The sequence below is a fragment of the Pelophylax lessonae genome, assembly GCF_965119305.1.
Source record: "Pelophylax lessonae genome assembly, chromosome: 2".
Classification (NCBI taxonomy): Eukaryota; Metazoa; Chordata; class Amphibia; order Anura; family Ranidae; genus Pelophylax; species Pelophylax lessonae.
Window position 1 is genome coordinate 514342512 of NC_138769.1, and position 72089 is coordinate 514414600.

Below are 72089 nucleotides of genomic sequence, written 5' to 3' on the forward strand. Positions count from 1 at the left end.
TTGTACAAGATAATTGTATAATGTATGGCCAGCCTAGATCCGATGTATTTGATGACAAGCACATTTTTCTACTGTCCCATGTGAGTTGCCACTTGTCTTTTCTGTATATGACTAATAAATAATATGAATAACTATTTGAATAGTCTTTGCATTTTAGAATGGGGTGCCTTGAGACTGTCCATAATTTTTAAAGGGTGCCTTGACTGAAAAAAGGTTGAGAAACACTGTGCTAACCCATCCTTTTTCAACCAGTGTGCCTTCACATTTCTTCAGGGGTGCCTTGGCTAAATATTGCCCAAAAATGATATACAAGCCAGCAAGTGGACAAAGCCTTCCTTATGGCTACACAAATCCACCAGTTTTTATTGTGCACCATTACAGCCTTCTAGCTGCCGGCATCATCAGTTGATAAAGATGTTGGGCGCTTGCACAGGATCCTTGTTTGTCTCTCCATCAGCACTGCGGTCACATTAGCTTAGTGAGTGAGAGAAATTGAGGAAGAAGAGTAACTTCGGTGTACCAGTCAGTACCAGTGTGCAAAGGTTTTTGCTTTGGAAGAATAAATCACCTGTAAAGTTGGGCGTCCTATGTGTGTGGATGTTGCTGTGTTATGTAAAACTATTTGTTTCGTTTTTTTTACATTATAGAGTGTGGTGTCCCAAGCAAAATTTAAAGGGTGCCTTGCTTGAAAAGAAAAAAAGGTTGAGAAACTCTTTGTTAACCTGATGCAAACTAATTCCAGTTATCAGTAAGTATGCATGTACTTATTTTATGATAAATAAAAAATATGTATTTTTTTTTTCTTTCATGGATCATGTTAATAATAATAATAATAATAATAATAATAATACTACAAAGAACATATTTAAGTACTTTAGTTTATTGTTGTTTATAAGTACAAATGACTTTCTTTTGGAAACAGCCTTCTGTCCCTTTTTATAATAACTACAAATATAAAAATACAAGGCAATAAAGCAACAAAAAATGTGCACATCTTCATATAAACAAACGATCAAAAGTGTTGTACAAAATTATTTACATTTGTAATGTATTTACACGTTCTAAAAGTACATTTGAAGGAGTACAATAATGTTAAGTTATTAAAAAAAAAAGTAGCTAAAATACAGTAGCAATCTTACAAAAACACCAATTTTAACCACAAAATAAATAGACAATAAAATACAGCATTTTATAGAACAAACAAGACCCTTTCTGTGTATTGTGTTTTTGTCTTTACCATCCTTGGTTAATTCAAGCTTTTTTTTTTTTTTTTTTTTTGCTGCATCAAACCTTCATCAAATCTATTTTTGGTTACACATTATGTAAGGTACTGCAATTATACAAGAGTAAATTGCATAGTAACTTTTTTTTAAAAAAATTACCGTGTCCGATAACATAGGTTGCATAAACATTTCGAAACAAACGATCACTTACATGATTCTTAACATCAGCTTTTAACATATTTAATGATATTCCATTTGTTAGTTCTGATGATAAGGATAATCCTGTAAAAGATTACAGTTCAAGTGCAAAAAACGTCATGTAAAATTCACAGGAAGAATGTCACTGCCAACACAAATATTCAGGAGGGACAGTTGTAACTGTAAGGCTTATGTTGCTAGTTCTGAATGCTGTTGGTTATCCGAAAAATATATTTGGTAGGTAGTGATATAATTGCATAGGATGTGGCCAGTAGTGATATCACACCTGCAGAAGATGTAGCGATGTCACAGACGCACAGGTGAAATTATTAGTAATGTGGTTCTACGCTGAAGCGGAGCTCCTATCAGGAAACCCAGCAAACATTTAGAGTACAGTATTCTTTTATGGATCAGATCCGTATCTGCAGTGACATGACACAGAGGAGCCTACAATGTATTAGGCGAGCTTATCAAACTATATATAATCAGCTAAATGCTTGTTTAGTGAACTCCACGTTGTACTTTTACATATAAATAGAAGAAATGCTTTTGAAAGATCAGTGCATTTTTTTTTTTGTTTTTGTTTTTTTAAAGGCTAATGAAATATATTTGGGTAGTTAGCTCTAAAAGGCCTCACTTAACTACATTTAAAGCAATGTTAAACATACGGAGAGCCACATTTAGGATAAATTTAGATACTAATGAGATTAAGAACAATATTAAAAATTGTATAGTGACACTGAAGTTTAAAAAAAGAAAAAAACAAATACACATATAAAAAGATGTACTTGCATGCTCAAGTATTAAATGTATACTTCTGATATATATATATATATATATATATATATATATATATATATATATATATATATATATATATATATTGGCTTGTCCTTTGCGTGCAGTCATCCATGACCTCATTTCATTTACTAAACACTGTAACAGTAAAGACAGTGCTTTGGTCAAAACATCACTAAACAACCTTAAAAACCCTTGTGTGTTGAGATGTAAATAAGCTGTATTGAGATGAAACCTGCCAGCTACTGTATACTGCAAGAGAAAAGAAAACAGAACGGTTGTAGCAAACATTCTCTGACTGATTGATCACGTTGTATTTAAAAAAACAGAGTTATAAAAAAAAAAAAAAAAAAAAAAGAAGCATGTTCTATTATTATGTTCCAGTTCCTCTTCCCACCCCACCCTCCTGCAAGTCCATACCACAACAGGGATAATAGGTTTGCATGCAGCAGCGCCCCTAGTTGCCCAGAGTTACTACAGTCTGCATAGTGTTTCAGCAATGAGGCAGTGGGGAGAAGATTGCATAGCGAAGAAGAGCCTTTGAATAGGATCCATTCTAGTTCTGATGTCTCTTCATGTGTAAGGCTAAGTGATCGGAGCGGGAGAAGCTTCGATTGCAAACCGCGCACTGAAAGGGCTTAGCTCCTGTGTGTTTTCTGTAGTGACGGGTCAGTTCATCAGAGCGGGCGAATCTCCAGTCGCAGCCTTCCCACGTACACTTGTATGGCTTCTCTCCTGCAAACACAAATAGAAGACTCTTATGAATACAGAAGTTTCATACTACAAAAAAATATTGTGAAGGTCTATGATGCATACATAAAGATTAAAAAGGGATAAGGTTTACTTTCCCTACAGTGACTCATAGTCAGCCTGGGTGGGCAGTGGTCCAACAGCAGATAGAGCTGTCAGAGCAGATGCAGATCTCCACAGCTATTATAAGTTTTAAAAAGGCATTCATGGGAAAACAGTTTTATCTTTTAAAAAGGGAAAGCTTCTTTATTGCTCTTTGTGTTGAGTAGAAAATAAAAAATTTTTTCGCCTACTCATGCACACTGATGGAAATACAGGTGGTTAACACTTTTGCCTAGCAACACTAGAGTCATTGGTTTGAACCCTGTGTGGGTTTCCTCCAGGTACTCCGGTTCCCTTCCACACTCCAAAGACATGCTGGTAGGTCAACTGGCTTCTGTCTAAACTGGCCCTAGTATGTGTAAGTGTGAATGTGAGTTTGAGACCGTAGATCACATGTGTCAAACACAAGGCCCGAGGGCCGAATCTAACGCTCCAGTCCATTTCATGTGGCCCTCACACCTCTCCTGGAGCTGCAGTAGAGCCCTCCTTTTGGGCCTCCTGCAGACCCTGCACTTTCTGCTTCCCAGCTCTGCCACCAGCTTCTTCCCAGCAGCAACACAAGGTAAGGGGGTGCACTTTGATGTAAGGGGGGGTGGGGGTGGACTCTTAAAATCTGATGTAAGGGGTTTGGGATACTCTGGACATCTAATATTACAGATGCAACCGGCCCTTTGAGGGCAATCATAATGCTGATGCGGCCCTCGGTGAAGTTGAGTTTGACACCCCTGCCTTAGATTGTAAGCTCCTTGAGGACAGGGACTGATGTGAATTTATCTATCTATCTATCTATCTATCTATCTATCTATCTATCTATCTATCTATCTATCTATCTATCTATCTATCTATCTATCTATCTATCTATCTATCTATCTATCTATCCATCTATCCATCTATCCATCTATCCATCTATCCATCCATCCATCTATCCATCTATCTATCTATCCATCTATCTACCTATCTATCTATGTAAAGTGCGGCGTAAATTGATGCCCTATATAAGTACCTGAAACAATAATAACAAATAGAGCATAACATATGCCTGTATTTGCAACTCTAGTGATACTCAGGGATCCCCAGATAGTAATTTTGCTCCTAAGACTGTATAGCAAGAATATGCTGTATCCCAATATGCGGCTGTAAACAGTAGTACTTTACAAGCACATGCATATGTGTACAAGTTCCTGAATGCAAAATTTCAATGTAGAATTACACAGCAGCTAGGGCTCCTGGGTCCCACAAATCCAGGCCTATCTTATGCTGTATGCCCATATACCTTTGTATGTCCATATGCATGAGCCCTTATAAAGGAATTCTATGAAACTGGAGAAACCCAAAAAGGAAGGTGTGGCTCACAGTAACCAATTAGATCTGAGATTTCATTTTTCTATTATAGCTTACAGTTGTTCTAGACCAGGGGTCTCCAAACTTTTAAACAAAAGGTCAGTTTACTGTCCTTCAGGCTTTAGGGGGGCTGGACTGTAAATGTCCCGGCATCAGTGAGAGTAAACATTGTCCCATCATTGGTTTTCACGGGAGGAATGGTGCCCCATGGTTGGTATCAATGGGAGGAATAGTGCCCCATGGTTGGTATCAATGGTGGGAATAGTGCCCCACGGTTGGGATCAATAGGGGGTATAGTGTCCCATGGTTGGTATCAATGGGAGGAATAGTGCCCCATGGTTGGTATCAATGGTGGGAATAGTGCCCCACAGTTGAGATCAATAGGAAGAATAGTGTCCCATGGTTGGCATCAATGGGAGAAATAGTGTCCCCTGGTTGGTATCAATGGAAGAAATAGTGTCCCATGGTTGGTATCAATGGGAGAAATAGTGTCATATGGTTCGTATTAATGGGAGGAATAATGCCCATTGATGGTGTCAGTGGGAGGATGAGTGCCCCATCTTTAGTCTTAGTAGGAGGAATAGTTCCCTATCGTTGGTGTCAGTGGGGGGAATAGTGCCTAATCTTTGATGTCAGTTGGAGAAATAATGTCCCAAGGGCTGAATAGAAGCACGTAAAGGGCATCTGGCCCCTGGGCCACAGTTTGGAGACCACTGTTCTAGACTAAAAAACAAACCTAGAAAAACAAAATGCTGTAACCGGATAGATTTCACCTTTCAAATTTACTGCAATTGACTCAATGCTATATGTAGGCTGTGTATAGCCATTCTTTAAAAATAAAAAAGTACAAAACTTTCCAACCACCACCCACATTCACACTTAATCAGAGTATATTCCTAGTGATTTTGAAGCATTGTTTGGGGGACTTTAACAGGCATTTTACAAGCTTTGTGCACATGTATCAAGTTTCAAGCATTTGTTTCCTAAGCTGGGCAAAGGGAGGAGAGCAGTTTTAGAGAATAGGACTTTTCAAGTGCTATAATGCACATCACAGGGTTGATTTACTAAAACTAGAGAGTGCAAAATCAGGTGCAGCCCTGCATGGTAGCCAATCAGCTTCTAACTTCAGCTTGTTCAATTAAAGAGGTTGTAAACTCGTTTGTTTTTTTTTTTTGTTTTACACCCTGCAAGAGAAAGACATAATGAGCTAGTATGCATCGCATACTAGCTCATTATGCAATACTTACCTTAGAACGAGCCCCCGCCGTGCCGCTCACTCACCTCTATGACGGGCAACATGTCCAGTCGCCCGTCTTCCGGGATTGCGGCATCCGGCCATCTGATTGGTTCAACGTAGTAGAACCGTATGATCATCTCTCATACACTGGGGAGAATGACAGGCAGCTTGATTACACAAGCCGCCTGACTTTCTCCCTCTCCCCCGCCGATCGCAGAGTGACCGGCGGACATCGGGTCCGCCGGTCACACGCGCGGGGGGGTCCGTGACCACGCGGGAGCGCGCCTCCGGGGGCACGCGCTCGCTCCCTAGACCCTCACAAGCAAGTGACGTAGACCTACGTCAGTTTGCCTGTGAGGGGCTGACCGCCGACGTAGATAGTCGTGCGGCGGTCGGCAAGTGGTTAATATAAGCTTACCTATAGGTACAAGTTGTAGAGGAGGGTTTACTTCCTCTTTAAGCCTTGACAAAAAGAACCTGGAAGCTGATTAGTTTCTATGCAGAGCTGCACCAGATTTTACACGCTCCAGCTTTAGTAAATCAACCCACATGTGTTTTTTAGGCACGCCCTTTGAAGTCAATGGGGGAAAAAACACCTGGAAACTTGTACTGTATACGTTTCTGAGCATAGGGCATAGAGCAACTGAGCGTACCAGTGTGAACAGGGTCTATTATAAAGAATGGGATTATGCATGTTGAGTCATAGTCAGGGAAACAAGATGAAAATGTGTGAATGGAGGCTAAAACATTTGCATTTTACCTTCCTGTTTTTGTAGTTTGCCCCTTTCCTTTCGGATGCTTATTCCCCCAAACGGTTTCAAACATGACAACTTGTATTATTTTTATGATAGTTTGACGTAAGAGTACAGCTATCTCTATTGACATTCATCATGACGCATCATATAACCCAGACATAAGAGGCCTTATGGAAACTCTAGAGATAACACTAGAAGACTATCTGTGCAGGTATTACATACAGCCATATATTTTTATGAACAATTAACAGAAACATCAAAGGAGTGTGTTAAATTGTATCTAATCCCATTCATTTCTTTAGCAATATGCTGCCTCCACAATCTTCTGTGAGTGAGGAATTCATACTGCTCTGTCATTGGTGAGACATCACAAAGAAGTGTCTATTTGTGTCCGTAGAAGACGACTTTAATTATAACGGGTATGGCTGAAGTCACACAAGCCTAATTCCATCAGTCAAGACAAAGTACGTAGCTGCTATTTCTATGGCCACCAAATGTTTTCCCATTTAGTCATTACTTTTTGGAATGGTGACCCATTTTATATTATTACACATCCAGCAACCTACAGAGAGAATATAGGCTTGCCAAATGCCAAAGAATGATTATTATTAGAACACTGACTTTCAATTTCTATTTTTTCTTTGGAATTGTTTAATGACAATAACTGCCAAGCAACAGGATCAATTATCAACATGGCGAAACACAGAGGCCATTTACTTTTTATACCCGAGAAGTCAGTGTTAAAGCACATGTAAACCCATTTGCACATAGATACACTATTTGGTTTTGAAGAATTTGCATAGCTTCATTGCCCAGTGAAAGTGGACGTACATTTGTTCTATGTGAATGGGGCACAAAAACGTTTGTAATTAGGCCATAGCCAGAGCTGTTCCAATGTAAATCATTAATTTAAAATGGAAAATACTGAACCTGGCCATTAGATGGAGCTAAGTATCATGAGTATTTCCTATAATACTTAGCTCCATCTAGTGGTCAAATGTGGTATCTCCTGTTTAAAATCAATTATTTACATTTGCATAGCCTATATACATTAAGGCTACATTCACACCTGAGCGTAGCGTTTTTTACAGCGATTTTTACAGCGATTTACAGGTGGTTTTACAGGCGTTTTTAGATTGAATAGAGACCAATGAAAAACGCCTGTAATCTGCCCTAAAAGAAGCTCATGTACTTTTTTGAGCGTTGGGCGTTTTGCTCACAGCGTCAAAGCGCTCAGATGTGAACAGGGGCTATTGGCGTTTTGAGAGCTGATCCTAGAGCAGAAAAACTCCCCAAAAACGCCCCAAAACGCCTACATGTGAACGGAGCCTCATTTTTTCCCCATCTCACAGAACATGCACTCCTTTTACTGGGCAGATGGCTATGCAGATTCTTTATAAACCAACCCTTTAAAGATTTAACAGCTTTTTAAAGACGTTCCCAATATCTCCTCTATGGAATTACTATAACTATCTTATTTTTGATGTTTTGTAATTCAGTCATGTGATCCATAGTCTCACTGTTCAATATGTGAGTGGAGATATTTTCAGGCTGACATATTTGCTTACTGTGAATGCCATGTTTGATTGCAAAAATACAGTATTCATTATAATTATTTCAATGCTCGGGGTGGAGTTTACGATGATGGACAGGGAGGACTTCCAACAGATGCAGACTACAGGGTATATCAACATAAACGCTGCCTTACTGTCAATCTACATAAACTCCACCCCAAGCACTGAATCTATTAAAATGTGTTTTTGTAACCAAATGTGACAATTACAATAGGCAAGCATTACCCATAACCTTTTTGATTAATCATTTAAATGTGATTTTTGTCACCTGACCGAAAATAAAAGGGAGTGCACATCCGGAAATGCATGTCCATGAGAGTTACAGATTACAGGGGAGAAAGTAGCTGCCCCGCAAGGCAAGAAGGAGTGTCACGTGGGGGCAACGCAGAAGACTGGATCAACAGCCAGCAGCGTTGCCACTCCGATTAATGAAATACTGTACTAAGAACTGGAAGGATCAACAGGTAATTATTATTTTTAGGATAAAACTACTTTTTCTCCTAAAAAATACCAGCAGTTTGGGAGTCAGTGAGGGAAAATACATTTTTGGGTCTATGGTCACTTTAGTGTTTAAGGCTGGCCATACATTATACAATTTTCTTTTAAAGTTTTCCTTTAGATTTACCAAAACCATATAATATGAGGTCAAACCTAAACACGATCAATTCATATGCAATCAGACAGTCCCTTTCACTACATAGTTGAAGGTAAATCTAAAGGAAATTTAATAAGAAAACTGTATAATGTATGGCCAGTCTAATGATATGTCTGTAGTGCTCCCAAAATGTCCTAATTAAACCTACTTAAAATATTCAAATAGTCTGGAAGGAGTTTTATAAATGTACTGCAGTGTTCTTTTTATTTATTATCACATGTCTGTACTTTTTGGGCAGAAAATTGGTTATAATTGTAAGCATCACAGGGCGCATTAACATATGAGCTCTCAAGCCAGAAAAGGCCGCAGTTTGGCCGAGAATAGCACTATCCAGTTCCCTTTTCACCACAACAATCAGAGATCAACTGACATGTTTATTACATATCAGTCAATACTGGACAACTCAGCTTTTCTAGAGATAACTGTATCAGGATGAATGACGTCAAATATGTCCATAGATCCCTAACCTACATATAATGCTGCCTGCTCTAGGACAAGCCTGTTACTACTAGTATCCCTTTGGTTTACAACTTGATATGCCCTGTGGCACTTAATCTGTTAAGTAAATCCTCATAGTACATCATTTGCATTTTCTATTTACGTGTTAGGCATACTTCTCGCTTTATCTTACCGACAATTAAAGGATAACTGAATGATTCAGTTGTTTAATCCTCTGCATTTAATTACAGATAGGTGACATTTCTACCTTACATAAGAACCCAATATGATTTACTACTTAAAACACTTTCCATACACCCACTGTAACAATACAGGCCATTTAACCCTTTCTGCAAAAAAAAAAAAGGAAAAAATTATATATATATATATATATGTATATGTATATATATTATATACACTTCTATGCCATTTTAGTCCCAGCTGCCTCCTAACAGATTTGAAATAGTTTGTATGGCCAGTAAGCTGAGCTTGGTCATAGGAAGCCATCCCTGCTCTCCTCCTGCATGAGGCAGATCATCAGCTAGAATGAATTTTTAGAAACGGTGGACTCAGACACAGACCCTCCAACATTACCCACTCTCATTTAGCACTTAAGTCTGATTTTGATTATATATATATATATATATATATATATATATATATATATATATATATTTGATATATTTTGAGTACACCCACCTGAGCTTAGCGATGTGATGTCTAAATGTCAGATGAGTAACCAGAAATGATCAGGGAAAGTTTTAGATCTTTGCTGGCAATGGCTCGTGCTGGAAGGTCTTCAGACATTATTTTTGGGGGGTGTTCTACTATTACAGACTTATTAATTTGCATATTATATGCTGTTTAATTGAAGTGGTAGTTGGTACAAGAGCTAATTAGTTGTTTTTGGTGATTTCACTGACTCCTCCCTTTACACGGACAGCCTATTAATTAGTTAGAGCAGTGTTTTTTGTTTTTTTTTGCCAGACCATTTAATAATTCAACAACAATCTTCCAATAAGAATATATGTGCATTAAACATATTTCAGGTGCATTATTTACCTGTAAAAGCCTCCCTTGGATGTGATGTCAGCAGCCCCACAGCCTCAGAGCTGTCACTTAAGTGACGCTCTATAGCAGGGGTCTGCAATCAATTGATCACAATCTACCCATCGATCATGGGCAGGTAAGAAGTAGACTATATCACTTCCTTGCCGACCCTGGACAGGAGCAATTGTGGCATTTAGTGGAACTGATCCCCTTTGTATTTTCCTCCTGCAGCAGCTGAGAGCTGGCTTCTCCTCCTCTCCCTCCCTCCAGCATTCAGCTGCTGCAGGGGATAAGAACAGGGGATCGGTTCCAGTTTATGCTGTTCCCACCACCCCTCCTGTCCAGGTTCCTCTTCCCTCTGCTGTCCAGCCCGTATGTGACCCCCTGTGACCCCCACCCCCCCACCCCCCGCCGACTGAGGATTGTTTTAGGATGGAGAGTGGGGGGGGGGGTCCAGTAAATTTGTCATTTACTGTCCCCTTCCTATTCTGAATAAACACTGTGGGTGATTGGTACTTTTTCCAGTGTTTTTACCTGCAATGCTATGGTGCCAGGGTCTCTAAAGGCTGTTCATGGCCATACACCACCCAGATCCATATATTTCTGTTGCATTTTAAGCATGTTTAGCTGTGGCTGCTCAGCCTGGAAAAATCAATGACTGGCTCTGCAGCTGTCTGCGTGTTATCATGCCTAGAGCAATTACCTATGGTTACAGATGGATGAGCATTCCTGGATGTGTAAAGAGTTGCCCATCCATCCCTAGCCACATATGTCTACCATGTTGGCAATATTAGCCTGCCATTGCCATCCCTAGCCACACGTGTCTACCATGTTGGCAGTATTAGCCTGTCATTTCCATACTTAGCCACACGTGTCTACCATGTTGGCAGTATTAGCCTGTCATTGCCATCCCTAGCCACACGTGTCTACCATGTTGGCAGTATTAGCCTGTCATTGATCGGTACCAGCTTCCTGTCCAAAGCTGACCGTGAAAACTTGGCCATACCAGCCACAGAAAAACAGGCTGTTGCAAGCGCTAGGTAAGAAATCTTAAGCACATGAAAAAAAAAGGCAGACTACAGCTGGACGCATTCAGCTGGACTTGGATAAGTGATTGTGACAACCTACCTCTACCTACAGCATGACCTGAACAAAACAGAACCAGGCAAACCAGGCTGCAGTTGCCCTCATTTTGATTACTGTTGACTAAAGCATTCACATAATGTTCAGCACAATTTTTGATTCTTTTCCAACAAATTCTAAAACTTTTTTTTTTTCTTTTCATGAAATGTCCAGAGAGCTAAATCAAAACTACAATTCCTCAAAGAGTAATGTGTTTAAGCTCAGTTACTGGAACATGACGACTGAATCAAAACAGCGATTTAACTGTGCAGCAAAATGCAGCTACTCCTCCACTTCAGAGGAACTTCTATGGCATTTGTTAAAATGTCAGCACTGTTCAAGGAAAACAGCATGGAGGAAACTGGTACCAAACTACAGCCAAATAGTACACTCTGCTTGTTTCTTTCCGAGCCAGAAATATCACGCACGCCGCTTTCACAAAACAGACTTTTATACCGTACAGAACTTCATTGCTGTCAGTGCGCCCCTTCCACACTCCACTCTGATACTTCTAGGGACTCGTCAGTGTGAAAACACCGCTCTCCCACTATGTCTGACACAGGAAACTTTTCCAGAAAGATCCGCTCCAACAAATCTGTGGTAATAAATCAAGTACAGAGGAAAGCCTTCTAACAAACAGTTGGGCGTTTACCAGCTACCGTTGTTTCAGTTGAACCTGATAATCGTTATCAAGGTTATTGTGTAAACTGGTGGCCAATAAACACCAACTACAATAAGTTGTATGTGAGCCATGCCATATCTTCACCTGCATTCTGCCATAACACATCAGGATTAATATATAGTTTGGGGTGTTTATGAGAACATAGGGTCCCCTGTGCTTCCCCTATATATATATATATATATATATATATATATATATATATATATATATATATATATATATATATACATACATACATACATACGTGTATATATATGTATATATATATATATATATATATATATACATATACATAAACATATATATATATATACACACACACACACACACACGTGTATAGATATATGTATATATATATATATATATATATTATATATATATATATATATATATATATATATATATATATATATATATATATATATATAAAGTATATATTATCATTTTTAAACAGGATTTATATAGCTCCAACAGTTTGTGAAGCACTATACAACGTTAGGGCAGACACTACAGTTATAATACAGGAGGATCCTGAGGGCCCCTGCTCATTAGAGCATACAATCTAAAAGTGAGTGTCAGGTGATACAAAAAGTTAATAACTGTGGGGGATGGGCTGAGGGAGAAAAAAAAAGTACAGTTGTTAGGTGGAGGTGGGATAGGTTTTTTTCAGGGATTGCCTAAAAGTGGATAGTGTTGGAGATAATTGGACAGATTGTGGTAGGGAATTCAATAGGATAGGAGAGGCTCGGAAAAAGTTCTGGAGGTGAGTATAGGAGGAGGTGACAAGAAAGTTAGAGAGCAGGGGGTTTCGGGAGGAGCAAAGAGAACAATTTGGTTGGTATTTTGAGACCAAGTTAGTGATGTAGCTGGGGACCAAGTTGTTGATGGCTTTGTAAGTTATTGCTAGTATTTTAAATGTAATTAGTTGGGTAATTGGCAGCCAATGGAGGGACTGGCAGAGAAGAGTAGCTTACACTTTTGCGGTTTGTAAGGTGGATGAGTCTGGCAGCAGCATTCATGATGTACTGAAAAAGGCATAGCCTATTTAAAGGTAAGCTCATGAAAAATGGGGGCAAAAACAAAAGTGTTGCATTTATAATTTTGTTCAATATACATATATATTTTTTTTTTTTAGACACACTTTCTAGACACTATCAGATTGCAGTTTGTATTTTCTCTTTATGTTAGCATGGGTTTCCTCCTGCGCTTACTGCTTAATTGGCCCTAATATGTGTACATGTAAACACAGGCACACATACACAAAGTGCACATTTTCGTCTGGAAACATTATCTCACAGTCAGCTGCATTTGAAGGAGCTTATGCAATAGAAAATCTACTTAAAAAAAAAAAAATCAACATTTCAGCCACTAATGGCAGTCCTAATTAGCGCACTGTAATTACACTGTAAACAAACACACTTCTACAATATATACCATCGTACTCTATCCCTTCAATACAGCTATGTGAGGCTGAAGAACTATGACAAGTTGCTCATCTATAAAGGTTGCTGCAAGATAGGTTGACAAATCTACTTATCTTTACAGGTGCAGTCTTTAAGAGCTTGCAATCAAGACTGAACAAGTTAGACTATTAATGACATCATGGCACAGAGCCGGATTTTTTTTTAACTCCTCGACATAGTTGTACTTAGTGTTGTAGCTTGCTAAAGTGCAGTAACATGATTCAACTATCTTCTGCTGCCAATAGAAACAGCAATTTATCGTTCAAGTCATAAGCTGAACTTGTCCCTGCTAGGTGACCAACAAGTGTTTCAAAGTAGAGCAGATAGTAGATCTTTAGTCGCCGCAGGAGGTTTAAAATAACCATTGCATCTATGTGTAATAATTGAGGAGGGTCGGTATTTTGGGGAAAACCAACAGTGGGTAAAGCCAGGGATTACTCAAAAATGTCTGGGGAATACATAGTTCAATTAGTGTTCTTTTCTATAAAATGGAGACAATAGGGTTGATTTATTAAAAAATAGCCTGTTCATTTTGCAAAGAGAGGAATTTTCCAAGTTAGGTGAATGAGGCGAAATTTCACTTTGCAAAGAATAAATAAGGGGGTGCGTTTTTGCACCCACTTGCATGGGATTGTGGCCACCCTCAGTATAATATATTGTAGAATAGCCTTAGGCTTAGTAGCAGTGTTTGTTACAGGTGGGCTATTACTGGGTTAATTTCCCCTCTGGTGTAGGGCAGGTGTCAACCAATGAGTAAGCTTGGAAGGTTCTGGATTACAGGTGCAAGGTGATAAAAGCAAGTGCCAGTCTGGAGTTCCTCCTTTTGCACCTAAAGAGCAAGAAGGAAAGTTCCCCGCCCCCCCTCCCTTTGTCGCGTGCACTTTTGTGTGGTTGGGTCACCCCTAGTATTCTAGGGGGGACTGTATTTTTGTTGGTTAATTTTGAAATTTACTGTTTGCTCGAGTTCTAAAAACTGAGCTATTACAATTATGGTTTCATTAAGTGAGTTTGGTTTAAGTATTATTATTGATCATTTTAAATGTTTGCTTTTCATGTTTGAAAACCAATAAAGTGTGCCGCGGCCATTTTTCTTGCCAAATACTGAGGATCTGTTTGGTTATTTCTTTAGTTTAAGTTATAGTTTAATTGGATGAAGGTGTGGCCTATAATCCCATACCCAGTCACGTGCAAGGAAAAAAAAAAAGCACTTGACATGATTGGATGATGGAAGTCAGCAGAGGTTCACCTCATTCACTTAACTCTGGGGAAGCTTCCCTTGCAAAGTGAATAGTCTACTTGCCCTTATTAAATCAACCCCAATTAGTGGTCAGTTGAAATGTTTCACATTGCGATTATACTTATTTCTGTTTGGGGATTACTGGTCTTTGAGATAACAAAGATCTAGGATTTTATGGAGCAGCATAATAATAATATTGGTCTTGGAGGTCTCAAGGCTAAAGTCTTGACATCGGGCTATATTGCAGTTGCCTACATTAGTTGGCTGGCAACTTAAATTGTCTGCTACAAAACAAATGATACAATGACCAAAGGGTTTCCGAAGTTAAAGCCTTGGCTATTTCATAAGCTATTTCTGCTCCAAGTGCCATGTTTTGTAAGTCATCAAATCTAAAGTGGCAAAGAAATATAATGCAGGATACTGCCGACACAACCCATTGCTGCCATTATATGAGAAAGCATCATTGTTAAATCACCCACAAGTGTATTAATTAAACATAACTGGCAGGTAACTTGATGAAGTCCAGGTATCTCCGGTTCTTGACACATACAAACAATAGGGATGACGTTTACCTTAACCTTCAGCTAAGAGTATTCACACTTCAAGAAAAAAAAAAGCCATAAAAAAGGACTGTGGAAAAAGTACCTATCTTCCCTCCAAGAATACGAGAGTCATAGAAAATCCTTACTGACTACATCATCATTATATATTTGTAATTATGTGCACAGGTCACTAGGACAGAAATTGCAGACATATATGAAGAACCAACAAAAAAAAACTCTTACCCTATTAAAAATTAAATGTTACTGGCTGCCAACATACCAAAGCTGCATTACAGCAATGTATTGCTGAAATCATAAGAGATTAGGTAAGGGCTTGCATTCTGCCGACTTCCAGCTGTTCATTACACCACGTTAACAATAGTTGTCCTATGTCACCTCAAGCACCATAGGTACTTCTGTCCACATCAGGTAGAAAAAGTTTTATCGCAAGGACCTCAAGGATCTTCATATTTAAGGAGAGTCATTAGGGTCATTTAAACACTATGGGGGGAAGATTATTGTTGGACAGGCCGATTGAGTGTTGGCAAGTTTAAAGAAATATTTCGGAGTAAAAACCTGCAAGCAGAGTTAATCGGATTGGCTGGAAAATTGTATTTAATTTCTCACTCTTCTCCAATGTGCTTGCAGAAATAACCAGATTAGGTTTCAGAACCTATTGGACTTTGCATCTCCCTGAATTTGTACATCAGTAACATGAGTTAAACCTCTTGTAGTAGAATGGATATTTACCAACAGGGGTTCAATCTACTGAACAGAACTCGGTGTTCCCCTAAAATTGTGCAGCCCCCCAAAGTTTTTCTAAAAAACAGACTTGCACCTCACACTCTTCACTAATAGATGCAATGATAATGTTAAACTGGCTCATGCTACTAAGCAGTTAAACTTGTGCAGAACTAAAGCCATAGGGCAGCAGATATAATAGACTACAAATATTGGCAAATTATTACAAGGTTAGATATGTTTTGTATTTGTAAGATCTGTAAAGGACATCAAAATATACTAAAACTCTATAAAAAGAACATTTCATATTTCTTGTTAAAGAATGAATGTGATATTTTATTTGTGATATTTACTCTTTATTTGCGGACAATCTGGAATGAAATAAACAATGCACAAGTAATGGAAAAAAAGTCATTTTCTCTTATTATAGGAATGGTAATAAAATAATGCAGCGGAACACTACATTAAATCACATATGTCATCCTTTCACTCCTGCTCTGGTTTTAGATCGGCTTTCTTCCATTGGGAGGTCATTTATTTTATTTAGAGGAACGGCCTCTCTGATGAGGTTCTGTAATTATGTCTTTTTAAGCTGCTATGTTGCAAAGCTATTTTGCAATGAACAAAATGTTCCCAAGAAGCTGAGTTCTGCCAAGAAACTGGCCAGCTTAGTTCTTAGTGAAATCCCGAAGACTCCATAGAACTAGGATTCTCCCAGCTAAAGAGAGCATTAGAGCTTGTCTGTGTTTGTTCTGAAACAAAATCTATTAGGAGCTATTCAAACTGATTGAAAGGACCAACAAGGTTGAATAAATAATAAAAGACGAAGGGGTTTTTGATACAAAAGAAATTCTGAAAGTGTTTTGACTCCTTACGCCAGACAAACTTTGCTCCGGGCCTTTTATTTTATTTAAAATGACAGATTGTAAAGGGAGTTATCATTCACAGGTGATTTAAAGGCATTGTCATGAAACGAAGATTAGGTAGAAAATGCAGTTTGAATAGTCAGCGATTACTATAGAACAAGTTTGGCCAGATAAACAAGACTGGTGAATACCCCAAGGCCATTTAAGACCTATTAAACAAAGCTTTGTTAAATTGCATTGCATGGTACCATCTTATTAATATAGGATTTGCTTTGAAGGCAACTTAGTTTAATAATAGTGTTTTAAAGATTAAAAAGAAAAAAAGATTTTCTAGTCGTACTAAGAAATAAAAGCAGATACTGTATGAAAAAGCTACGTAATATATATATATATATATAAAAAAAAAAAGCTTAGGAAACGGCTTCTCGTCTCAACAGAAAAACAAACATAAGTGTCATAAGTGCTAAGAACCATTGTGCACACCGTTCAAACATCGCTTGATTGATGAAACCTAAACTTGTTAAGGTTAATTAGAGAAGACATTAGGAAGTGTACAACCCCCATGAATAATTCAGCCTAAGCCTAGCATATCGCTTACTTTTTTTCACAGCTTAGACCAGTGCATAAAGAATGGTCAAGCTCAAGTGATTACAGCACCTTGTGTTAGTTTCGGGCATATATGCCAAAAAAAAAAAAAAAAAATGTTATTTATTTATATATATATATATATATATATATATATATATATATATATATATATATATATATATAAAACATTAAATAGAATGGTAAACGTGATGCTTCCTTGGAAGGAGCAGGCTAAAAGATTCTTTCAGACACTAACTGTATAGTACCGCAGAGACATCCAGAAGAATAGGTTTTTTGCTAATCCCATAAATTAGCCATGATCTCCGCTGAGCCAAGGTTAGTAGATAAAGGAATGACTCAATAACTGTGTGGGGACACTGTATAGCAATATGTTTAAGCTGGGATTATGAAAACACATATTGCTTAGAACAGTTTTGTTTAGCATGGTAACAGTCTGCTAAACAGACCTTTGTTCTAGTTCTTTTATTTTTTTACAGTGGCTGTTAGAGATAACTGCTTCAATTATCAAAGCTAGAATTTCCATAGCAACCTCCAGCTTTTAAGATACCCTCTTTACACACAAATACAATACCATTTAACTGGACTGCCTAAAAAAAAGAAACTTTTGCCCAAGGTTGGTTTGTCTGAAAGGGTGGCAGCTAAAACAGAACACCATCTCCATCCTTTAAAAGGATATCTAGACCTGAAAGATTGTGCAAAAGCAAGACATCCAGCATTCGGAGGAATGGAGGCACCAGTGCTCAGATTCTTACCAAAAATACTACAGCACTTGGCCTTTATGGAATGAATTTACTGACTCTGACAAGTATAAAAATGTATGCAATAATTTGTTTCAGAACTTGGCTACCTACACTTTTTTTTATAAATAACAGGCAGGCCTTGGGGTGGGTCTGGTGGCATGACCTTTTTTTTTTTTGGTTTGGTTTGTAAATCTATACAACAAAACTTTCCCTTTTGGTCTGGGAGAGGCATGCCCCTAAGCATGCCTCTCCTCAGCCATCCCCTTATTTCTTTTATCATTTTAAGTTATTTTCATGTTATTCTATACCCATTTTTCTAGGTTTCTATGAAGTAGGTTAAGGGGCTATAGCCTCCTCGGGTGCTCGGGGGTAATTTTATGGCATCCGTGCACTCTGATGGGGCCTTTGTACGGGCATACTGTTAGGCTACGTTCACATCTTGGCGTTGCTATTTACAGGCGTTTTTTCAGGCATTTTTAGATTGACAAGTGACCAATGGAAAAAAATAAAAATGCCTGTAATCTGGCCGAAAAGAAGCTCATGTACTTTTTTGAGCGTTGGCTGTTTTGCTTAAAACGTCAAAACGCTCAGATGTGAACAGGGGCCATTTAAATAAATAGGATTTGTCTTGTTGGGCGTTTTTTGAGCTGATCCTAGAGCAGAAAAACGTCCCAAAAACACCCCAAAATGCCTACATGTGAACTTAGCCTTATACCAAGAGGGCTCTCTATAATGTGCAGTTTCTATTTTACTGCTCGTAATTTTTGCACCTTGTTTACAATGCAAGCCTAATGTTGCAGTGGGTGCCTGTATTTCATTGTGCACACCTTTTAGTGAATAAGAAGTGTATTTTCCTTTCTTGTCTTTGCACTCCTTTTTTTTTTGTTAATATGAAATCTGCAACTAAAATAAAAATTTTGAAAAAAAAAAAAAGAAAGATCCCGCAAATATTGGCACAAATCTTATCTGAAATCATCAAAATCCCATTTCATGTAATTTTTACCTTACATCTGAAAAGCACAGGATCTAAAAATGTTTAGAACTTCCATATATTTCCTACAGCCATTATAACATGATCATGTTGTAAAGTAATACCACTAGCCAGCCAAGTAAAGGGATTAAAGAAATGCAACTGTTTTGGTGTCTGTGGCACATGCTGGCAGACACTACTGGTGTTGCTGATTTCTGGTGTACAGGAAGACAAAAGCTATTGTGGCAGGTTCTCATACCATTACTCTAAGGACTAACCAGCCATTAAGGTTGGGGGCTCCCACAAAAATGTGCTTTGCCACCATAGTTGAATTGGGTGATTGTCCTCTCAAATCTAACCGCATGGAATTGGAAAGATGATGAAGACTCTAGCTCTAAATATCTATTAGGCACACGCAGACAAGGTCATCATATGAAACAGCGATCAGACCAGTGTAAAAACTTTGGTCACTAGCAGTTTTCCTCTTGGTAAGCTGTTGCCACATCTTTCTCCATGGGACTAAACACAAATGGTGCCGTTTGTGCATCCAATGTGCAAACTGCCCTCTGCTTTTGCTGGTTTTAGGAAAAATGGAGCTGATTAATTAAAAAAACACTCATTCATAGTGGTCACCCTGCTAAGTGATAAAACCACCATAGACATGGCCATAGACACTAGAAGGTGGTCAGATGTCACAATCCAACATCCTCTTCTCAGGTCCCCCAGTGGCGCTGTCTGCTCCTCTTCTTCACTGTTTGTCCCCATAGCAAGCATTTGCTATAGGGGCAGTCGTACAAGCTCTCTCCTGAGCCAGGTTCTGAGTGTCTATAGACACTGAGTCTGGCTCTTCTCACTGGAATTGATTGACAGCAGCAGGAGCCAAAAGCTTCTGCTGCTGCCTAAATGTCCGGTGAGGAGAGAGAGAGAGAGCAGCTGGCCTCGGGCACAGCGCTGGATCGAGATCGGGCTCAGATAAGTACTTAGGGAGGCTGGGGGGGAGCTAATTTTGGAATCGTTTTTTTTACCTTAATGAAAAAAAATGCATTAAGGTAAAAAAAAAACTTCAGCCCCTAAAACCACTTTAAGTCAATATGACAAGGGAGGGGTTCTGCAGACACAAGCTTATCTGAGTAAAAACAAGAGTAGTTCGACAAGGTTCTGTAGGCCCTATTGAAAGACTGTCATCTAATGACTGAGGGCACCTTAACTTTAATCAACTTTTTAATAAAACCCTAATATACTACCAATTACAAAATTACAGTATTCTAAACTGATGTTTTATATATATATATATATATATATATATATACACACAATGGTGTATTTTGGTTTTATGTTGCCCTAGGCTAGATTAAAATTGAGCGCAAGCCCCCCCCCCCTTCTGACTCCTATGTAAATTTGCCCGACTTCTTCCTTTTTAAGGGATGTGACTCCGTCCAAAATTGAAGGACTCCAAGTCTCAACATGAACCCCTGAGATCTCACGAGGGGGGGGGGGGGTAAGAGAGGGTTGGAGAGAGAGAGAGGGGGGTGGGTGAGGAAGGGAGAGAGAGGGGGGTGAGAGAGAGAGAGGGGGTGGAGTGAGGTAGGGAGTGAGAGAGGGGCGAGAGAGAAAGAGAGGGGGTGAGTGGGGTAAGAGAGGAGGGGTTGAGAGAGGGGGGTGTGAGAGAGAGGGGGGGGTGTGAGAGAGGTGAGAGAAAGGAGGTGGGAGAGGCGGCTCTAGCAACCAGTGGCCAAAAGGGTCTCAGGTGGAGGGGGGCGGCTTTTTTGCTGCCCCACTACAAAGTGCCGCCCTAGGCCTAGGCCTTGTTGGCCTAGGCCAAAATACAGCACTGTATATATATATATATGTTCTTTAAAATATGAGCGTAAGGAAGCCCTAAGGCAAGACTATGACTCTGGCCGTATGGCAATTTTCCTTTATTAATAAGGTTAAGGGTATGCATTAAAAATGTTAGGAGGTATACAAGCTTTTAAGAATAATGGTATGCAATTAGTATTTAGCTTTCTAACTGTGTTACGGTTACTACTCTAAGCTAGTGCACAAGTCTTCCTTGTACTTTGTACAAGACCAGCATAGCCAAAACGTACATTTAGCCATGAGAGGAAAGCAGTTGTACATCACATCCCAGTACTAAATCCCTCTATTATCATATATGGAAGAGGTTATTCAAACTTGTGGAACAAGAGCAGAGTAGCCCAACATGTGATACTACAAAGTGTAGACTTTGCTTTGATCTTCTGTTTTGGAAGTTCCCGTATTGGGTCTCCAAGACTACAACTGCCTAAAGCTTCAGTGACAGCATGGTCATTAAAAAAAAAAAAAAAACAACAAAAGAAAACAGATGAAATGCTGGTCAATACGTAACGCATATGCAAACTGTTTTTAAAATGAATCTTTGTTTGCAAGGTGGGTTACAAAACCCTTTCAGATACCTTCATTACTAATATAGTCTAAAGCAAAAAGGCATCTATCACTAAAACCACTATAAAAAGACAGTATTAATGAAGCTGAAATGAAAGGAGTACACAAATATGCTGGTAATTCCTTTAAAATAAATGCTCAGTTGACTTGTTTCTGTTCTTCAGAATATTACAATATATTTAAGAAGCACATTGTTCTCTCTATTTCTATGTAACACGGTGCTCTAAATCTGGCCATACCATATTACATGTTTTACATTCATCCTGCAGGCTGAACAATTTCCTCCAACCACAATATACAGTGTGGTTCACCATATTATGACAGCTGACAGAATACCCAAACAGCAGCTGCTTCTCACTGCATGCAGCTGCTGTTTGGCCGTCAATTGTCTGACTGGCTCCATAGATTTTTCAATCGAAGGATGCGAGATTGGGATGGAGGCACAGGGTAACTCTCTCAGCAAATTTTGAGTAAAATTTAAACAGTGAGGGAGATTTACTGAAAGTGGAGCCCAGAGAATGTGTTGCAGATGTTCATAGTAACCAATCAGCTTCTAAATTCAACTTGTTTAATGAAGCTTTGACAATAAGAGCCCATTCACATTAGCGTAACTTGTCAGGTATGTCGCGATCCATTGAGTAGTACAGGACCCGTTCTAATAGGAGCGACACAAGTAGAAAAAGGGTCCTGTACTACTTTGGGGCGACCTCGGAGCGACTTGCATAGACTTCCATTATGTGAAGTCTCTGCAAGTCGCGCCGAAGTCGCGGTGCACGCGACTTCACAGGTCGCCCCCCGAAGTCGTGTCGCCTCAATGTGAATGGGCTCTAACACCTAGTAGTTGATTGGTTACTATGCACAGCTGTAAATCTCCTGGGTCCAGTGGGTGGGTGAGTAAGTTATCTGTGCAGGACCCGCAACAAGGTAAGCAGAGGATAACAAAAAAAAAATTACGGAGAGAGGGTAAGGGACCGCTTTAATTTTATTGTTGGTACGGTACCAGATTAGACACAGGCACGCTAGAAGCCACGTCTGTACTGCTTTTCAATGCTCGTTTTATCTTGAAATTTGTAAGTACAATTTTAATAAATGGTCATTCTAATATTACGTACTGCCCTAGGAGATTCTTCATTTTCTAGGTGTAATAATGTGGGGGGAAGTCACGTGACCCGCGGCCATCTTGGAAACTGAGACACTGTGACACGCTCGCACGCCTGCATACTCTGCAATTTTGGCTTTTGAATTCTACCAATATTTGAGTGTTACTTGTACTGTCCTAATAAATTTAAACAAGCAGTACAGAGAGCACTAGATCTTTCTTTATTGTCATTATATATCACGGAGCTTCATCCCTGACCGGATATCTCATTGGGTGAGCAGTCCCTGGTACTATTGAGGTCTGGAATCTGTCAGCTGGCCCTGTATGCTATCTGTGTGGAGAAGTGATCGGGATACTGCTGATTAATTTGATGTGCTGTCTGGCCCTGTAGGGTCTGTGCTTTGAGGTGAGAGGCAGAGGATGCCAGGTGGTGGGAAGTTTTGAGCACCATATTACACATTATTGTGGATTATATGTCACCTATTGTTGGGATCTCAATCTACATCACCTATCAAGAAGGACTTTGCTTTCCTCTTACTTATCACCATGCACATTTATGGACGTTCTTATAGTATATGAGATATCTATACAATATGTATGCATTACTGTGTAATGTATGAATAAGGATTGCGCTGCACTTTATTTCTTATTTATTTAGTGATTGCCCTTGAGTGTTCAGCTGCTAATCCGTCAATTTTTTCTGTTCCCACCTGTAAGGTTCAGCGCTGAATATTTCTATAATTTGTATTAATGTGATCGAGTGGAAGAAGATCTTTCAGTTGGGTCCTACAATATTTAATCTCCCACTGCTTAGAGAGTGTATGGGTCTCCTTGTGGATGAAGCAAGAGAGGCATCTAAAAGCACTGCACATTACTGTTGATCATCTGGTAAGCAGATTCGATTGTATCATGGTGTTGTGGTGTGCTTTATAGACACACAGACTGGTGGAGGACATTCATCCCTACATCTCTTCTTTTTTAACTTTATACTCATTCGGAGCGCTGCATATGGACGTTTTTACATTATGATACGCACCTTTATGGAAATCGGACAATCATTCACCTGATTTTCTCATAGTGTGTACCCCACTTAAATCAATAATTAAAAGTCTGATTTTCTGGAGTGTATACTGAATATATAAAAGGTGAATAAAAATATGTTTTGTGCCACTTTGCAAACCAAGCCACTCATCACTAGTGATTAACTCTACAGCATGATTGGAGCTCTGCATCAAAATCAAATGCAATCCAATAGCACTTTGGTTGACATCACTGCATAAATAATCATGTGGATAAGAGAGATGGAGCCAGTAGGGAAAATTACTGTATTTTCTGGCGTATAAGACTACTTTTGAACCTCAAAAAAATCCCCCAAAAATGGGAGGTCGTCTTATACGCAGAGTATAATATCTCCAAGGTAACCTAAGTATAAGTATTACTGGTAGATCATGTAATAGGGGGGTCGTCTTATACGCCCAGTCGTCTTATACGCCGGAAAAAACAGTAGTTATTATGCATATGGACACAAGGTAGCATAACCTTTAAGTATATCCATGTGGGACACACATATAGAGGCAGGTGATTTAATTTAACTGTCTCAGTGAATAAAGTGTCTGAGTAAATGAGTGTGGGGGGGGGGGGGGGGACCATGACTACTGAATACACAGACTTCAAAAAGGGAAGGTTTCTATGAATAATATTTACTCAGCCATTAAAATGAACATTAAATGCACATACCAGTATGTGTTCTCAGGTGAGCTTTCAAATGGGATGACTTTGTATACACCTTTGTACAGCCTGGAATAAGAAAACAAAAGAAGTGCATGTTGAATACAATCAAAACCGGTAATTTCTTTTCTAAAGTCAAAAGGAAAATAAAAACGTCAATAGGTTTCTAAAATACAGAACAGACCTCACCGGTCGCCAGTAAACAGGCGTAAAAAACTGCACAGTCTATAGAAATGTATCACAGGTTCAGGAAAACATTCCTTTACTGCCCCGAATAGAAAAAGGTTGACTGCCTTCATTAACCTTACAACAGATGGAATTTGTCAGGATGTGTGTATATATTTATTCGTATTATGCCGACTTATTTATCAGAGTTATTCCTAGGCACACATATTCATCTGCATTCTTGCATTCTAAAAATACCTGGGAAGCTTCCAGTACAGCACAGTTTATCGTTACTTGGCCAGAGCCAAAAGGAAAGTCGGGATTGTTACATTGAAATTTACTGCATTCTTTCTAGAGTCTATTAAATTCATTGTCAGTTTTTAGATTCACAATAGTAGGTCACCGAGCTTTCCCTCTTTATTAGCCTGACTGAATGGAGCCAAATAAACCAGCATGATTCATTAATTAAAGGTTTATTATCAGCAATAGAGAAGGTATAGGATATCTCTTAACTGATCTTTCCCAGATTGCTATAAAACTACAACAACATGGCCATAAAGGTAGATAGGAATCGTTTGTTGTTGTGCCATAACTATTTTTTCCCCTATACAATATGAAGAAAGCGTAATTCATCCTATATTCTGTCAATAGGTACTTGTCCATCTCTGAACTCATGATAAAAAACAATGGGATATTATATGAACATTTCCATTGAGTTTGGTGTCCATAAATTGTAGACTCTGGTCCCTTCATCTCCATACATTGTGAAAGTAGCAGATGGACCAAAAATAGTTTGCATCAAAACGACGTCTACATCTGGAAGAGACCCCGTTCCCTAAGATACCACAAACATTTTTGCTCTTATGGGACATAATTTGGCCATAGTTTGTCTCCTTTTTTTTGTATCTGTTCGTAAATGACATTTCTGCTTACAACAAGGTTTAAATATTAATGTATTAACGTTTAAATTAAAAATGTATGAAAATGAAAGAAAACTGTATTTCCATTCGACTATAATTGGGTATGCAACTACACAGATGCACCAGGTTTACTGTTGCTCCTATGAAATTACACTAAAGCTGATAAATTGGATAGCTTTTTACATGGCCCCATAAAATGTAGATTTACATCATACTAAAACGTTCTGTACAGAAAATCAAAATAGTTACAGGATACAAAGGATTTTGTGAACACCTATAGAATGTACACTTTCTCAAGATAGACATTAGACCTTCCTTGGTACCAGATATATAAAACAATGATATATTTTCTTCTACTGAGCCCTACTTTCAACTAACCATTTATCCTAAGATATATATGTCCCCACCTTTTACTTTATCCAAGAGACCTAGCTTTAACTTAACCAAAAGACCCACCGTTACCCTCAACCAAGAAAACCACCTTTACTTTACACAAGAGACCCACCTTTACCCTACCTAGGAAACCCACCTTTAATTTACCCAAGAGATCCATCGTTACCTTACCCAAGAAACCCATCTTTATTTCACTCAAGAGTTCATCTTTACCCTACCCAAGAAACCAACCTTTACTGTATCCAAGAGATCCACCTTTACCCTTAACTAAGAAACCCACCTTTACCCTTAACCAAGAAACCCACCTTTACCTTTAACCAAGAAACCCACCTTTACTTTACCTAAGAGATTCACCTTTACCTTACCCAAGAAACCCATCTTTATTTCACTCAAGAGATTCATCTTTACCCTACCCAAGAAACCAACCTTTACTGTATCCAAGAGATCCACCTTTACCCTTAACTAAGAAACCCACCTTTACCCTACCCAAGAAACCCACTTTTACCCTTAACCAAGAAACCCACCTTTACCCTTAACCAAGAAACCCACCTTTACTTTACCTAAGAGATTCACCTTTACCTTACCCAAGAAACCCACCTTTACTGTACCAAAGAGACCCAACTTTACTTTATCCAGGAGATCCACCTTTACTTTACTCCATAGACCCATCTTTGCTTTACTCAAGAAACCCACCTTCCAGAACTTTGTTGTTGATCCCCATTCACAGTGGGAATCAATGTTCACATGGTGACAAGTGTAAAGCCCTTAAAATTAATACATTGTTCACAAAATGCTCCCTCCCTTAGCAGCTACATTATAGCTATTATGGCCTATACCAGATTCAGAGCGACGGCAAACATGATTTGGGCCATGACACACCCTTGGCTTTTGCAGTTGGAGAAGGAGGAGGATTTGTACACAGAAAATTTTAGCATATACACATCTACTTAATGTTACACACAGTTTTCAGAATTCTATATTTTTGAAGCAAATTGAACCCCTTTTACCACAGGCGTAATGCACATAAGTGTCAGCATGATGGGCCTTAGCGCTGGCTGTGTACATAAACTGTATGTATGTTCTGTGCTAAGAGTGTGCTTTGGGCACAGTGGCCAAACTGTCACCGACAGCTCCCAGTTAACGTTTATGATCAAGAACCAATGAGAGGGGCTCCCAATCATGTGGTCCCATGACAGCCAAACCACATTGATCACATGGTTAGGAAGCCCACCTCCACTTCCTTTGTTTCAGAACGCCTTATAGGCTAATGGAAGATAGTGTCAAGGGGTGAAAGTCTATTTAAACTCAAATCACTAAAATGTAATATAATACTTAACATGGTAGTGTAAATTTAAAAGTAATTTTAAATATTTTTAAATCTGCAACTCCTATTAAAAAAATACCTTGTGATCCTGCCATGAAGGTCTGTGTCGAGGCACTTTCTATTGTTGGGTGACAACTTTCTGCCCTGTTTCCCATTTGTGCTCGTGTGTTGTCACCCTGTCACAAGGGCTTCCGATTACAAGCAACCTTTCCAACACACATTACACAGGCATTGTCCACTGTTGTCACCATCAGGAAATGCCATGCAGCCATTGCATATAGACAGGAAGTGGCTGCTAAGAGTTTGCAATATATCATCAGCACTGGGATGCAGCAAAGGATGAAAAAAGTAAAAATGTTTTATTTTAAAGATATGGCACATGTTAAAGCGGTAGTAAACTCAGATAATTCAACCTGAAATTACGCAGAATGAAGTGTATTAAGTTATTTTAATTTAAAGTGCCGCAAAGGGAAAACATATTCTTTTTTGGTTGCAGACGCCACCATACTGACTGCCGTCTTCTGCGTTCCATACGATTCCTACTTCCACCCTTACTCCCTTTCCATGTCCGTAATCTCGCGCATGCGCAATAATGCTCTATCGGGCTCAGTCCTGTGCTGCGCTGGCTTCCTCTACAACCCTTGTGACATAGCGAGTAACATTTGGTTAAAGCGGTAGTAAACCTCACTTGGTTATTTTTATTATAGGCTTACCTGTAGGTAAAATGAATATCTCCTAAACATCCACCGTTTAGGACATATTCACCCTGGATGCAGCCAGTTATGTCACTGGCGCATGTACTCTGAAGGTCCGGCATACCTTGCCACAACTTCAGAGCTTTGTGCTAGAACTGAGGGCTCTCATGCGCATGCGCAGGACTGACGTCATCGTGGCTCTAATCAATCACAAAGCCAGAGCGCACAAACCGGGGGAAGATGTCAGCCCCTCTCAGCGGTGACAGTACAACACTGGAGGGCTTCGTTCCAAGGTAAGTATATAATAATGTGCTAGTATGTGATGCATTCTAGCACAATATGCCATTGCTTTGCAAGTGTTTTATTTTTTTTGTATTTTTTTTATAACATCCGCGGTTTACAACCACTTTAAGGCTCAGCTTGTGAATTGGAAACTAGTCTGGCAGGAACTCAGAGCTAACATCAGGCAAAGAAAATGTCGGAAAAATGGGACTAAGTGTGCATGCGTAGATTACGTCATTGCTCAGAAAAGGACTGATTACACAGAAAGGAAGATGGTAGGAAGCATTGTACACAGAGCAACAAGTCCTTTAGTTAGAAAAGCTTGATATGGCAGTAATAGCACAAGATGGGTTTACTACCGCTTTAATGACACACGGTGCTTAGCAAACTAAATGTCATTCGGATAGGGTCTACACCTACTTTAAATACCTGTTTTTTTTTACTGCTTTGATTGTACACAAGCATGCACTGCGATTATTAATCAAAGTGTAGTAATATTATTTACTTGCTTATCAATTTTATACTCTAAAACCTGCTTCTCTCCTAGGCCCCTGACTCTGTAAGGCCACACCCTGAAACTTCTGTATTATGAGAGGATTATCAGACTTGAAGAAGATTGACAGGAGGACTTTGGCAGGAAATAAGGGGATTATTTGGCAGACATAAGAAATTATGACACTTCAGACTAACGAAGTAGAAACTTCAAAACACCTCTGAAGGTGAATACCAGGAAGACCAGTGAAGACCAGGGTTTCTCAACAAGGGTTCCGTGGAACCCTGAGGTTCCTCCAGAGGTTGCTGGGGGTTTCTTTAGCAATGAGCAATTTATCAATTTATTTAAATCTTAGATAAATTCCTACTGATATCATTGATCTTTGGTAATCCTTCCCAATGAACAATGACCATAAGTGTAAGGAGCATCCTTCCCACTGTCCATCACACTAATCGTGAGTTGTAGATATAGTCATTTTTAGTAGGGGTTCCCTGAGACTGAAACAGTATTTCAAGGGTACCTCTGTGTTGAAAAGGTTGAGAAAGGCTGCTTTAGAAAATAATTCCAAATATTTTCACTTTTTTTTACCAGCACCGATGCACAATTTACAAAGACCAAACCCTGCCAAGGTGTTATCACACCTCCTGCAAAATATGTTATCTCGTAATACAGCTTCTTTTCCATTTTCCTAATAATCATCTGTCCCTACTTGAAAGTAAGGTAACTGCTGAGATCTAGCACCTGGGTGACACCGCTCAAAAATGGCAGCAGTTTCTGACACTATTAGTGTCATATCACTGCACATATATACAGTGCATCCAGAAGGTAGTCACAGCGCTCCACTTTTTCCACATTTTGTTATGCAACAACCTTTTTCCAAAATAGATTAAATTCATTATTTTCCTCAAAATTCGACAAACAATACCCCATAATGACAACGTGAAAGAAGCTTGTTTGATATCTTTGCAAATGTATAAAAAAACAATAATCAAATAAAAATCACATGTGTATAAGTATTCACAGCCTTTGCCATGACACTCAAAATTGAGCTCAGGTGCATCCTTTTTCCACTGATCATCCTTGAGACGTTTCTACAACTTGATAAGAATTCACCTGTGGTAAATTCAGTTGATTGGACATGATTTGGAAAGGCACCTACCTGTCTATAAAACGTCCCACAGTTAGCAGTGCATGTCAGAGCACAAACCAAGCCATGAAGTCCAAGGAATTGTCTGTAGACCTCCGAGACAGGATTCTATCAAGGCACAGATCTGGGGAAGGGTACAGAAAATGTCTGCAGCATTGAAGGTTCCAATGAGCACAGTGGCCTCCATCATCCATAAATGGAAGTCATTTGGAACCACCAGTTTGGCAGGGGGCGTGCCACTCTAGGATATCAGGGGGAAAAGGGCCTTAGTCAGGGAGGTGACCAAGAAACTGATGCTCACTCTGGCAGAGCTCCAGCATTTCTCTGTAGAGAGAGGAGAACTTTCCAGAAAAACAACCATCTCTGCAGCACTCCACCAATCAGGCCTGTATGGTAGAATGGCCAGACAGAAGACACCTCCGCAAAAGGCACATGACAGCCCACCTGGAGTTTGCCAAAAGGCCCCTGAAGGACACTCAGACCACGAAAAACAAAATGCTCTGGTCTGATGAAACAAAGATTGAACTCTTTGGCCTGAATGGCAAGCGTCCTGTCTGAGGAAACCAGGCGCTGCTCATCACCTGGCCAATACCATCCCTACAGTGAAGCACGGTGGTGGCAGCATCATACTGTGGGGATGTTTTTCAGGGGCAGGAACTGGGAGACTAGTCAGGATCGAGGGAAAGATGAATGCAACAATGTACAGATATCCTTGATGAATACCTGCTCCAGAGTGCTCTGAACCTTATACTGGAGCGAAGGTTTATCTTACAACAGGACAACAACCATAAGCACACAGCCAAGATAACAAAGGAGTGCCTATGGGACAACTCTGTGAATGTCCTTGAGTGGCCTTGCCAGAGCCCAGACTTGAACCCGATTAAACATTTTTGGAAAGATCTGAAAATGGCTGTGCACCGACGCTTCCTATCCAACCTGATGGAGCTTGAGAGGTCCTGCAAAGAAGAATGGGAGAAACTGCCCAAAACAGGTGTGCCAAGCTTGTAGCATCATACTCAAAAAGAGTTGAGGCTGTAATTGGTGCCAAAGGTGCTTCAACAAAGTATTCAGAAAAGGCTGTGAATACTTATGTACATGGGATTTCTTTCGGGTTTCATTTTTTATACATTTGTGAAGATTTCAAACAAACTTCTTTCACGTTGTCTTTATGGGGTATTGTTTGTAGAATGTTGAGGAAAACAATGAATTTAATCCATTTTGGAATAAGGCTGTAACATAACAAACTGTGGAAGAAAGTGAATACTTTCCGGATGCACTGTATGTCCTGAATAGTTTCAAGCTATGTGCAGACATTGCTTAGGCCAGGATACAGTGGGGTTTAAAGCAGATGCAAACCCTAAATGAATGACATTTAGTTTGCTAAAGCACTGTGTATCATAAAAATTGACATATTTATTCTATAATAAAATACCATTTTCACTTTGTTTTCATCTTTTGTTGCATCTCAGTTCCTGCAGCCACATCTATCCTGGCTGCATGGAATTTCTGATTCCAACGAGTTCTTTGATGGTGACACAGTGCAATGTGCATTCACACAGCCACTTGTTGTCTCCATCAGAAGCTTGTGTGATAGGATAGCAACACAGGAACACAACTGGGAGACAGGAAAAGAGAGTTGTCACCTAAAAGGAAGTATCTCCACAAAGATCTTCACAGCATCATCAACAGGCATTTTTTAATGAAAACTAGAGTAAGAAATATGGAAACCACTTTTCTAACTATTAGGCCCCATGCACCCTGGACGTTATTGCAGCGGCTGTTTTTGGCGTCAGACGTTTTTTTTCTACAGTCAGTAAACTCCACAGCATGTTATCCTATGTGTCCATGCACACATAGGCTGTTCTCAGCAGTTTTTGTCAGGGGCGTTTTCTGGCTAGAAAAAAAACCCCCAGAACTAGTGGGTTTTAAGAGGCATTTTTCCAGCTGTAAAAACGCTCTAATTCTGATAAAAGCTTAAAAACGCTGAATAACGCCACCAAAAAACGCGGCTATTCAGCGTTTGTCAACGTTTTTGAGCCATAAGCTTTTATGGGATTACAGTTTTGCTAAAAATGAAGCTAAAAAATGCTACAGCTACAAAAAAGCTGAAAAACACTGAAAAATGCTACTGCAAAAAAGCTGAAAAACTCCTACAGCTACAGCTTTCTACTGACGTTTTGATAACTTCCAGTGTGCAAGAGGCCTTATACCGCGTTAGAGATGATAAGATTCTAGTGACTAGGTTTACATGAACTCACTGACCGATTGCCAAAAGTGGGGTGCTTACGTGTGCACTTTAAAGTAGAAACTTCACTTAAAAAAAACTGTGAGCAGCCAGCTTTTTATTGCAGAAGAGACATGCTATGTCTCTTTTGCAATGAAAAAAATTGCTTGTCCATTCACAGTCTTCTATTAAATGTACTCTGAGCTGCGCATGCACAGCTAAGCATACATTCTTGGCACAGTGACTGCGTGGCCGGATGAATGACTCCGGGGCACATGCGTGGGAGTCCTGGCATCCTCAGCAGCCAATCAAGAGGCCAAAAACCCAACACCTGGAAGAAGCCTGAAGAAAAGATGTCAGCAGCTGGTGAGTTATCCAGCAGTTACATTGCTGGAGGTCAGTATTCTGCAGACTGTGGTTCCACTTTAAAGGAGAACTAAACCCTCCAACGCTTTACAGCCAAGGATGGTGCCATCTTGTCCTCTAGATTGACAGTTGACATTCTGCTACACATATTATCAGCTATGTCACCAGCCCTTGGCAGGCATGAAAGTTCACTTGACACCTAACTAAAGCACATTAGCAACTGACATGAAATGTAGTTGGTTTGGGAAACAGCTAAAGCTAAACTCCAGGAAATAAACTAAATCTTTCCTGGGCCATGCTACATTGCAGGGTTGAACTGTTCATTTAGTCTAGGAGAGCAGGGATAAGGTGTAATACCTTCCCTACTCCTGTCTCTGGCAGGCTGCTTCAATCCATTGCCACAGCCTCCCCCAAGGTGTTCTCATCTGCAGTTGCATGCTGGTCTCCTCCAAGTATAATGCAATGTTAATAGCCCTGCATTGTACATGATGTTGTAAGGAGACCGCCCACGGATGGCCACCAATGATGTGGAAGAGAACCGCGTTAAAACCTGCCGGACTGAGGGATATGAAAAGCATTACACCTTATACTTCCATCACTAGACTAAACTAGCATTCAACTGTGGCAGTGCACAATTCTTTTCTTGCAGGGTGGGGGGTTGGGTATCGGTGGCACTGAAAGGCTACATTTTGTCTAATTTCCTAGTTTCCGCTTTATCAGTGAGTTTATTTCTGTTTTAATGCAACAACCCCAGTGAAGGCACTACAGGCTAGCTCCCATGGCATACTACAGCATCACAGGGCGTGGCCAACTTGGTCTTTTCTTACAGGAAGGACTGCACAGTGAAGATAATCTTCAATATAAATATGGTTTTAAAACCAATTTCACAACATTTACATTTTAAAAAGCGTCTATTTAAAAAAAAAAAAAAAATGTTTACCTGTAATGTTACCTTAAATGATAAATTCAACCCAAAACGGTTAGCTTCATGGTCGAGGATGATTAGGCCAGCTGATGTGTAAATTCAAATAAACCCATGAAGCTGTCATCATTCCTTGCTGCTCCCAATCAGTGATGAGCTCCGGCATGTTTGGACTAGGATCCAAACCCACGTGTGCAGGTCCATTAGGTAGCTGTCATCTGTAAGGGCCAATCATCTGCAGCTGGGGCATTCCTCACCCTGCAGCCACATGTATTCACGCCCCTTGTATACATGGGGTTGTGGCAAGGCCGTGCCCAGCTGGAGAAGACTGTACAGGTGACAACTTCCTTGTGGGCATGGATCCTAGTCCAAACACGCCCAAGCTCATCACTACTCCCAAGGTGCTAATCAAACAATGAAGTCTGTGAGGATAGCAAGCTCAGAGGCAAGTGCAAAGTGGGATGTGAGAGACAATAAAGGGCTTATGCACATGGCCATATCTGGCCGCATAGCATAAATTCTGGTGTGTCGGTTTTAGAAGTCAATGGTTGTGCATGGCTATGCACCTAACATGGCCATTTCATGAGCCCCAAGGAGGCTCCCATCTGATATCATAAATTAAATTTATAGTTTAGAGAAGAATCCTTTACTCAGAGTGTGCAAATAACATAGCATAGCATAAATTCTGGTGTGTTGGTTTTAGAAGTCAATGGTTGTGCATGGCTGTGCACCTAACATGGCCATTTCATGAGCCCCAAGGAGGCTCCCATCTGATACCATAAATTAAATTTATAGTTTAGAGAAGAATCTTTTACTCAGAGTGTGCAAATAACATAGCATAGCATAAATTCTGGTGTGTCTGTTTTAGAAGTCAATGGTTGTGCATGGCTGTGCACCTAACATGGCCATTTCATGAGCCCCAAGGAGGCTCCCATCTGATACCATGAGTCCCCGTTCACACTGGGGCGACCTGTGAGGCGACCTGGTCGCCTCACAGGTCGCGTAGGTCGCCTTCCATAGGGAAGCTGCGGACCCGTTCTAATAGGAGCGACACAAGTCGCTCCGACTTAGAAAAAGGGTTCGGAGCTTCTTTGGGGCGACCCGGAGTGATCGTCATAGACTTCAATGTTATGAAGTCCGTGCCGGCCGCTCCGAGGTCGCGGCGCGCTGCTCGCACTGCGACCTCGGAGGTCGTCCCGGGAAGTCGGATCGCCCCAGTGTGAACGGGGCCTAAATTAAATTAATAGTTTAGAGAAGAATCCTTTACTCAGAGTGTGCAAATAACATAGCATAGCATAAGTTCTGGTGTGTCGGTTTTAGAAGTCAATGGTTGTGCATGGCTATGCACCTAACATGGCCATTTCATGAGCCCCAACGAGGCTCCCATCTGATATCATAAATTCAATTTATAGTTTAGAGAAGAATCTTTTACTCAGAGTGTGCAAATAACATACAACAATCTCATATTATCTTAGTATGTAGTAAACTGCAAGCGCCATCTTACCAGGATAATCACAATAGTGGATTCGTCTTTTCTCCAAGTCTGGATTGTTTCTGCGGTTGTAGCGAACAGACTGAATGGTAGCTGGTGCCATTTGAACTGGAGTAGTTAAGGCCGGATTGTGAATGGCCATCTTGGAAGCAATGGTGGCTGCATAAGAAGGTGGTGGATTTAAGCTCTGGAGCAGTTCTGCTTGCCGATCTGGGCTACCAGGTTCTGAGCTGGGAGGGGAAGGTGGGAAGTAGGTCCCTTCTTGCTGTTGCATGAACTGCCCATGCATATTATAGGAACATTGGGGAATGCCCTGAAATGCCTTCATTGCAGTTTGTGTTACTGGGCTGGGAAGTGTGTTGAAACCAGTTAGTTCTGTAGACAAGGAAGCATTGCTCATAGTGTCCATCACCCCTGTCTGGTTTGTGGAACTCAGGTCCATATCTGATGAACTCAACAATTGGTACAACTGACCGTGCTGGTGGTTGACAGGGATCTGGATTTCTGGTGATGGCATCTCTTGTTTGATGTAAATGTTGTTTAGATCTGTGTTCTGGTGGTTGCTGAAGATGCTGGTGAATTCTGGAAGAGGCTGAGGGGCCACTGATTCGCTCTGCTGGCTGAAAGCAGGTTCTGTCTTAATGTGGGTGACTGTAGGCCTCTGAGCCTTGTACAAGTTTGTTCTGAGATGAGTGATGTCCGGGAGGAAGACATTCATGTTGATACTGTAAGGCAGTCCATCGCTATCACTGAAGAACTGGTCAATACCCGATGCACTGTCCCTTCTGTATTTCTTCTGCTCTTGGATCATGCAAATTGAAGCTGGGTGAGGTGAAAGATACTTATCCATTTCGCATCTAGTCTGCAGATGAAAGAAGAAGAACATTAATTATTTACATGCACTGACAATTAAAATAACATGCTGCGTGCCAATTATATTCCACTTATAATAAGCAAATGTTGTCCCAGGTATAACTGATCCACACCTTTCTTTCTTCTCAGGACACATCCTATTGGGACAATTGGAAAATAGAATAATTCGGCAAGCTGGATAGACCCCAGCAAACTTTTATTTGGAGGAGCCACCTAGAAAAACTGGGGTACTGTACATGGAAGATGTCACATAATGACTACCAAACATTACGTTCCCTTTTCTCCCAGGGCAAACGAAATAAAATAAAAGTAACACATATGAAGTATAAAGTAAAGGATAAATACGTTGGGCAGTACAGTAGTTGGTATTTCTGCCTTGTAGCACTGGGGTCCCCGGTTTGAATCCCAGTGAAGATGCTAGTTGCATGGAGTTTGCATGTTCTCCCTGTGCTTGTGTGGGTTTCCTCCAACAAAGAGATGCTGGTAGGTTTATTGGCCCTAGTTTGTGTGTATGTGAGATAGGGACATTAGATTGTTACCTCCCTAAGGGCAGGGACTGATGTGAATGTATACTGCTGTGTAAATTTATGGTGCTCTAAATACTTGAAATAAATAAACATAATCAAAGGATATCATTTTGGCCTCATAAAACTCAAGACTGATAGCAATGACATTGTTTGGTCACTACGGGTCCAGCATGACCTGCTTAGTTCTCAATAAACAATAAGGTGAATAAGTAATCTTTGCCTATGCGATATATATAATCTGTGTCCAGATACATATCAAGCAGATCTGCCGATCACAAGTGGTGCATTGTAGGCCGTGGGTGGCTGCAGGCTGATATTACCAGTACAGTCATCAGAAAAACATTTATCATGTACTCTTCAATGGACAAATGCTACATTCCCCCTTGCACTGTAAAATCTTCAGTCATTCCTAATCCCCTCAGCATTCTCCAAAATGAATCAGCTGACAAATGGAAAACAAGTGTAATAATTCACTGGGAATCAGCATGGGGGGGAGACGCCTCTCCCAAAAACAAAGCACACCCCGCTCCTGTTTGAAAGTGTTCAACCGAAGGGAGTTATACAGCGTGGTGTGGAGTCAGAGCATGCACAGTTCATATGGACAAGAAAATACACTGTATGGGCAACATCAGCTATACTACTCCTACATCCCACTGCTATATCATGGGAAAGGGGACAGAGGGGGAGATAGAGTGGGGGGGGGGCAAAGAGAAAGAGAGGAAGAAAGAAAAGAAAGGAAGGAAGAAAGAAAGGAAAGAAAGAAAGAAAGAAAGAAAAAGAAAGAAAGAAAGAAAGAAAGAAAGAAAGAAAGAAGAAAGAAAGAAAGAAGAAAGAAAGAAAGAAAGAAAGAGGGGGGGGGGAGAGAAGAAAGAGAAAGAAAGAGAGAGAAATAGAGAAATAAGGAAAGAGAGAGGAGAAGAGAGAGAAAGAAAGAAAGAAAGAAAGAAAGAAAGAAAGAAAGAAAGAAAGAAAGGAAGGAAGAAAGAAAGAAAGAAAGAAAGAAAGAAAGAAAGAAAGAAAGAAAGAAAGAAAGAAAGAAAGGAAGGAAGAAAGAAAGAAAGAAAGAAAGAAAGAAAGAAAGAAAGAAAGAAAGAAAGAAAGAAAGAAAGAAAGAAAGAAAGAAAGAAAGAAAGAAAGAAAGAAAGAAAGAAAGAAAGAAAGAAAAAGAAAGAGAAATACAGAGAGAGAGAGAGAGAAAGAAAGAGAGAAAGAGAGGGGGGGGGGGAGAAATAAAGAAATAAAGAAACAGAGAGGGGGAGAGAAAGAAAGAGAGAGAAATAAAAGAAAGAGAGAGGGGGAGAGAGAAATAAAAGAAAGAGAGAGGGGGAGAGAGAGAGAGAGAAAGAAAGAGAGTAATAAAGAAAGATCGAGAGAAAGAGAAAGAAAGAAGGAGACAGCGATGAGAAAAGGCAAGAGAGAGAAATGAGGAGAGGAGAGAAGAAGAGAGAGGAAGAAAAAGCATGTAACAATAATGAAGATAGAATGTAATAATAATAATAATAAATACACAAACACATACCCCTTGCAAAGATAATAAACATGCACAGACATACACATGTGGGAATGCTCGCCCTGTACTCTTCTTCTATGATCCCCCCGATGTATGATGTGTACAGGAGAACACACATACACACATACATACATACACACACACACACATACATACATACATACATACACACACACAGTTTGCGGTCAGGATGGATTTAGCTGGGCCAGCTGTTGTGTGGTGTGTGGGGGTGATAGGCGGCCAGTTGCTCCCCATGGACAGGCCGATCCCTGTGTAATGGGATGAGTATGGGGTGATCGCTCTGTCATCCGTATGATGGCACATGAGATCGGTGTAGAGGGGATCGGGGTACAGGAGAGGAGATCGGTGCAGAGGAGATCGGTGTAGAGGAGCAGAGGTTAGTGTACAGGAGAGGAGATCGGTGTAGAGGAGAGGAGAGGAGACCAGTGCAGAAGAGATCGGTGTAGAGGGGATCGGTGTAAAGGAGAGGAGGTCAGTGCAGAGGAGAGGAGATCGGTGCAGAAGAGATCGGTGTGGAGGAGGAGGTCGGTGCAAAGGAGAAGAGACCAGTGTAGAAGAGATCGGTGCAGAGAAGATCGATGTGGAGGAGAGGATGTCGGTGTACAGTAGAGGATATCGGTGCAGAATAGATCGGTGCACAGGAGAGGAGACTAGTGTAGAAGAGATCGGTGTAGAGGAGATCGGTGTGGAGGAGATCGGTGTGGAGGAGATCTTGTGTGGAGGAGACCAGTGTAGAAGAGATTGGTGTAGAGGAGACCAGTGTAGAGGAGATCGGTGTGGAGGAGAGGAGATTTTGTGTGGAGGAGATGTGTGTAGAGTAGAGAAGATCGGTGTGCGCACCTGATATGTCCGGGCACTGCCCCTTACCTGTGCCATGTCATCGGGCAGTAGCCGGGAGCTCTTATGTATTATGTCCTCCGGGAAGATCGCTCCCCCGGCAGAGAGCTCCCCCCTAGTAGGCGGCTGCCCCCCATTCCCATGCACAGGTTTGAGCTGTGTGAAGACAGGTTCATCCAGACGTCCCAGCCTGCTATTCATGGTCAGCACTGTGGTGGCCATGGTTTGTGTACAGCTAGTCCAGCAGAGAAGGAGGAGGAGGAGGGCGAGACCGCCTTGGGACGGGAGAAGAAGCGATAGAGCTGTGTGGATCGGGCTAGTGTCAGCGGATCGGTGATGCTACCTGTACAGGGTGTGTGTGCCACTTTATTCCGGGGCCGGACACAGGGCGGGGCTGTGACACCGGGGCGGCCAATCCGCTGTGAGGTGTGTGGGTGTGAGGTGGATGGGGAGGGTGGAGGGCGGCAATAGACCCGGGATCGCTTGAAGTGACAGCACAGGGAGGGAGGATTATTATTATCAGCTGTACACATGGAGGACTCAGCACAGAGCTGATATAGGGAGGAGAGACATCACCACACTACACACAGCAGGGCAACTTACAGCTGGCTACAGTAACCAATCAGCTACTAGCTTCAGTTTGATTAGTTAAAGGGTCACTCCACTTTCGTAGGAACAAAACAATATATCGTATACGATTGCTACACAAGTCATATTGTGATTGAATGTTATTAAAAATGACCTTTCCTTTTAAATCTGCTGCTCTGTCATTTTTTGAAAATGCATTGCAATATGGCTGCCTGGAGGTGTTCTGTACACAGAATGTCCCCCAAAAACATAATTTCCTGCTTGTGTGATTGGCTCACTGATTTTCCCAGAAGTCTGCACTAAAGCCCCGTACACACGATCAGAAGATCGTACAGAAAATACCGCTTTTGAAGCGATCATGCGATAATCAGATCATTACTACATAGCTGTCGTCTGAAATTTTCCAAAGAGACAAATTTGAAACTTTTTCTCGTACAATACCAGATCATACGACTTTTGTTTATTCAGTCCAGTTTTCCTCGGAAAATACAATACAAATACACTACTACACATTAGGGCTCTTTCACACGGTCCGCCTCCGTAGGCGGATCCATTTTGCTCAGCGGGGATCGATCCACGATCCCCGCTGAGCCGGCGGATGACAGCTCCGTCTCCGCTTGCAGAGCGGAGAGGGAGGTGTCTCAGCCCCCGCTGCCCTCTATGGGGGATCGGATGAGAGTGGACCGCTTGTCCGCTCTCATCAGATCCGATCCGATTACTGAACGGATGGAAAAATAGGGTTTCCATCCGTCCAAATTTCACGGACAGGATCGGATGCGGATGGCAGCGGGTGTCAGCGGAGGTGTCTCCGCTGACACCCGCTGCCCCATAGAGCTGCATGGAGGATCCGATCAGATCTGCCTAAAAAACTGACAGGCGGATCTGATCGGACCGCCCGTGTGAAAGAGCCCTTACATCACTTCTGATTATTCATTCTGTCGTATGAGACTTTTCGTACTTTAGTAACCTATTCATTTCCAATATGGAGATTAGCATCCAAAAAAAAACAGACTATCATTCCTATCAGAGAGCAGGATCTGCTAGTGAGGTCTGCTTATGGTGCTCAGGTGCAGCTCAGCTTGTCTGAAGTGTTTCACACTGGTCCAATAGGGAGGTATATTGGACAGTGGGAGGAAACCTGACAATTGAGTGCACAGGCATTTAGTACAGCCCTGGTGATTGGCAGAGGACAGTGCCTTGGTGCATGCTGGGATATTGTATAAATGCCAAGGGCACATGTACTCATGGTTTTTCAGCTGGGGAGTGTGGTTCCAGGGGGAAGAGGGCGGCTGCCCATGCTCTGTAGAAGCTGCCATGTCTGCAGGCAATCAGAGGAGTCCCGAGAAGTTATCACACAGCAATCCCTACGGAGACAGTGCTACATTTATTTGTAGAAAATGTTAAAAACCATTTATCATTTTCCTTCCACTTCACAATTATGTGTTGGTCTATCCCATAAAATCCCAATAAAATACATTTACGTGTTTGGTTGTAACATGACAAAATGTGGAAAATTTCAAGAGGTATGAATACCTTTTCAAGGCACTGTAGATCTGCTGCTAAACAGAATTAACACAGACAGAAATCTGCTGCTACACAAAAAAAGCACATTTTACAGAGAATGACTAGAGAGAGTAAACCCACATAACGCAATGTATAGAGCTAGTGCTTAAGAGGATAAAAACACACAAAGAATACAGGTCAAAGAGCCGCTCATATAAAGAGTAGAGATTGACTAATTATCAGCGAAGCCGATATATTGAGGACCAATCTGCACTTTCCCTGATATATCGGAATCGGCCACCAAGGTGACCGATATTGCTGATATTTCAGGAAAGTGCATGTACCGGAGTGATGCCTGCAGCTAGAGGCATCACCCCGGTACCGGCGTCCATAGCCGACGGTCGGCTGTCTTGAAATGACAACCAATGCGGCTGAGAAGCCACTCGGCTGTCATTACAAGGAGTGGGGGGGGCACGTCCCACCCCCTCCCGCCAGCTTCCGCGATTCGCCCGGGTCTCCTGTCCCACCGGGAGACCCGGGCAACCAGCCTGCACGGGCGCCGAAGACCCGATCAAAGCCGCACCCTGATCGGTCTCCGAGTAAAAACCCGGAAGTGATGTCATGGCATCACTTCCGGGTACTCAGCGCCAAATTCAAAAAATTACAGCATTCAAAACAGCCAAACTTGGTGTTTTGAATATTTTTAAGTGCAGAGAAGGGGTTTGGGGTCTTTTAGACCCCCAGATCTCTCCACAAAATTAAATAAATAAATAAAAAAATAAAAATTTAATGTATGAAAATATCGTCCGATACTGATATGCGATGACCAAAATATCCATATCGGCAATAAAAAAAAACGATATTGGTCGATCACCAATAGAGAGTAAGCAAATTTACTTATAAAATATATATATATATATATATATATATATATATATATATATATACTGTATATATGTATGTATATATATATATATATATATATATATATATACACTGTATTACCAGAAGTATTTGGCCGCCTGCCTTTACACGCACATGAACATTAATGGCATCCCAGCCTTAGTCCGTAGGGCTCAATATTGAGTCGGCCCACCCTTTGCAGCTATAACAGCTTCAACTCTTCTGGGAAGGCTGTCCACAAGGTTTAGGAGTGTGTCTATGGGAATGTTTGACCAAATTGTCCAAATTGGGCCCAAAGTGTCATTATTTTGTGTGGCCACCATTATTTTCCAGCACTGCCTCAACCCTCTTGGGCATGGAGTTTACCAGAGCTTCATAGGTTGCCATTGAAGTCCTCTTCCACTCCTCCATGATGACATCACGGAGCTGGTGGATATTAGAGACGTCGCACTCCTCCACCTTCCATTTGAGGATGCCCCACAAATGCTCAATAGGGTTTAGGTCTGGAGACATGCTTGGCTAGTCCATCACCTTTACCCTCAGCTTCTTTAGCAAGGCAGTGGTCATCTTGGAGGTGTGTTTGGGGTCGTTATCATGTTATCATACTGCCCTGTGGGCCAGTCTCCGAAGGGAGGGGATCATGCTCTGCTTCAGTATGTCACAGTACATGTTGGCATACTGCCCTGTGGGCCAGTCTCAGAAGGGAGGGGATCATGCTCTGCTTCAGTATGTCACAGTGCATGTTGGCATTCATGGTCCCCTCAATGACCTGTAGCTCCCCAGTGCCAGCAGCACTCATGCAGCCCCAGACCATGACACTCCCACCACCACGCTTGACTGTAGGCCAGACACACTTGTCTTTGTACTCCTCACCTGGTTTCCGCCACGCACACTTGATACCATCTGAACCAAATACGTTTATCTTTGTCTCATCAGACCACAGGACATGGTTCCAGTAATCCATGTCCTTAGTCTGCTTGCCTTCAGCAAACTGTTTGCCGGTTTTCTTGTGCATCATCTTTAGAAGAGGCTTCCTTCTGGGATGACAACCATGCAGACCAATTTGATGCAGTGTGCGGCGTATGGTCTGAGCACTAACAGGCTGACCCCCCACCCCTTCAACCTCTGCAGTAATGCTGGCAGCACTCATATGTCTATTTCCCAAAGACAACCTCTATATATGACGCTGAGCACGTGCCATTAACTTCTTTGGTCGACCATGACGAGGCCTGTTCTGAGCGGAACCTGTCCTGTTAAACCGCTGTATGATCCTGGCCACCGTGCTGCAGCTCAGTTTCAGGGTCTTGGCAATCTTCTTATAGCCCCAGAGATCTTTATGTAGAGCAACAATTCTTTTTTTCAGATCCGCAGAAAGTTCTTTGCCACGAGGTGCCATGTTGAACCTCCAGTGACCAAAAAGTGAGAGCGATAACACCAAATTTAACACACCTGCTCCCCATTCACACCTAAGACCTTGTAACACTAACAGAAAACAGAAATAAAATGCTAGCGCTCAAGATATAAAAAAAAAATTATAATGTCAGAGGTTCATAAAGTCCATTACAATGTCAGATTAAAATCAAGGCTATTTGTAAGACAGGCTGTGGATGGTCAATATACACTAGGGAACAGCTCTCCTCTGGAGTGAAGCTGACTCTGGATATAGCATAAAAAGGAAGACAGAAGAGCGTCTCTAAGTGTAATATTTTATTGTACATAAATGGAGCAATCAGCCAAACAAAAACTCACATGGGGTACAGAAATAAAGGCTCATCTAAGGATGACAATCCAGCAGATCCCTGACTCTCCCAGAGTGGAAAAAAACATGGAGAAAGCAGCAGCTATGGCTTCATAACAGATTAGGGTACCAGTCAGAAGTATATACATAATCTGTTATAATGATAGATTATATATCTCTACTTGCCCCAAGACTTCTTTCTCCAGTGCTGCATTCCATTCTGCTGTTCAGCCAGTTCTCACCAAGAATTACTCCATCCTCGCTGGTGAGTACACACTACACTGTGGGTTTATTCCTTCTGGACTGGACGCATGGATCTCCCGCTGCTGGATTGCCACCCTTAGATGAGCCTTTATCTCTCTACCCCATGTGAGTTTTTATTTGGCTGATTGCTCCATTTATGTACATTAAAATATTACACTTAGAGGTGCTATTCTGTCTTCCTTTTATTGTAACACTAACGAGTCACATGACACCGGGGAGGAAAAATGGCTAATTGGGCCCAATTTGGACATTTTCACTTAGGGGTGTACTCACTTTTGTTGCCAGTGGTTTAGACAATAATGTCTGTGTGCAGAGTTATTTTGAGGGTACAGCAAATTTACACTGTTATACAAGCTGTACACTCACTACTTTACATTGTAGCAAAGTGTCATTTCTTCAGTGTAGTCACATGAAAAGATAGAATAAAATATTTACAAAAATGTGAGGGGTGTACTCACTTTTGTGAGATACTGTATGTATGTAATTATTTTTTTATCATTGAATTTTAATTTGAATTACAATTGAATGCCTGATTACATTATCTTTTGGTTTAGAAAGCCTTGATATGGGTATTTTGATGGATTAGCAGTATTTGAGTGTAAATTAAATAAATTGCTTTTAGATCCAGCATCACACTTTAGAGTTGAGCATTCTGCATACAATCCTAGTAATCAAGATAAATAAAAGAAGCAAAGAGGGTTCAATTCATGCCTCATGTAAATTTCCGAACACTGCTGTTCCTGTAATATAGTATTCTGCTCATGTACTTTGTTTCTCTACTACATTATGCTGTTCAAACACTTTGTTTCTGCAATATAATCTTCTGTTCAAACACAGTTTCTGTTTCATATTATTCCGCTCATCTACTTTGTTTCTGTTAAATATTATTCCACTTACCCACTTTTCTTCTGTAGCATAATATTCGGCTCATCTACTTTGTTTCTCATATTATTCCACTTACCCACTTTTTTTCTGCAGCATATTATTCTGATCATCCTGCAGTCCCTGCTGCACCTCATTTATAACTCATTTTTGTGCCAATGTTAAAGTTTTCAAAATGTAAATAGCTAGCTAATTTATGTGCAGTTCCATGCATTTTGTGAGCATGTTAAATGTAATGGGTGTACACAGGGCTTTTTTTCATCGGGAACGCAGTTCCGGCACCTCTAGTACTGAATGCACTGTATGTAAAGGCAATGGGTGCTGGGGTGTGCTGGAGGAGCTATCGATGCTCACTGCTGGGGGATCTATTGTTGCTGGAGGGGATCTTTTTTGCATGTTAACCACTTTAGCCCCAAGCCTTTTTTTGACACTTTTTGTTTACAAGTTAAAATCAGTATTTTTTGCTAGAGAACTACTTAAAACCCCCAAACATTATGCATATTTTTTTTAGCAAAGACTCTGGAGAATAAAATGGCGGTCATTGCAATATTTTTTGTCACGCGGTATTTGCGCAGCGGTCTTTCAAACGCCATTTTTTTGGAAAAATGCAGAAAAATCACATTTCACTGCATTTAAAAAAAACTAAACAGTAAAGTTAGCTCATTTTTTTTGTATATTGTGAAAGATGATGTCACGCTGAGTAGATAGATACCCAACATGTTATGGTTTAAAATTGCGCATCCCTGCGGAATGGCGACAAACTACAGTCAATAAAAATCTCCATAGGCGACGCTTTAAAATTTTTTAATGATTACCAGTTTAGAGTTAGCGTGTAGCTCTTTTTTTTTAATTATTGCTTACGCTCTGGCAATCGCGGCGATACCTCACATATGTGGTTTGAACAGCGATTTCATTTACGGGGCGACTTCCATATAAACGTTTTCTTTCGTGCGCGAGCTAACGGCGACGGGGGTGGCTAAATTTTTTTATTTTTTTTCCTATTTACTTTATTTTTTTTCTTTTTTAAAAATCTGATCACTTTTATTGCTGTCACAAGCAATGTAAACATCCCTTGTGACAGCAATATGCAGTGACAGGTACTCTTTATGGAGGGATCGAGGCTCTAAAATACCCTAGACCCCTCCACTACACTTCCATGTATTCAAAACGCCAAAAACGGCATTTTTGAATACATTCGCTTTTTGAAACTGCCGCCTTTAGCAGCCGAGTAACCCGGACGTGGCATCATCGGAGACCCGATCAAAGCCACTTCCACCTTTGATTGGGACTCCATCCAGCCGGCGGACACGCTGGCTGGTTGCTCGGGTCTCCCGGTGGGACGGGAGACCTGGGCAGTGCCACGGAAGGCGGCGGGAGAGGGGGACGTCCCCTCTCGCTCGCCGGGGTAACGATCGAGCGGCTCCCGAGCCACATCGGTCATTACCGCCGGTAAGCCGACCGCCGGCTCTAAAAAACGGTACCGAGATGATGCTTCTAGCTAGAGGCATCATCCCGGTATAACCACACAAAGGCCTACGTCGCTGGTCGTAAACTGGTTAATCTATTGTTGCTGAGGACGTCTGTTGTTTCTGTTTGCTGGGGTGATGCTTATGTTGCTGGGGGGGGGGGTCAATTATTGCTTGTCTTTTGCTGTTGAGGGAGGGGTCTATTGATGCTTGCTGCTGGGAGATCTGTTGCATGGTGCTCAAGGTCTATTGCTGGGCTGGGGTGGTATTTTTTTGCAGGGACCGTTGTTGCTGGAGGACATCTATTGTTGCTGGGGGGGGTCTGTTGTTGCCATACAAATTGCTTAGCACCACAAAATGGTACTTGGCTCTGTATTCTCTAAAAGGGGCGGTACTGAGAGGTGCGTGGGGGATGGAATTAAGAAATAGTGCTTGGAGGTTGGTAGGGGGCAGAGACAATAATTGACTCAGAAAGGGGGCATCCGGCACCTATTCTCTGAGAAAAAAAGCCCTGGGTGTACAGCAAATTTCACATGCGATACAATTCATCTCTGTGGAAGATGCTCCTGCTAGAAACCACAGCAATAATGCCTCAAGAAGATAATAGAAACAAAGGTGACCAGCGCTATGGATTTATGATGTGAATGCAGAAACAGACGGTGTAAGCTGCCAATAACCAAACCCAACAAGTTGGGTTGGAAATGTAATAATGCAAGTGGGGTTGTGAACGGCGCTACCGTATTACAAAGAGATAGCAATATTGTATTTGCTTAACGTGAATAGTGATACCACTTAATGTGTGCCGTGAATATTCACGGCACACATTAAGTGGTATCACTATTTAACGTTAAGCAAATACAATATTGCTATCTCTTTGTAATACGGTAGCGCCGTTCACAACCCCACTTGCACTATTACAATGCCTCAAGAAGGATTTGTTTTAAAAACTGTCATAGTTGAACATTAAGGGACAGCATTTTAAAGTGTATGTAAAGCCTAACAATGAATTTCTTGTATTTGCTCCCTTTTGGTCGGTTACATTTGCCATTGCGATAACTTTGTTAAAGGAGGCGTTTTTGAGCTTAAGTGTACACGAGGCTTAAAGCATGTTCATTTTACACACATTTATGGGATTTATTCCGGTATATCTGGATTTACCATTCTTCATTGGGGATTCAAGGTCATTATAATTTGTTATATTTCCAATGTGGTAAATGATACAAGTCACTGGGTCTAACCCATAATGCATATTCGCTAGTGGCAGATGGCGAATGATTGTATTTATCAATAATCTGCCATGGCTTCTTACTTGCATAGATACATAGTTAGTCAGGTTGAAAAAAGACACCAGTCCATCTGGCTCAACCAATAAAAAACAAAAAAAAAAACAGTAATGAAAACCCAACCATAAAATCCCATATAAACAATCCTATACCCGCAGTTGATCCAGAGGAAGGCCAAAAAACCCCCAACAAAGCATGATCCAATTTGCCACAGCAGGGGAAAAAAATTCCTTCCTGATCCACCGAGAGGCAATCTGATATTCCCTGGATCAACTTTACATATAAATATTAGTACCCATTTATATTATGTACACCAAGGAAAGAATCGAGGCATTTTTAAAGCAATCTAGTGAGCTGGCTAGAACCACCTCTGGAGGGAGTCTATTCCACATTTTCACAGCTCTTACTGTGAAGAGACCTTTCTGTATTTGGAGACAAAATCTGTTTTCCTCTAGACGTAAAGAGTGCCCTCTTGTCCTCTGTGGTGACCTTAAAGTGAACAACTCAACACCCATGTTCACTATATGGACCTCTTATGTATTTATACATGTTGATCATATCCCCCCTTAATCTCCTCTTCTCAAGAGAGAATACATTCAGTTCCTCTAATCCTTTTTCATAGCTGAGCTCCTCCATGCCTCTTATCAGTTTGGTTGCCTTCTCTGCACTTTCTCCAATTCCCCGATATACTGATATACTGGGGGGGGGGTCATCATATACACACATTCAGCAAATGGGTATTTTATCCTGAAAGTGCTTATTTGCATTGGACCTATACTCCTGGCACTGGGGATGTTTATTGCTTTCCTTAATATGCAAAGAAAATCCAGACAAGTCTAGCCAGCCTGAATGTGCTAAATTCACTTGATTTGTTTTTAAAGCAACACTGTTACCATTTTTAAATGTCAAAAACAAGCTATCCTTGCAAAGCAAGCAATTATTATTCACCTTTCCACTGCCTGCACTACCAAATGCCTCTGCATTGAAGATCTTATCTCCATTAAAGATCTTCAACATTCGACACTTCTGGGAGTGTCAGAAGACAGCATCCCTTGCTGCATTCTCTATTTCAATGTGCTGACCTTACTAAAGGACACAGGGATTGGTGAAAGGAACAGCAGAGCACAATGAGCAGGCCTCTGATAAGGCAGTATAGCCAGCCCTTCTGTACTGGGCACCATCAGTTAAATAGGGGGGCCAAGGCACCTGCTGAGCAGGAAGGTCGGCTGTACTATCTTATTGCAGACACAATCCTCTTCTTTCTCCCACTGCAGCACTGCCAGCTTCTCCTCCTCTTCCTCCTTCCAACTGCACTGCAATAGGTTTGATTCTAGTGTATGCACCCCTTTCATCTGCTGTCCAGGCCCCCCTGTGTGCCCCTTTCCCCACTGCTGGCTTCCCTTCTCTCCCGCTGGCAGCTGCTTCAGGCACACAGGGGGATGTAATTTACTGGCTGCTTCCTTTTTTGAATGAACACAGTGAGCAATCAGTACTAATTACTCCTGTATCCATTCATGACTAAAGCATAGTAAACAGTGTTTACAATGCTTCAGTTTGTGAATGAGAAGGAAGCCTCAAAGTACTTCATATTCATTCATCTGTGCAGCTGAGGCTGTAGAGAAAGGGAATGATAATTCTATGTCATCAGTCATATTTGGCTCGGGAGGGGGATTTCAAACAGTGGCCCTGACAATGAGGCACTAGGCATCCGGCACACCTGGAAGCATGTCAAATGCAAAAGGCTTTTCAGCAAGATTATCTCTTCAACTCAGAGTTAAAGAGAAGGTCCACTCTGTAAAAAAAAAAAAAAAAAAAAAATTAAAAAGTCCACAGCTCCAAATCCTGAAGCTGCTGACTTTTACTAAAAGGACACTTACCTGTTCAGGAGACCAGGGCCATCCTAACCAGGGCTAGTTTTTCATCAGCATTTGGGTTTCCAGCACTGATATCATAACTATGGGCAGGGCCGGTGCTAGATTGTATTGCGCTCTAGGCAATATCAGCTACTTGCGCCCCCCCCCCCCCCCAAAAAAAAAATAAAATAAAAAGGGAAGGGGTTAAAAACTGCTCTATGTTATATCCAGTGACCCTGATCTGATGGTTCCTCCATGTAATGCTGTCATACCCTGTGACCCCATATTCCTCCATGTTACACCTGGGGACCCTGATGTTTTTCCATGTTCCACCCTGGGACCCCAATATTCCTCCATATACTGCTGTCATACCCACTGACCCTGATGTTCTTCCATGTCATACCCAGGGACCCCTGTGTTCCTCCATGTCATGCTGTCATACCCATTTACCCCAATGTTCCTCTATGTCACATCAGGGGTCCCTGATGTTCCTCCATGTCATACCCGGAGACCCTGATGTTTTTCCATGTCACACCTGGGGACCCTAATGTTCCTCCATGTCACACCTGGGGACCCTGATGTTCCTCCATGTCACACCTGGGGAGCTCAATCCCCCATGGTACACCCAGGGATCCTAATTCCTCATGGCACACCTGGTGACCCCTCTCCCCCATGTCACACCTGGTGACTCCGATTCCCAATGGCAGACCTGGTGACCCCAATTCTCTTTCACACCAGGGATCCTCCATGTCACACCCAGGGACCCTGATCCCCTGCAGTATGAAGAGAGTGGCCTGTACTCTGCCCTCCTTCACCGTGATCCTGCTTATTCCTTCTCCCAGGACGTTCCTCTCCTGGACCACAGTGCTCACCACAGCTCCAACCGGCTCCTGGTGGAGGGAGAAGCAGCAGTCACAGAGCGCTGCACCTCCTTCATCACCAACCTCCTCAGACCATTCTGGTACCTCGTCGCTTCCGCTCCAGTAAAGGTGCCGCCCTCCAGTGCCAAGCTCAGGCTCAGGTTCAGCACTCCTCCACTCCCTGCTTAATACCGACCCAGGGAAATAAACGGCTGCCCACCAGCTCAGATTAGAGAGTCACTTCCTGCCTGGGGTTAAGGCCGCTCAGCTCCAGACGAAGAGGATCATTATGCAGATAGCACTCCGGTGGGCTCCTTTCCTGCCCCTTGGGGCTACCCCAACAATGGTGGAAAGCCAGGGCCAGGTAGTTCTGCCAATGCCCCAGACACCTGGCATCTTCCTCTGTCCCTTCTTCCTCCCCCACTGCCAGCCCCCCCCCTCAGCTCACAAGGATCATTCATGACGGAGAGTGAGTGCTGACTCGCGGCTGCGCCCCTAGGTGGCAATGCGCCCTAGGCGGCTGCCTAGTTTGCCTAGTGGAAGCACTGGCCCTGCCTATGGGTAGCCAACTATGTGGCTTTAGGCTTTGCAGCTGGCGGCAAATGGGTTAGCTGTACTGCCCTTTGTGAATGGACCTGTGAAGAACCTGTGGAGAACCTGGAGATGGGAGCAAGTACCTGCCAAACTAGGTACCCGCTCCTCCCCCAAAAGTAAAGTGGCATGTAATGCATTTTTTTTAGCCTGTATTTATTTATTTTAGTCATAACTAGTGTTGAGCGAACACGGACTGTATTATTCGTGTTCGTACCGAATAATTGGATTTTTTTTACCCGAACACGGACACGGACACTTTACTGTATGTTCGGGTAAAAATCCGTGTTCGGTCGTTTTATTTCCGGGTTTTGCATGCTTTGGCGCTCTTTTCATGGCGGGCTTTCAACAGCCAATCAACAATCGTTTAACTGGTGTGCCTTAAGCCATCCCAGCCATGCCTGCAAATGTCTTATTAGCTGTGATTGGCCGTCTGAAGCATGTGACCAAGTCTTTATAAGTTCGAGGCAGCCGCCGCAGCAGCGTCATTCTGCTGCTTAGCTAAGGGACAGAGCACACATCAACGTGCTGGCTGCTGATTAGGGAAAGATAGGCAGGAAAAAACCATTTGTGTCCGGATAGAATTGAGGGACAGGTCGGAATGTTTAGGCAGGGCGAGTTGTAGGCATTTTAGGGATAGAGTCTGCTGAATTATAGGGTCAGTGTCTTCTACAAACTACAATCGATATTGCTGTGTGGGGGGTGGGGTGAATCTGCACTCAATCCTGATCTACGATCTCTTCTCAATCCTGTTAGGGACAGAGTCTGCTGAATTTTAGGGAAACTGTGTTCTACAAACTACAATCGATATTGCTGTGTGGTGTGGGATTGGAGATAGGCAGGTGTCAGTGATCCACATCCATTTTTCTGTGTGTGAGCTGCAGTGAACACAATCTTTTTGGGCTGCAGTGAACACAATCTTTTTGGGCTGCAGTGAACACAATCTTTTTGGGCTGCAGTGAACACAATCTTTTTGGGGTGCAGTGAACAAAATCTTTTTGGGGTGCAGTGAACACAATCCTTTTTGGTGTGCAGTGAACACAATCTTTGTGGGGTGCAGTGAACAAAATCCTTTGTGGGGTGCAGTGAACACAATCTTTTTGGGGTGCAGTGAACAAAATCCTTTTTGGGGTGCAGTGAACAACATCCTTTTTGGGGTGCAGTGAACACAATCTTTTTGGGGTGCAGTGAACAAAATCCTTTGTGGGGTGCAGTGAACACAATCTTTTTGGGGTGCAGTGAACACAATCTTTTTGGGGTGGAGTGAACAACATCCTTTTTGGGGTGCAGTGAACAAAATCCTTTTTGGGGTGCAGTGAACAAAATCATTTTTGGGGTGCAGTGAACACAATCTTTTTGGGGTGCAGTGAACACAATCTTTGTGGGGTGCAGTGAACACAATCTTTTTGGGGTGGAGTGAACAACATCCTTTTTGGGGTGCAGTGAACAACATCCTTTTTGGGGTGCAGTGAACACAATCTTTTTGGGGTGCAGTGAACACAATCTTTGTGGGGTACAGTGAACAGAATCTTTGTGGGGTGCAGTGAACACAATCTTTGGGGGGTACAGTGAACACAATCTTTTTGGGGTGCAGTGAACACAATCTTTGTGGGGTGCAGTGAACACAATCTTTTTGGGGTGGAGTGAACAAAATCATTTTTGGGGTGCAGTGAACAACATCCTTTTTGGGGTGCAGTGATCAAAATCCTTTTTGGGGTGCAGTGAACACAATCTTTTTGGGGTGCAGTGAACAAAATCCTTTGTGGGGTGCAGTGAACAGAATCTTTGTGGGGTGCAGTGAACACAATCTTTGGGGGGGTACAGTGAACACAATCTTTTTGGGGTGCAGTGAACACAATCTTTGTGGGGTACAGTGAACAGAATCTTTGTGGGGTGCAGTGAACACAATCTTTGGGGGGTACAGTGAACACAATCTTTTTGGGGTGCAGTGAACACAATCTTTGGGGGGTACAGTGAACACAATCTTTTTGGGGTGCAGTGAACACAATCTTTGTGGGGTGCAGTGAACACAATCTTTGGGGGGGTACAGTGAACACAATCTTTTTGGGGTGCAGTGAACAACATCCTTTTAGGGTGCAGTGAACACAATCTTTGTGGGGTGCAGTGAACAACATCCTTTTAGGGTGCAGTGAACACAATCTTTGTGGGGTACAGTGAACAGAATCTTTGTGGGGTGCAGTGAACACAATCTTTGGGGGGTACAGTGAACACAATCTTTGTGAGGTGCAGTGAACACAATCTTTGTGGGGTGCAGTGAACACAATCATTGTGGGGTGCAGTGAACTCAATCTTTGTGGGGTACAGTGAACACAATCTCATACTTCTGAAGATTTGAGGGTGCTGCCTGTTCCATACTCCCCCTACTCCTCATCTAGCCTTTTAGGGGTACAAACAATAGTAATTGGGGCCTAGTGTGGTTGTGTACGTGTGATATACATACACTTTTTTTGGATCATATTTTCTATTCCGCTATTTAATCAAAAACCTTTGGGGATCAGTTAAATTGGGGGATAGTCTGTGTTGGTACGTGTGAGAGAGATCCACCTTTCCAAGTTGTTGGGGTTCATCTCATACTTCTGAAGGTTTGAGGGTGCTGCCTGTTCCATACCCCCCCTACTCCTCATCTAGCCTTTTAGGGGTACAAACAATAGTAATTGGGGCCTAGTGTGGTTGTGTACGTGTGATATACATACACTTTTTTTGGATCATATTTTCTATTCCGCTATTTAATCAAAAACCTTTGGGGATCAGTTAAATTGGGGGATAGTCTGTGTTGGTACGTGTGAGAGAGATCCACCTTTCCAAGTTGTTGGGGTTCATCTCATACTTCTGAAGGTTTGAGGGTGCTGCCTGTTCCATACCCCCCCTACTCCTCATCTAGCCTTTTAGGGGTACAAACAATAGTAATTGGGGCCCAGTGTGGTTGTGTACGTGTGATATACATACACTTTTTTTGGATCATATTTTCTATTCCGCTATTTAATCAAAAACCTTTGGGGATCAGTTAAATTGGGGGATAGTCTGTGTTGGTACGTGTGAGAGAGATCCACCTTTCCAAGTTGTTGGGGTTCATCTCATACTTCTGAAGGTTTGAGGGTGCTGCCTGTTCCATACCCCCCCTACTCCTCATCTAGCCTTTTAGGGGTACAAACAATAGTAATTGGGGCCTAGTGTGGTTGTGTACGTGTGATATACATACACTTTTTTTGGATCATATTTTCTATTCCGCTATTTAATCAAAAACCTTTGGGGATCAGTTAAATTGGGGGATAGTCTGTGTTGGTACGTGTGAGAGAGATCCACCTTTCCAAGTTGTTGGGGTTCATCTCATACTTCTGAAGGTTTGAGGGTGCTGCCTGTTCCATACCCCCCCTACTCCTCATCTAGCCTTTTAGGGGTACAAACAATAGTAATTGGGGCCCAGTGTGGTTGTGTACGTGTGATATACATACACTTTTTTTGGATCATATTTTCTATTCCGCTATTTAATCAAAAACCTTTGGGGATCAGTTAAATTGGGGGATAGTCTGTGTTGGTACGTGTGAGAGAGATCCACCTTTCCAAGTTGTTGGGGTTCATCTCATACTTCTGAAGGTTTGAGGGTGCTGCCTGTTCCATACCCCCCCTACTCCTCATCTAGCCTTTTAGGGGTACAAACAATAGTAATTGGGGCCTAGTGTGGTTGTGTACGTGTGATATACATACACTTTTTTTGGATCATATTTTCTATTCCGCTATTTAATCAAAAACCTTTGGGGATCAGTTAAATTGGGGGATAGTCTGTGTTGGTACGTGTGAGAGAGATCCACCTTTCCAAGTTGTTGGGGTTCATCTCATACTTCTGAAGGTTTGAGGGTGCTGCCTGTTCCATACCCCCCCTACTCCTCATCTAGCCTTTTAGGGGTACAAACAATAGTAATTGGGGCCTAGTGTGGTTGTGTACGTGTGATATACATACACTTTTTTTGGATCATATTTTCTATTCCGCTATTTAATCAAAAACCTTTGGGGATCAGTTGAATTGGGGGATAGTCTGTGTTGGTACGTGTGAGAGAGATCCACCTTTCCAAGTTTTTTGGGTTCATCTCATACTTCTGAAGATTTGAGGGTGCTGCCTGTTCCATACCCCCCCTACTCCTCATCTAGCCTTTTAGGGGTACAAACAATAGTAATTGGGGCCTAGTGTGGTTGTGTACGTGTGATATACATACACTTTTTTTGGATCATATTTTCTATTCCGCTATTTAATCAAAAACCTTTGGGGATCAGTTAAATTGGGGGATAGTCTGTGTTGGTACGTGTGAGAGAGATCCACCTTTCCAAGTTGTTGGGGTTCATCTCATACTTCTGAAGGTTTGAGGGTGCTGCCTGTTCCATACCCCCCCTACTCCTCATCTAGCCTTTTAGGGGTACAAACAATAGTAATTGGGGCCTAGTGTGGTTGTGTACGTGTGATATACATACACTTTTTTTGGATCATATTTTCTATTCCGCTATTTAATCAAAAACCTTTGGGGATCAGTTAAATTGGGGGATAGTCTGTGTTGGTACGTGTGAGAGAGATCCACCTTTCCAAGTTTTTGGGGTTCATCTCATACTTCTGAAGATTTGAGGGTGCTGCCTGTTCCATACCCCCCCTACTCCTCATCTAGCCTTTTAGGGGTACAAACAATAGTAATTGGGGCCTAGTGTGGTTGTGTACGTGTGATATACATACACTTTTTTTGGATCATATTTTCTATTCCGCTATTTAATCAAAAACCTTTGGGGATCAGTTAAATTGGGGGATAGTCTGTGTTGGTACGTGTGAGAGAGATCCACCTTTCCAAGTTGTTGGGGTTCATCTCATACTTCTGAAGGTTTGAGGGTGCTGCCTGTTCCATACTCCCCCTACTCCTCATCTAGCCTTTTAGGGGTACAAACAATAGTAATTGGGGCCCAGTGTGGTTGTGTACGTGTGATATACATACACTTTTTTTGGATCATATTTTCTATTCCGCTATTTAATTTAACTGGGCCTCCATGCGAGACCTGTGTGCCTTGTTGCGCTGTTTTGAGTACTCCACCAACATGGCCAGTGGCAATGACGCCGTTCTCAGCTTAACTATCCCACTTCTATGCCTCCTTGAAAAAACAATTCGGGCGATGATGGAAGAGGATGTGGCACAGGATGAGGAGGAGGAGGAGGATGAAGAGGTAACATTTCCAAGGCTTTCAGGGCAGTCATTCGCAAGGGGCTCCGAGGGTGGGTTCCTGCACACGCAAACGCCAGGGACGCAATTGTCCAGCAGGGGCACAGTTCTGGAGGATGAGGAGGATGAGGAGGAGGAGGAGCTGGAGGAGGAGATGGAACCATGTTCACAGCAGGGTGGCACCCAGGCCAGCTCATGGCCATCACTGGTGCGTGGCTGGGGGGATACAGAGGACACGGACGATACACCTCCCACAGAGGACAGCCTTTCGTTGCCTCTGGGCAGCCTGGCACACATGAGCGATTACATGCTGCAGTGTCTCCACAACGACCGCCGAGTTGCCCACATTCTAACTTGTGCTGATTACTGGGTGGCCACGCTGCTGGATCCCCGTTACAAGGACAACGTACCGTCCTTAATTCACTCACTGGAGCGCGATTGCAAGATGCGCGAGTACAAGCGCACGCTGGTAGACGCCATGCTGCTGGCATTCCCATCTGACAGCGGGGCCACAGTGGAAGCACAAGGCAGAGGAGGAGGAGGAGGAGGTCGCCAACGCAACCAGGGCACCGCCAGCACCTCAGAAGGCAGGGTTAGCATGGCCGAAATGTGGAAAAGCTTTGTCAGCACGCCACAACAAACAGCAGCACCAGCAGCTCAGATGGAACGTCTTAGCAGGAGGCAGCATTTTACCAACATGGTGGAGCAGTATGTGTGCACACGCCTACATGTAGTGAATGACGGGTCTGCCCCCTTCAACTTCTGGGTCTCCAAATTGGGCACATGGCCTGAGCTTGCCCTTTACGCCTTGGAGGTGCTGGCGTGCCCTGCAGCCAGTGTATTATCTGAACGGGTATTTAGCACGGCTGGGGGCGTTATAACAGACAAGCGCAGCCGCCTGTCCAGAGACAATGTGGACAAGCTCACGTTCATTAAAATGAACCAGGCATGGATCCCACGGGACTTTTCCGTACCTTATGCAGAATAGCAATGGATACCGACCTTACCCACCCATTGTTCCATTTTTGCTCTTTCTCACTCTTTTGGGGTGTACCCTCATTTAAAATTTTTGAAAAGAAGCAGTGTTGGCTACCTCGTCCTCCTCCTCAGGGCCAGATTAATGTAGGGGCTATTGGAGCTGCAGCTCCAGGCCCCTACCTTTTATATAGGCCCCGGGTTGGCCATATTCACTGTTACCGCTCTTCTGTCACTTGTAAACACAGAAGTCTGGCTTCTATGCTCGCTTCCCCAGGCAGCACCCTCAGAACCTCCCCACACAGCGTGAAGGCCGGACAAGGAGGGACAGTTGGCGATGCATGGATGTGTTTATGGGCTTCAGAGACAGCATCCCATGTTGAATTAGGCATGCATGGCTGCACCCTTCCTCCTCTGGGTGCATGGCAAGGCACGGCCCTTAAGGCCCTTCAAAATCCTCAGCACCAAGCCCATGATGCTGTTAATCCGGCCCTGGTCCTCCTCCACCGCCGCTTCCACCTACACCGCCCATAGGTGTGCGCAGCCTATTGCATTAAGGTGTGCACCCCAAAGTTGAAATACACATGCATGTGTTTGCCAGCAGGGAGAGTAATGTATCGGGGCCATGTACCTGTAGGCAAGGAGAAATAGAGCAGAGCAGGTCCCAGGGAGATCTTTCCCATCTCCTCACTGGCAATGCTATGTGCCCTAGGTGATTAGGGTGTGCCCAGGCACACCCAGCACACCCTGTGCGCACGCCTATGTCACCGCCACATCCACCACCACCTCAACCTCCCTCCTACTCCATATGGGCCTCGTCCTTCAGAGATGAAGAAGAACATTGTTTTATTTTTCTGTTTTTTTTTGTTGTTTTAAGTTATTTCCCTATCCACATTTGTTTGCAGAGCACTTGCCATGCTCTTAATTACGTTTTGCTGCCATTTGCAGCACTCTAGCCCTTTCCTTTGGTGTTTTAGAGCCATTTTAGTGCCTTAAAGTTCGGGTCCCCATTGACTTCAATGGGGTTCGGTGTCCGGGAAAAGTTCGGTAAAAGTCCGGGACACGGACCCGGACTTTTTTTTAAAGTTCGGCCGAACCCGTCGAACACGGACATCTAGGTGTCCGCTCAACCCTAGTCATAACTTAAAAATAAAAGTTTTTTGCCTGTTAAATATAAACAAGAGAATAGTTTGTATTCTCATTTTGAAGGAGGGTTAAAGAAGAAGTTTTGGGTTTGGAAAAAAATAAACATCTGAACTCACCAGTATGCTGCAGGATCGGTGTGATCATATGACTGCTGATCGTTCAGCTCTTGGCTTGTTCAGAGCGGAGAGCAATGACTGTTAATCGCCACTCCTCACTCTGCTCCTCCAGTGTTCACTGGAGCGACAGGCAGGGAAAGGGGGCAGGCGCAGATGGCTCTGCCTCTCAGCCGCACACACTGAGCTAAGTTGATCCCTACAAAATGGTTGGGACCTTTTCAGAGCCTGGAGCAGCTCTGCCACATCAGCTGATAGTGGGCTTTATACCATTATCAACTGATTGTGGGTGATGCCTGCTGGTAGGGATAGGCTGCACTGGTCTGGCCAAAGGCCGGGACCGAAAGAAGCCTGTGGTGTACGTGCCCCTGGGGTGGCAGCTCAGGGGTGCCTTAATTCTCACTGGTGAGGCGCAGTTCATCATTGAATTTTTGGCACCTTGGTCACTGCACCACATACACTCTTTTTTCGCACCTGCCTCTTGGGACGGGCCTTTTGGCTGGGACCAAAGGAATTTTTTATTCCTGGCTGGGGGGGCCTGTCAAGGTCTTGCACTTTGACACTACCCGCACTTCTCCACTTCCCCTTCCCCACTCTTTTTTGTGTTGTGTGTGTTAACGTTTGTCTTTTTTTATGTGGCGGTATGCTTTATTCACGACACGATGAGTATGGCATAGGTCCTCGGGCCTGCCCTGAAAGTCTTGGGAGGGGATGGATATGGCCTTCTTGCTTAGTTCGCCCTCTCTCATGTGGTCTCTCTTCGGGGGAGCCCCACCTAGTACTTGGGGTGGGCTGTTTCGGCAGTCCTCCCAGAGAACGGGGTCTGCCTGGTTTCGACCAAGCAGGACCAAGTGAGTACCTCAGTCCCTGTCAGGAGCCTCGCCACCCGGGGGATCAGGGTTAGGGCCCTTCCTCTTCGGAGAAGGGCCATGTGTACGCCTTGTGCACTTTTTGTGTTTCTCACATTTTGCGTGTGTGCACTTTTTTATGTACCGGGTGTAGTTTCACACACCGAGGGCTTAAAAAAAAAAAAAAAAAAAATCAGCTGATTGTGGGTCAGGAGACCAAAGGTTAGTGCACTACTGTGACCCAAAAGAGAAGTATGGGCAAAAAACTTTGGCCATACTTCTCTTTTAATTTCAAAATTTTTTCCTGTTGTCTCTAAAAACAACTGTTGACAAAACTCAATAACTCAAGCTGAATTTTTACATATAGCAGTGAATGAGCCTTAACAATAGGGTGGCTGTAGTAGGCTGTTCCCCTGTCAAAGTTAACATCCACTTATAAAATGAAATGATAGTGAATAAGGTGAAGCAGTATTCGCTTTAAATACCTCATATTGTGTGCAAGGAAAATATAAAAATGATTGGTAATTCAAAGTAAACACAGCTTCACCTTATTTACTAACATTCACTTTGCAAGGTGAGCAGCTTCTGATACTTTAATAATTCAACCTCATTCACTATAGTTTATCAGATGGCTTTGTCCCAGGTTTCAAAAAGAGACAGCTTTGCCTAAATGTCGATTACTTTAACCACTTGCCGAGCAGCCGCCTTAGTTTTACGGCAGCAGGTTGGCTCTGTTATGTCAAATGGCGAACATCTATGTCGCTTCATGTAGCAGTTAGTGTGGGCACACGCGTGCCGCCCGGGGTGCACGCATGCTCTGACTGGCTAGACGGGGGAATCAAACAGCAGATCCGGCAGCCACTATGTCTGCTGGGCACCCGCGATCGCTACCCATGGAGACAGAATGGCGGTCTGCCGATGTAAACACAGCAGACCGCTGTTTTTTCAGCGATGAAAATGGGGATCCTGTGTTCCTCCTATTTAGTAACACAGGTCTCTGTGTTCATCCAGTTAAACCATCCCCCACACATTTAGAGAGCACCCCCTAGGCACACATTTAACCCTTTGAGCACCCCTGGTGTTAACTCCTTCCCCGCCAGTGTCATTATTACAGTAAAAGTGCATATTTTTAGCACTGATTACTGTAGTCACTGGTCCCCCCAAAAGTGTCAAAAATGTCAGTTAGGTGTCCGATCTGCCTGCCACATTGTCACAGTCCCACTAAAAATCGCTGATTACTAGTAAAAAAATGAAATAAATAGAAATGACATAGTTTGTAGACACGATAACTTTTGCACAAACCAATCAATACACACTTATTGGGATTTTTTTTACCTAAAATATGTAGCAGAATACATATTGGCCTAAAATAATGAAAAAAATTAGATTTTTTATTTATTTTATTTTTTTTACTGGGAATGTTTTATAGCATAAAGTAAAAAATATTGTTTTTTTTTAAGACTTGCCGCTCTTTTTTTTAGTTTATAGCGCAAAAAATAAAAATCGCAGAGGTGATCAAATACCACCCAAAAAAAGCTCTATTTGTGGGGAAAAAAAGGACATAATTTATTTGGGTACAGCATCGCACGACCGCGCAATTGTCAGTTAAAGTAACTTAGTGTCGTATCGCAAAAATGGCCTGGTCATTAAAGGGGAAATCCTTCCAGTCCTTGAGTGGTTAAGCTTCTAAAATTTGTAAAAGTGTACACTATAATCCATGCTGGTGCTTTGTCTGCTGAATGTTCACATTTATAGTTTTTTTCTGGTCTGGTTATTTACTTTTTGGATCTCAAACTATTTGTCACTCAACCCACTGCATAGTTTTCCATAAAAAAAATGTTCATATAAAATACTTTTCAAAGGATTTAATGACAATTCATAATATATTTTATTATTTTAATAAAAATACATTGAATGTGTGTTCTTATGATTCATACTTCTAATGTATTTGTATGGGCAAGCAGTACTAGAATACTCATATACAGCCAATGTGTCATCAAAACTGCATGGGAGCCAGCTATTGTGAATGGGCTCTATAGCCAGAGTATCACTGATTCCTGCATTGCTTGGGGACACCTCATGGTATTGGGTGAGATTAATAGCTTATTCATAGTGACACCTTCACCTGTATTTATGGATAAGATGTAAATCAAAGACTGTGTTACATATCGAGGCTAAGCTTAAATAAGATATAGTTATATAGTTACATAGTTTGTGAGGTCGAAAAAAGACATTCGTCCATCCAGTTCAACCTATGATGTGTGTGTGTTTGCTGTTAACCGTACATTGCATATCCCTGTATGTTGTGGTCTTTAAGATGCCCATCTAATAGTTTTTTTAAACTATTGATGCTCCCTGCTGATACCACTGCTTGTGGAAGAGAATTCCACATCCTTACTGCTCTGACAGTGAAGAACCCCTTACGTATTTTAAGGTCAAACCGTTTTTCCTCTAGTTTTAGTGAGATGCAATAGAAAGATCAATTTCTATTGCATCTCTGGTACCATATATATGCAATTTTTGTTTTACTGATGGGAATGGAGAGTATAGCAGAATTTTAATTTGAAATTAACTAAAATGTAAATGATAGTCTCTATTCTATAAGTTGAATATCCCAGTGAATGAATGAAGTGAGTGAATATATTTCATTTACCTATAGATTTAATGCATTTGCTATTCTTTTACTAATGTTATTTTTAATAGATGATTGTTAACCAGTTCTGGACCGGAAGGTTTTTCACCCTTAATGACCAGGACATTTTTTGCAATTCGGAGTTAATTTAACGGACAATTGCGATGCTGTACTGAAATAAACTTGATGTCCTTTTTTCCCCACAAATAGAGCTTTTGTTTGGTGGTATTTGTACAATTTAATTTTTTTGCACTATAAACAAAAACAAAAAAGCGACAATTCTGAAAAAAATATATATTTTTTTCACATTCTGCTATATAAAATTCCCCAAAAAAAAAAAAAAATTAATAAAAATGAAAAATGTTCATCCTTTTAGGCCAATTTGTATTCTGTTACATATTTTTGGTAAAAAAAAAATCTCAATAAGTGTATTTTGATTGGTTTGCGCAAAAGTCATCGCAACTACAAACTAGGGGAAAGATTTATGTCATTTTTATTTATTTATTTACTAGTAATGGCGGCGTTCTGCGATTTTTAGCGGGACTGCAACATTGCGGCAGACAGATCGGACAACTAACTGACATTTTTGACACTTTTGGGGGGACCAGTAACATTATTAAAGTAACCAGTGCTAAAAATATGCACTGTTACTGTAATAATGACATCCCCGCTGCCTAGTGGGGGCGGAAGCGCTCTCCCCCCAGCACCACCCCCACGAACCGATGTACTCATACGTCGATTTGCGCAGCCAAGCCAGCCTGCCACAGTATATATGCAGCGGGCGGTTGGCAAGTGGTTAAACATGGTGGCTGTATTCGTTTTCTTTATTTGCAAAGGATATACCGTTGGACTGCAGCATTGTCAGTCTGGGGGAGGGTAGTGTTGGATGCACTAGCAGAATAAAGCTGTTCAGTCAGTCTTTTTTTTTTGGTCAACCAGCGGGCTGAACAAAAAAATTTAACAGATTCTTGTGTCCACACAAGGGAAGTGGATGCAGGAATCACCAACATCCCCCCCCCCCCCCCACTGTGCTATTGTATTCTGACAGCGAGGACTCCTCCACTGACAGATTACACTGATCAGCGTTGTGGCCAATGGCTGCAGACTGTTGATCGAAGGAGGTGATCCAGCAGGACCATTCAACATAAGCTGATCTACCAGCAGGTCTACACACAGATCAAAATGTGTCTGGTCCCTGCTAAACCGGCTGATTTTGGATCCGTGTGTATCCAACTTTACAAATGAAAGCCGAACTCCAGCTAACACTTTATGAACAGTAGCAGCAAACAGTTAAAGAGTTTTTCCCTTTTGAGATAAAGGTTTTACATAGATGAATAAAGTCTGATCATTGTAATCACCCCAATAAGTGTTAAATGGTTTGTCTCTAACCTCCAACTGCCATTTTTGCTGGACAGCCTAATCTGTTAATGGAAGTTGGAAATATTCCAGATCAACAGGTAAAAACAAAAGAAAAAATCCTAAAAATGAAAACATATGCATCCACCACATCTAAGAATTGGTAAGGTGCAATAAAATCAGTTTTTTTATTTTTAGGTTTAATACCGCAATAAATCTCCAGGATAAGCAAATATTGCCCAAGCACAAGAGGCATGTGTATTCTTCCTTGAATCTTTGTATACTTTGTGTATTTCTTCCTGAACCAGTGTGAAACTTTACCTCTTAGCAGGAGTTCCTGCAATAAACACTGGTCACTACTGCTCACTCTCCTTGTGTAAGGTGACTGGTCTTGTCTAAGCCCCCTCCTGTAGATCTTTGCTGGCAGCTTCTAGTGGGTGGAGCCTGATGGTACAGCTCTGCATTCTGCACAGCTTATGTGCAGTCAATGCTACTTTTACATAGAAATAATTTGGTTTGCAAAGGTATTTTGTTGCTCACAAAGTGAGTGATCTATCACCCCCTGCGTCCATCAGTCACAGCAAATGACAGATCAGTGTACTGGCCTGCTGAACCATGTGATAACTGTGACCAATCACAGCAGGTCACATGACAATTGTATACAATGAATGGCTTTGATTCATACCATTCTTTGAGTTGTTTTCTGTTGATTGCTTATAACAGTAAAATTCACTGTTATAAGCAAACATAGTACAGTGCTTGAAAAAGTATTCATACACCTTGACATTTTCCACGTTTTGTCATGTTACAGCCAAAAACATGAATATATTTTATTGGGATTTTATGTGATAGACCAACACAAAGCGGCACATAATTGTGATGTGGAAGGAAAATGGTAAATGGTTTTCAAAATTTTTTTACAAATAAATATCTGAAAAGTGTGGTGTGCATTTATATACAGCCCCATTTACTCTGATATCCCATAACTAAAATCTAGTGGAACCAATTGTATTCAGAAGTCACCTAATTAGTAAATAGAGTCCCCCTGTGTGTAATTTAACCTCAGTATAAATACAGCTGTTCTGTGAAGCCCTCAGAGGTTTGTTAGAGAACCTTAGTTAACAAACAGCATGCGTTTGGGAGTGGCCTGACAAAGGAGCACAGATGTTCCGAACACGTGCACCCCCTATCTTCTCCCTACCAGGAAGTGAGGAAGTGACGTTGGTCAGACCGGAAGCTGGTAGCCGGAGCCTCGCAGAGAACCCTCTGCTGCCGCCGCCGCTCAAACCCACGGACAAGCTGCTGAACAACAGCTTCCCCACGGATCCACCGGCATCAAACCACTCTCCTCCGCTGCACTTCTCTAGGAGAAGAAGATAGATGATCCTGCCATACCTATTGTACCAGTTCATCCTTTCCTCAAAGTAAGTTGCTACATTCATCTTTTGTACCAATAAATCTATGCTACACTAAGCCGGTGCCGCTCTCTCCTGCTTTCTATTCCTCAGAGCCTCTCCTTGCTCCAGTTGGCATTCGCCGAACGTGGCTCCCCCCTAACACCTATTGGATTCCTTTCTCTGCTGTTCTACACCCCCACCTTTCCTTTTATCCCCTTTCCCTAATTCGGTTCTCCCCCCCCCCTACTTATTTTCTACTACCTACCAATACCAGAGAGCGCCATGACATCACCCATACTAATGTTGGACGAGAAGTCCTAGCTAGCAGTCTTCGCTCTAATTCATCCCAAAGGTATTCTATCGGGTTGAGGTCAGGACTCTGCAAGTCAGTCAAGTTCCTCCACCCCAAACTCGTTCATCCATGTCTTTATGAACCTTGCTTTGTGCACTGGTGTGCAGTCATGTTGGAACAGGAAGGGGCCATCAACAAACTGTTCCCACAAAGTTGGGAGAATGAAATTGTCCAAAATGTCTTAGTATGCTGACACCTTAACAGTTCCCTTCACTGGACATCAAATAGACCAAAAAAGAACGGAATTAAATAGTATCCTCTCTGAAAATGCTGAAAAATCTCTCAGATATACAAGATCTAAATTTCTCCTTTACAGAAGCTCGGCCTCCTCAATGTTTGCCAGAAAACTTAATCAAACTGTCAAACCACCACATGTTTATAAATTAAATACGTCTTTGGGAACGACCACCTCTCACCCCAAAGAGGTCTTGAGTATTTTTGAAAAATTCTACTCATCTCTTCTATCACCCCCCTCCACAGTAGCCCTGATGGACTCCCAGAAATGGGTAGATGAAATTCCACTTCCATCCTTACCGACAACGGACACTGACCTATTAAATGCACCCATCTCAGATACAGAGGTGACGCAAGCTATTAAAAGTCTTCATAACTCTTCCGCACCTGGTCCTGACGGATATACTGCCTTATACTACAAGACGTTCGCACATATTCTTGCCCCCAGACTTTCACAGCTTTTCAACCATATTCTTAAAGGTAACGCATTCCCAGAAGAAATGTCCCTAGCAAATATGATTCTCCTCCCCAAACCAAATAAAGATCTTTCCAACCCACAAAACTTCAGACCAATATCAATTATTAACAACGACCTTAAACTATTCAGTAAAATTCTAGCCACCAGACTCTCCAATCTTATCCCTAAACTCGTTTCCACTTCCCAATCAGGCTTCATCCCAAACCGTCAAATTACAGATAATATCCGCTTAGCGTGTAATATCATACAAGATGCAAACATGTTTAAAAGACGGCTTTTGCTGTTAGGACTAGACATCCATAAGGCCTTCGACAGTGTCTCATGGGATTACCTCGGACAAATTCTTCCCAGATTCGGCCTCAATGGCAAATTCTTGAATGGCTTTAAGGCTCTCTATAAGAACCCCAAAACTAGAATAAGAATCACAGGCTGCAATTCCTCCTTTTTTCCACTGGGCAGGGGCACCAGGCAGGGTTGTCCCCTTTCTCCGCTACTATTCGCCCTAGCGATCGAGCCACTATCAATAGCGATTAAAAGACACGAGGGAGTAAAGCGATCAGTGCTTTAAGTGGCCCAAAAGAGGTGCCGGTACTCTGTTATAGCCTATAAATCTTTTTTTTTTTTATGATTCCCCTCATCCCCTGAGGTAACAACCTTTATATTGAAAGGGTACTGGCCTGTGTGCAGAGGCTGCAGTAGATGCTGTATAGTTGGGGTACAGACCTGTGTGCAGAGGCTGCAGTTGGTGCTGTATGGTGGGGGTGCTGGCCTGTGTGCCTAGGCTGTGGTTGGTGCGGTATAGTGGGGTACTGACCTGTGTGCAGAGGCTGTGGATGGTGCTGTATATTGTAGGGAGGTGACCTGTGTGCAGAGGCTGATAAAATACCACCAAAAGAAAGCTCTCTATGTAGGGAAAAAAAACATTTGTTTTATTTGGGTACAGTTTCACATGCGCAATTGTCAGTTAAAGTAAAGCAGTGCTGTATCACAAAAAATGGCCTGGTCATGAACGAGATTACATTTTCCAGAGCTAAAGTGGTTCATTTACCAACATCAGATATGTATGATAAAATGCTACAAGAATGGCAGCACTTCACTCAGTAATATAGCTTTCTTACTTACATCACATTACTTATATAGCATACAGTACACTTTTGATACTACAATTTTATGTAGTTTGAAATCAGTGAGAACCAAAAAGAAGTGTTTTAGTAGCATTATTTTATGTATGCAGATTTAAAGTCTCTATGGGCAGATTAAAAGGAAAAACATCCTATTAATTATAGTTCCTGGCATAGCCCAATCAATTCTGCTATGTGAGCATGTAGCATGTGAGCATACTATACAATTATAATTGAAATATTATGTGCAGAGAGGCTGTGGTTGGTGCTGTATAGTGGGACAGGGACTCACCTTCCACTGCCCAGGCTGCTGGTCTGCTCCTCGTGTCCTGGTATGGCCATATGCTCCTCTCTGAGGCTCTTCTGTTGCTGGGCTGGCCACTAGGCGCTGGCATATGCTTGCTGGCTGCCTTGTTTCACAGACAGTGAGACTCACCGACTCACCGTCAACCGACTCCCGAGACCGACACTCTATCCCAGTCAGTCCGTCCACGGTCCAGTAAGTGCATCCACGCATCGTCTGCCCAATCCCGCGCTCTCTAGACCTGGGCCGGGCCTGTGACGGGCTGATGCCTGGTGCGCAGATGCGCTCTGCCTGGTGCGCAGATGCTCGCCCCCTCCGCCGGGCGCCGGCCTGTTTGTAGGTGGCGCCTGTACTGTTCTCTCAGTCTTTGTTCCTCCGCCCCCCTAGTGACGCCACTGCGTACCGGAACGCTGAAATCACGTTCTGGGCGCAGGAAAAAGTGGCGGTACTCTCCAGAGCTTTTGTCGGAAGTGGCGGTACTGAGTACCGGTGCGTACCGGCCCACTTAAAGCACTGAAAGGGATACATTAAGGGCACATAATCTTATAATTAAGCCTTTATGCTGATGACGCATTATTATTCATTCAAGACCCAATACACTCAATACCCAATTTGCTAATGATATTGGATAAATTCGCAGCGGTTTCCGGTCTCAGAATTAATATGTCAAAATCAGTAGCCTTACCAATTAACCTCTCAACACTAGACACTTTAACTTTAAAAACCAAATTCCCTCTTGTGTGGGCTCCGGAGAAAATCTCTTATCTAGGCATCCAATTATGTAAAGATAATAAATCCCTTTTCCAATCGAATTTCCCGCCCTTAGTAACCAAAATATGTAACATGCTCCAAATCTGGTCCACTTACCATTTATCCTTTCTAGGTAAAATAACAGCCGTCAAAATTACCATCCTTCCTAAACTGCTATACCTTTTCCGGGCCTTACCCATATACCTTACCAAAGCCTTTACGTCTAAACTCCAATCAACTATTAACAAATGTATTTGGAGTAACAAACGCCCCAGATACGCAGCCAACATTTTATATCATCATCAACATTCAGGAGGCCTGGGTCTTCCTCAGATTTGGACATACTATGTATGTAGCAGATTGACTCAGTTGGGGCATTGGCATGAGTATACAACTAACACGCCTTGGGTGAGTTTCGAAAGATGTTCGATTGCTCCATTTAACTTGGCAGGTCTACTATGGGACTCATCAATCCCTATGCGCCAAATATCGTCCCGTAATACGGTCGTATTGGACTCCCTTAAAATATGGAGGTTTATTAACAAGAAATGGCCGCTAACATCTGAACCTCCCATGGGCACTTCCTTCCTAGGGTTTCCCCAGATTCAGGGAAGCATTTAGCACCCCGGAGCAGTTCACATGGTGGTCTGATAATAAATTGACTACAATCGATGACCTGTTCGATGGTGGTGTTATTCATTCATTTGAAAAATTAATAAACACGAAACATATACCTCTCTCTGAAAAATCGAACTATGAACTGATTAAAAGTTATTTTACCTCTCATCACTCTCGGCCGTCTGGATCCACTCTCAGTACGTTCAAACACATTTGTCTGAGAAACCCTTTGGGCAGAGGCCATATTTCCACTCTATATACCTCTCTAAACACACGAGACTCTGAGACGAAATTGAGTTACATGACCAAGTGGGAAACAGAGCTGCAGCTATCCTTGTCTGCGGGAGACTGGCAGACAATGTGGCTCAACTTACGTGGCTCTACTAGAACGCTTGGAGTGAGAGAAACCACTATTAAGCTATTCACACGATGGTACTACACACCAGAAAAATTAAATAAATTTTATCCGGAAGTCTCCCCTAACTGCTTTAGGAACTGCAATGGCCCAGGCTCTCTAAAGCACATCTTCTGGGACTGTCCCAAGATCCAAAACACTTGGTTGGAGGTTTTCCAGCTGATTTAGAAGGTTACAGGCAAAAACCTCACCCTATCACCCACACAATGTCTTCTGTTTAAAAGTATCCCAGAACTATCCACACAACTTACCCGCCTAACGCACACGATCTGTGTAGCAATGTTAAGGTCAATATCTAGACAATGGAAGGAACCACAGGTCCCATTCGCACTGGTTCTTCACAGAGTCGAGGATATCAGATCAATATCATCACACTGTTACGAACTCTAAAAAAATATATAACCAAAAATGGACCCCCTGGTTCCTCTATAAATGCTCCTTAATTTCTTAAGTTATGACAATTAATCAAATCTCTCTAACCTAACAACCTCGACATGACCCTATCGTGTAAGGTAAAAAAATCACCATACTCATCTCAAGAGATGGATGCAATGGGCGCCCCCTCATGAGGCAGAGGGGGTGCCCATCATAAAGATTCATCACTCTGTTCTATGTTTAGTTTTTATTTTTAATTTAATTATTCGAGCTTCAATTCTGTTACGTACATTGTTGATTTGTAAGTTAATGATCCATTAATGGTCTCCAGACCAATAAAGTTCTACCTCTCAAGATGATAAAACAAGTGATAGAAACGAATAACTCTGACAGTCATTATCTAAATATTCTACTGTTAAAGATGTATAACTCTCACATTGTACTTACATTGTACTTTCAATGCTAGCATTATATTCTTTTATTCTTTTTTCTGTATATATGAATAACTTCAATAAACGTTTATAATCAAAAAACAGTTCCCTTCACTGAAACTAAGGGGCTAGGCCTAACCCCTGAAAAACAACCCCACACCATAATCCCCCCTCCACCAAATGATTTGGACCAATGCACAAAGCAAGGTCCATAAAGACATGGATGAGCGAGTTTGGGGTGGAGGATCTTGCTTGGCCTACACATCCTGACCTCAACCCGATAGAATATCTTTGTGATGAATTAGAGTAGAGACTGCGAGCCAGGCCTTCTCGTTCACATCAGTGCCTGACCTTACAAATGTGCTTTTGGAAGAATGGTCAAACATTCCCAAAATCACACACCTTAATCTTGTGGACAGCCTTCCCAGAAGAGTTGAAGCTGTTATAGCTGCAATGGGTGGGCCAACTTAATATTGAACCCTACGGACTAAGACTGGGATGCCATTAACGTTTATGTGTGTGTAAATACAGGTATCCCAATACTTTTGGTAATATAGTGTATATATACTATAATTTGTGGACTCTAACTTTCCTACAGACTAAATAATATACACTGATTTGGGTTATTTTCACCAAAGAAATGTAGCAGAATACATTTTGGTTTTAACTTATGAAGAAAGATTATTTATTTGCAAAATGTTACAAAACAGAAACAAAGAAAAATGTTCTCTTTTTTTCCCAAAATGTTTGGTCTTTTTTTGTTTATATAGCAAAAAAAAAAAAACACTGAGTTGATTAAATACCACCGAAAGAAAGCTCTAATTTGTGTGATGAAAATAACAAAAAGTTGCATGACCGCGTAATTGTCATTGTCACAGCCCTTGAAGCTGATAATTGGCCTGGGCAGGAAAGGGGGTGAAAGTGCCCAGTCTTGTAATTGTTAAAAAATAGCGTGAAAATTTACTTGATTTTTCCAGTCATATGAAAAGCAACTTCCTAACCATTTTGAATACCTAGTCATAGGTAGATGCTTTTGACATGATTGAATAATTGAAGTGAATATTCACACAATTGTTGCAAGACTCCTTCTTTAGTAATCTGTCGTGCTACCATTTGAATGCTGCAGTATTTCTTCACCTGTGACATGTTTATTTTAAAGACACCAACCTTTCTTTTCTTTTGTTGATGGATATTAGTCAGATTTTATTCAGGACCTAAGCATGTACTTCTATTCTAACAAATTACGCCAGGCTAAATCATTTTTAACAGCTGAGTTGATGGGAAAGTTCCAATCTTCAAGATACATACACGGGTGTGTCCTAATGTTAAAAATGAGTCAAGCATAATTCATAAATATAGCAAATAAGCCATTAAACTAATGCTAAGAACAGGAACACAGGCGGTAACCTAACCTCAAGGGTTCATTTTGTGTGCTTATACAAGTATTACATAGACAGATCACATGCTGCCATTCTGGACTTCTGCAGGTCATTACTTTGTTGCTTCCTCCACCAAACAAGTACATTGAGGTTTTTTTGACTCCTTCAGTTAGAGCTACAGCAATCTTGATTAAGTAACACACTAATTATTTAATTACACAGTAATACAGATGTAGCTGAAGCATTGAATGTCATCTTCATAAAGTAAAGGGTGAACAGGTTCATTGCATGACTTCATTCTATGACTAACACATCAGCCAGTATATCCTCAAAGTATTTGTAATGTTCTAAAACAGAGCTAAAGTACACGTTTGTGTTTCTATAAAGAGCCTGTATGGATTCTCCCACACAGATGCATCATAGACCATTTGCCCATTGTTAGGCCCTCCACTGAGCCAGGGTCAGTTCTTTAACTCCAATGTTCGAATCGGCCATGGGTCCAGAAGGCCCATCCATTGTGGTGAGCACTTCTCTGATTGCTAACAGAGTGCTTTCATTCCAGTGTGGTAGTCCCCACTATATCCCCTGGCCTGGGATCCCTCCAGCTGTTCACCTGCGTAACCAGAACTACCCTGGATTTCACTGAGATTTATGCTGTTTGTGTTCTCAACTGTTTTTCTGAAGCTGTGATGCTCAGGAAGATTCTCTTTTGTTATAGAGTAGCGATGAGCTTGGGTTCAGCTCTAGGTTCAGTTCAAAGCCAAGTGTGGCCAAAATTTCAAGTCAGTTGTCAATGCCAGGCCAATGAACTGCAGATGGGATTCCCAGCCCACATCTGCATTTGCACAAAGGGGTCTGGAATGCCCCAAGACATCATTACCTGAAATGGTCACATGACCTTATTAGGTCAATGTCATGTCATTTTGGATTATTCTGCAGTGTACGCCTGCTCTTTGCCTTTCTGACCCCGTGTTACATCATTGATTCTAACTTTGCATCTGTTTAGTGAACTGCAAATTAGTTACTCCCGGTCCAATCATTCAGCTGATCAGACATTCTGTTACAAATTTATTTTAGCCTTATCCCAAAATGATATTACAACCATCTGAGGTTCAAGCAGTTAAAGTATAATTAAAGGCAAAACTTTTTTTTTTTAGTTTTGGATAGAGTGGAGAGAGATTAGAATACTATCAGTTTTTATTGCTTCCTGTGCTAGGGAGATTCACCATCTCTATTTATCCTATTTACCATTATCATTGAAAGTTAAAGTAAAAGAAAATCTGAAATTTTGGGATGTCCCCAGAAAAGTAATAGAGGGGAAATCTTCCAATGGGAACACTAGTTCTGGTGACCTGGGGGTCCCCAAAGGAATTCCTTAAATTTGAAAGGATTTCCTCTCACTTCCTGTTTGCCTTTGGGACAGGAAGTGAATGTAAATCTCCGCAATGGGACACAGATGGTGAAAAAAAATCTGACAGGGTTATAA

At 41.9% G+C, this 72089-nt stretch overlaps 1 protein-coding gene across 2 annotated transcripts; it reads right to left on the minus strand.

Moving 5' to 3' along the window:
• Positions 1–865: 865 nt before the first annotated feature.
• KLF5 (KLF transcription factor 5) lies at positions 866–38865 on the minus strand. 2 transcript variants are annotated; one of them, XM_082245991.1, is made up of 4 exons: positions 38566–38865; positions 34780–35629; positions 24354–24413; positions 866–2954 (listed from the first exon to the last, which is right to left on the minus strand). In XM_082245991.1, exons 1-4 carry the CDS (start codon positions 38755–38757, stop codon positions 2776–2778), a joined length of 1281 nt encoding a protein of 426 aa, XP_082102117.1. In that variant the 5' UTR covers positions 38758–38865; the 3' UTR covers positions 866–2775. The 2 variants fall into 2 exon arrangements, with proteins under 2 accessions (XP_082102117.1, XP_082102116.1); XM_082245990.1 differs by having other exon boundaries at positions 38539–38865.
• Between the last annotated feature and the right edge of the window lie 33224 nt (positions 38866–72089).

What these genes read in the sequence shown, in the direction of transcription:
- KLF5 (XM_082245990.1), bottom strand. Translation starts at nt 38,757, where the DNA reads ATGGCCACCACAGTGCTGACCATGAATAGCAGGCTGGGACGTCTGGAT. An exon ending in CCACTATTGTGATTATCCTG is followed by an intron (nt 24,414 to 34,779) that starts GTAAGATGGCGC and finishes TTCTTATTCCAG; the next exon opens with GCTGTACAAAGGTGTATACA. An exon ending in TCACCTGAGAACACATACTG is followed by an intron (nt 2,955 to 24,353) that starts GTATGTGCATTT and finishes TTGTGTTTGCAG; the next exon opens with GAGAGAAGCCATACAAGTGT.